We start from the raw sequence: 72,089 nt of genomic DNA, 5'->3' as shown, positions 1-72,089 counted from the left end.
AATGAGATAGAAGAGAGGTTTAACTATGTTCACTCATCACTTAGAAGTGCGATCTAGCGAACCTTTGGTATGTGGAAGAATAGGTGGCGAATTTTAAGGGAAATGTCATCTTATGATATTAAAGACCAAATGCTCATTGTAGTTGCTACTGCAGTCCTTCATAATTTTATTAGAATACATGATAGGAAGGATAAGGGATTTAAGTGGGACAAAAGTAACTCTGATAATCTAGAGAGAATGATGATGAAATAGAGACTAACGATCAGGAAAACATTGGCAGTATACATGATGAGGAGATGAAAGTGGTTCGTGACAACGTAGCTCAGTCCATTTGTGGGCTTTACTATTTATGTTTTAGGCTAACTTTTAATGTACTTTAAGTTTTTCTTATTCTTATCAACTACTAGTTTAAATTATTGGTGAATTATGTTAAAGTTAATTTTGATAGACATTATTGGTTTAATTTGATGGTTTGTTATTATATGTTGCATTTTATGTCTGTTTGGAATCTTTATGTCAAGAATATTGACATAAAGCATAGAGAAACATTATATATATTCATGTATAAGAGTTCATTTCAACTAATTCAAAAGATGTACAATTAGGTATATAACAATTCAAACTAAACGAAAAATAAATACCTTTTATTTTTTTTAGTAAAATGATATTTTGTGATAGTTTATATACAAAAATAGTAATTAATAAGTCATACTTTTGTTTGCAGAGGTGTTGAAATGGAGGCTTAAACAATGTTAGTTATTTTATTGTTATAAACAAATGTCCTTGTTGGTAATTTGTTTATCAAATCGCTCTTTTATATTAATGTTATCCAAACACTCAATTAACAGAAAAAAGCACTTTTTAATCAATATTACCAAACGCTAAGTGCAATTTTAAAAATTGCGTTTTTATATTACTGCGTTTTGAAATCGCTACTTTTTTAAAATCGCATTTATTGAAACCGCAATCCCAAACGGACCCTTAGTAATTTCCCTTTATGTATTTGATTCCCTAAAAAAGTTGCCATCTATGATACACGTTCCAAATGCTTCTGGGAAGTAAATATTAGGTTAAGTGCTAAGTAGATTAATGGGTCAGTAGTGGGTTAGTTGTAAATGAGGTCATGGACCGATTTAGTGGGTCAATAGTGGAAGAATGGGTAGACAGTTAGTGAGTCATGGTTAGCAGTTATTTCTTTAAGTGTATTAAATACTAAGTTAGATCAGAAATGAAGATTATCCAGATTATTCATAACAAATAGCCGTGTGCTAAAGATAGAGGACGAAATTGGCCTCTTTAATTGCCAATACTATTATTCCTAATGACATATTCACTATTAAATATCCAAGCCCATTACAATAAGGAATTGGAAGAACCCAAGTCAAGAAAACTTTGATAGAACTGGAAGAAAAATCATGTAGAATCGAAGTAATGGTATTGAAAGTCACCTGATATGTGCAAGATAATTTCTTAACAATTTCAGATAGTGAGAAATGTGAAAGATTGTGAGCAATTTATCGAACAACTAACATGCATTGTGAAAATGGTTGTATGAGAAATCATGTAGTTTTGCTTTGATTTGTGGTACCCAAATGAATCACTCCTGAGTATTAAGTTTAGACCCACAATACGATTTTTTTTTTTTTTAGACAGACACAATGAACTAGTTTGGCAAGCCATCCCCACGACTTTCTCATTGCCTTTTTCCTTGTCATGAACAGTAACTCGTCAGATCAGCATTAGAACTGATGTCTTTCAGCATAATAACCGAATCCTACACAATATTTTCTCTCTGACTCACTTGTTGCCTTTTAGTCTTCAACTTCACTTTTTGGTATTTTTTTTATTTTTTTCTTTTTCCGTTTTTCGTCGCAATACAAGAGTTGCTTCACTTTTTGGGACGTAAGGCTGAGCCACACCTTCACGCCCTTCACCATGATCCATAATACCTTCACATTTCTCTCCCTAGACGGTGGCAGGCTGGCATATTTCCCCTCATCTCTCTCATCACATCTTCTCTAGTAGGTGGCTGGTGGCAGTCTTAACCCAAGTTCAACTCACGCGCCATGCACAGAGGTACAGCCAAGGGTTAGAAATTTTTTTTTCCTTATCCATCGATTTTACCTCTCTTCTTCCTCACCTCTTTTAATTATTACCCCAACCACCAAATAAATCACAACCTGCCCCTAATCAGACGGAAATCAAAGAAGGATCTCCCCATCACCTCTCTTTGTGTGGCTTCTGATCTCTACTCCTTAGCCATCAACTGTCCCTTCGTTCAACAGGGATACCCCGTACCAGCAAAGCCCTCTATAAAAGGGCAGGACTCCTTGCCCTCACTTAAAGCATGGACAAGAAGAAAATAACGAAATCTACCCTTATTTTTAAGACCATCTACGCACTCAAAAGCTTGGGTCATCCCAGAAGATCAACCCCCGTCAAGAAGCGGCTATCTCGCCATCCAATCGCAAGCTACACAGGGCCAGTGACTCGATTACAAAGTAAGGTTAGATCCCTAATTACGTGTATGGGGTTTGTGTTTTGTTTATGCACTATGTGGATGCCGAGGAAATATAGGGAACAATAGTCATTGCCATGGATACACCTAATAATGGCAATCTCTTTATGATTGCCCCTTGGCTGAGCTATCATACTGTGTTGAGAACTTTGCAAAAAAAAAAAAAAAAAGTTGCAGAAAACTAGAAGAAAAATAAACTTGTTTTGATTGCTTGTATTTTTTGTCTATATGAATAAATTGTCCAACATTTTGTGTTTTTTGTTGTTGCTGAGTGATGACAGTTTCAATGAAGGTAATTGTTGCTGGTTGCTTGGTTGGAATTAGTTGCTCACAGTGTCTTTTTCCTTGTGAAATGAATGCAAGCTTGTCATTTGTAGCAATTTTTATGAATAGTTCGTACTGGGTGTGACAGTTTAGCCAACTACAAACATTAGATAAAGCATAACAGTTGTTGGAAAAGCAGACCCAACTACAAACACTTCAATTTAAGGGAGCCAAATTGTCACAACAAGCTCACTTGAACCCAAATAACCAAAGATTAAAATTTTTGGTTTGTATACATTTATACAAAAAAAATAAATAAATAAAATAAAAAAACCCTTAGAAATGCCCAAAAAAACATTAGCATAATTTTGTCATTTGTTTCTTGACCTAGTTTGTCCCTTAGAAATTATAATATAGGGAACAATAGTCATTGCCAATAATACACCTACTAATGGCAATCTCTTAGATAAATGTATCAACAATTAGTCAAACAGGCTTAGGGTTCCTATACATTTATATATAAAAGAAAAAAAAAAAACATTAGCATATTATTAAGGAATGTTCTTATAAGAAAAGAAAAGAAAAGAAAAGAAAAGAAAAGAAGAAAAAAAACCCCTAAGAAATGCTCAAAAAAACATTAGCATAATTTTGCCATTTGTATCTTGACCTAATTTGTCCCTTAGAAATTATCATTGTATTATCCATACAACATATACACCAACACACATTTTTTTTGTATTAATTTTTTCTAATTACACTTTGATTAAGGCGTAATGTTACTATCTTGGAACGGGTTTCTGACCAAAATTTTCTGAACTTTGGTGGGCCATGTTGGCTCACAGTAATAACCTTTTATGTACTTTTGGCTCAAACATTGCCAAATGGATGGCAGTGTGAATGAGACTGATAAAATAAGTTTCTAGTTTATTTATGATATCAAATTTATGGCATTCATTGAGTGATTTTATTAGACAAGTAGTACTGCTAATGGTTGTAGCAAGGGGAGAGCAAATCATAGGAAGTATAGAGCTCAGGTGATGTGAAAAAAATTACAGTCCCACTTCTTTTTAGAGACCACACATATATATATATATATATATATATATATATATATATGAATCTTGAACTTTTAATCATAGTATTAATGTGATAGTTCTTTTAGCTAGGTGGAATAAAAAAATTCCATGTATTATGATATGTACTGTAATAGAATCGGGTTATATTTGTGATATGTACTGTATAAATGAGCATGATGAGTTTGATGATGCTTTTAATTTGGAAAAGGGGGTCAAATATAGCCTTATACTGTTTTCCATTTGGACAAAAAACAGTGCAATTTTTACAATATTATTCCCAAAGATTTCTTAGAACATGAAATCATATTAAAGACAACGAATTGGTTTAGTTTTTTTCACCCTTTCTCTGAACCCAATTCCTTCTTCGTTGTGGTGTTATGAAACTTTCTTATTGAGTCACACCTTGGATTTGGAGAGACTTACCCTAACCATAAGATTTGATCAAAATATAAGGCTCATCCTTGTATGTCAAGAGTTTATTTCAAATATGTTTCATTGCTCTATAATATTCTTAGATGTACAACCGCGGGACACCACGGAAATCCCCGCGCAATCATAACAATAGGTCTTTCAATCAATTCAAGCCTCCTCACGCTGTTTGGCCACAAGAAAATGAAGAACGCTTGGTGTATATTTTGGTTGGGTTGGTTGAGAAAGGTGTCCGCTCCTTCGGCACTCACTTGCATGTCATCACCGACGACCTCAACAAGCAGCACAACATGGGGCAATACAACATGGAGCAAGTTAAGCACAAAATTGATCGCATTAAAGCGAATTATAAAGATTTCATGATGCTATTAACGGTGAAGGTTGTCATAGGCTTCGGATGGGATCAATCAACAAACACGGTCACCAACAGTGACCAAGCTTGGGAGCAACTAAAACATGTAATCTCTTCTAGTGCCCTTTTAAATTTCATATACCATATTGATTAAATTATTTATGTGCAAACACTAGTAAACGATATATCATCACAGAACTAATTAAATGATTAATTATCTTCCAAAAAAGAGTGATAGAAGATTCCATTTTAATTATATGGGATTCATTTTAATGTTTTTCCAAAAAACACTAAAATGAATTCTCTTAATGTTTGCATTTGCCCTTGTAACATGCTTGGTTGATCAATTGATAATATAGCTTCTTTTTTCTTTTTCTTTCTGTTTCCTTTTCCTTATTTATCATTATTTCCTTCACAATTAGAGGTTCACGAATTTAGCGCTCGGGGTTTTTTTTTTTTTTTTTTTTTTTTTTTTTTTTTTTTTAATATTGGATCTTGCAGAACTACGATGCTAATTAGTATTATAGATTTAGAAACAACCCACCGTGCAACTACCCACTACTGTCATGCGTATTCACGGGCTCCTTTGCTACTGGGGATCTTGGTCATGCTAGCACACAATTGCCGCCCGACACAGATGAGGACTATCAATTTGACAACCAGTTCATCCACCTAAACAGTCCATGTGCTGTTTTTGACTTGGAAGAGCCCCAGCTTCAATGATCAAACCATGTGAAGCCCAAGTTGAAAGGAAAGAGGCGTGCCACACCCCAATATTCCTCGCGCAGTAGCAAGCGTAGGGCAATAACTAAAATGGACCCGGAAATCGAAAAATGGTCAGACGAATGGTCCGAGATGCGTAAACATTTTAACAAGGGCCTTGCCAACTTGGGGAAAGCAAATGGGGAAGGGTTAAGTCAAGAACCAGATCTAACGCTTCAGGCGATGACACTCCTCAATGAAGCAATTGCTGAGACTCCTGTCCCAGAGGAAAACTACTGGAAGGCAGCGCACTCCTTCATAAATCAACAAAAAACAAAGATTTTCATAAGCATGACACCATATATGAGAGTGGCATGGCTGCAAAGAGGGATTAACAAGGACGTTTGAACCTGCATTTCTTTTTAAATCCATTTTTCAGACATTTAGATTGCTTCTGTTTATTTGTATTGCCACTAACTATTAGACTTTGTTTGTTGATTATGTTTATTTGTATTGCCACTAACTATTAGACTTTGTTTGTTGATTATGTTTATTTGTATTGCCACTAACTGTTAGACTTTGCTTGTTGATTATGTCAACATCTATCCATTTGATTATATTTTTATTGTTCTTTTCTTGATATAATATTAATAGGTATTGCTTTTATTGTTAATGATTAATTACTGCTTTTCTTGATATACTATTACATTATGCACTAATTAGTACTAACTTCAATTGCTTTTATTGATATAATATTATTACATGTATTGATTAGTTCTAACCGCATATTCCTTCCAAATATAAAAGCTTCAAATAGTTGTCACAGTGATTCAAATAGGTCACCATAAATGGATGACAGTGGATTGTCAAGTTCAGACGCTGGACACTGGGAGGATGAACTAGATGCGTGTTCCGATTCCGATTGTGAGGTGACGAGACTGATGCTAACAGAGAGTCAATTGCATCGTCGCTTGACAGTGACGACCCCGTATTTAGTCGTCCAGACATTTTGGAGCTTGAATTAGAACTAATGCTGATGTACATTCGGTTATCTGAGTGGAAACAACAACGTGGAGCAATACGACGGGTCCCTATTCCACAGAGAACTTCTATACTAGCGGGCCCGATGTGGATTCACTGGGTTTTAGCAAATCCCAATGAAAATACATGCCTTGAATGCTTTTGAATGAAGCCTGACACATTCCTTGCTCTCTGTAATCCGTTAAAACAGAATGGCTTCTTACAAAGTAGCAGATTTGAGAAAATAACAGAGCAGGTTGTTGTATTTTGCCTCCTAATGGCACACAATTGGACACAAAGGGATGTGGCTGATAGGCTCCAACGTTCAACACATACTATCAGCATATACTGTAGAAGGGCGTGTAAAGCCATGTGTAGGTTGGGAAAAACTATCATACAACCAACTGAGACACACATGCCACACCAGGTCGTCGCTCAAAATGGAAACTATTACCCATGGTTTACGATGAGTAATGCTTGATTACTCTCTCTCTTAGGGCCGTCAATTTTGACACGACACGATAACCCAACACGAACACGATACGAAATTAGCGGATTTTGGTCTACCTTAAACGGGTTTGGGTCATAAACCCATTTATCTCAATTTGGCGGGTCGGGTCGCGGGTGACCCGCCAGACACGATTACTTTTTATTCTTTCTTTATATATATATATTATTTTAAAAAAAAAAAAAGGAAATGGGATTAGATTTACTGATTTAGAATTTTAGATTATTATGTAATTTAGGTTGTCCTAACTTCTTCAGTTTTCTTTTCTTTCTCCTTCACACTACGCCGCCCCGCCCCCTCTTCTTCCATTTTCTTCTTCTTCAGCGCCGCGCCACCACTGCCGCCACCCTCTCTTCTTCTTCCATTTTCTTCTTCTTCCTCTCGCTAGACCCGCTCGACACAGCGATGCTCTCTCTCTTTGGTCTTCTTCAACGCCACCCCTTCTTCTTCAGTTCCCGATGAATGGCAGCGGGGGCATGGGGGAGTTTGGACAGGGATTGGGGCTGGGGAGCACCGAGCGCGCAGTTCGGAGACGTTAGTGGTGCGAATCGGGACGTTTCGGGGAGTGATCCAATGAGTTTGGACTTGAGAGCGAATCACGGCAGTGGAGTTGAGTTTGAAGGTGAACAAGTGTGCTTGATTGATGAGAAAGTATAGGAAATTGAAGGAAGCTAATAATTTGTGTTTTTAAATGTGATTCTGGGCTGTATTATTTATGGGCTTTGACTTACTATTTTGTTACTAATTTTTTTGGTTAAATATTTGGCTCAACCTTGTTAAGTTTTTCATAAATTGGAAGTCAAAACTGTCTTAGAGTCTAAATTTACTTAATTTGCTATTTTTTTTTTTTTTTTAATTCAGCTAACAACCTGATTCTTAGTCAAATATTCGAGCTTGATGATTTTCACTTAAATCTTGACAATACTCTGCCTGCAGTTTTTCGGAGTAATTGGATGACATGGTCCTTTAACTTTCAATGATAAACTTATAGCTGATTTTCATTCTGACTGCATTCGATTGTTGTATTGATTTTGCATTTATTCTCTTGATTTTGGAAGAGGCTGAGTTTAAGTAGGGTGATATTTCTTTTCTTTTCCGTAATATATGTTTGCAAATATATATTTTTTCTTTTAAACGGGTTGTGTCCGGTCGTGTTGACCCGATTCGACCCATTATGTTAAACGGGTTTCACGGGTCGTGTCGGGTGACCCGTGAAATTACCGTGTTCGTGTCGTGTCTGGAGGTCTGACCCGTTAACATAAACGGGTTGTGTCTAAGTCTAGGCTAAACGAGTCACGGGTCGTGTCGGGTGACCCGTTTTGCCAGCCCTACTCTCTCTCTCTCTCTCTCTCTCTCTCTCTCTATATATATATATATATATATATATATATATATATATTATTTTTATTTATTTTTTTCCTTTTTTATGAACTTTTCTTAAAGTTTTTTTTTTTTTTTTAATCTATACTTTTACATCATCACCAATATTATTACAGGCCTTCTTATATTTTGGCCTTAATACTAGCAACAACTTTCCTTAACATTTTCTTAAATTTAGGAAATTAAACAATTTTTTGTTTTTCTATTTAAATGCACTCCACAATAACTTTCTTTATTATTTTCTCATAGCATTTAAATATTATTTAATTTTAATGTTAAGAGAAAGATGATGGAAATAAAAATTATTAAAATATTTTTTTAAATAAATGTTATAAAGGAACAAGATATAAAAGAGAAAGTATTTTTAAATTAAGTATTATTATATTCAAAAGAATATCTAAAATGATAATAAAGATTAGGATATATAGGATAGCTAAGGTGGCATGGAATGTTGATAATTTACACCGATTCTTCTATACTTAGGTGTCAAAACTTTGCTTGCAGGATGTATTGGTGCTATTGATGGCACACACATCGGTGATCAATGGGGACGAAGACACATACTGAGACAGAAAGCATACAACCACTCAGAATGTAAGGTGTGTGGCGGACTTAGATCTAAACTTCACTTATGTATATTCTGGTTGGGAGGGGAGTGCGCACGACTCCCCATCTTTACTATGTGTGTTAATGATCCAAAGCTATGCTTCCCAACACCTAAAGACAGTAGTGTACCATGAACTGATACCTATGAGTAATGTATGTTATACCATACATGTTATTGTGCGTTACCCACATTTTCCAACCAATTTACATGTTGTGCGGGTTTCTTTTACCTAGTGGATTTAGGGTATGGATGCTACCGGGGGTTCCTACCTCCGTTTCGTCGTGAACGGTACCATTTGCCTGAATTTCAACATGGGCAAGACATACCTAGGAGTATGCAGGAGCTCTTTAACTATAGAAACTTAGCGTTACGGTCAATGATTGAGCGTTCCTTTTTGATATTGAAGAACCAATTTCCTATTTTAAGGAAAATGCCCCCATACCCACTGTGATACCAGTGCCTATTTGTGGTCGCATGTTGCACTTTACATAACTATATAAGGAAGTTTAGTGGGGTGAATGATCCATATTTTGCTGAGGCACTACATAGAATAAACCCCTGGATAGATGTTGCTTCTCAGGAGGAAGGAGAAATTGTGTCTTTGGTTTCCCTCGGAGAACGACCAGATCGACCAAATGTGAGTTCAATGTATATGGGGAAATTAAGGGAGGCAATGGCTAGAAGTATGTGGTCCCACTTGTCCTCGTAGGTTGGGGACGTAAAGTCAATCCACTTGTCTTCGCATATACCACGGTTTCACTATGTGGTTTATGTAAAAGCATCCGTAGTGGACTATTTAAAATTTTCCTCAATTTTACTTACAAATTTCACTTTTTTTGAGCTTAACTGTCACTTTTAAAAAGTCAAATACATCAAACTCCTTAATAAATCCACTAAACTTCAATATCCTGATATACCGTTATTTATATAATAAATACACATTAATTAAATTTAATATTATAATTTATATTAGGTAAAAAAAAATATAGGGCATTGCAATTTGCCTTACCTCCTTCTCTTTTTCTTAGACTAATTTATGACTTCTCACTACATGTAGCTATAAAAAAGAAAAAGTACGATTTTCGAAAAAGCAAAATGGCTATCTTGCTTTAATGCATCTTGGAATGACATCTCAGGTTGTGAAATCATCGCCAAATGTAATAATTCTGACAACTTCCAATATAACTGCTGCAATAGGTAAGTTCCCATTTTAAAGGCTGCCAAGCATTGTAACGTGAAGCTCTTTTGGGGGTTCCGCACTTCTTTAACTTGGTTGGTAGTTGTCATGGATTGACTTTGCAAAACAGTATATCATATTTATTAGGGGTAAATTCACTTGCCCTTTGAATTTCTTCCTTTTCATTTTAAATCTTCTCCCTAAATTTGAAATATTTTCAGTGGAGTTAATTTATTTTTATTTTTATTTTTTTCAGTGAGAAACTATATATGACAACTGAGTATCGTATCAAACTTAATGAATTAAGCTCTATTCATTATTATTTATATTGCTGAAATTGTAGGATAATTTAAGATATTCTCCGGGTAAGGTTATTATACAAAAGATAACAAATAAAAATGTAATTTATTTTATTTAATAAAAAATAAGGTTATCTTTGTGATATATATATATATATATATTTTTGTTCTTAAAATGAAAACATTATCAAACAACTTAAAATATAAAAAACACTCTTTAAAATGCCAAAATAGTTTTTAATTTTACGTCACATCAAAAAAAAAAAAAAAACACCCTAAAACACATTAACAAATATATTCTAAAAATGTTCTAATTTTGTATATACATGCATTATTATCCACTATTCAGGCTTCTCAATGTTAAAACACATTAGCAAATTACCTATTTATTTTGGTATATATATTGAATTAAATGATAGACCAAGGTATCATATTCTACAGGGAATCCTATGTGCCTCTTGCTTGAATTTTGATTGATGACTCTTCAACAATTGAACGGTCTGATTTCGTCATGACAAAAAGCTTCATGTCTTGTTGCATAAATCTATTTCATCATGATGTAAGAGGTAAGTTCAACACACATATCAATCTATGTGACACAAAAAACACGATTATAAAAATAAATAAATAGAAACATGACTTGCATCTTGAAGCAAATAATGGACACGACCACCCAAATAACCTTACAATAGCATTATAAGATGTTCATGGTTTACCCTTATCACAGTAATGTAACAAGATCCAAGGGTACATTGTTACAAAAATAATTGACAATTTAATATAATACAGAATTCATAAGTGCCCTACAATTGAAGCCTAAAAGGGCAGCATTCCTTGATTAACACCTCTAGGTGCTATAAGAATATAAATCAGAATTACCATAAGTACTATGCATAGGGCCCGTAGGGCTTTGAGTTCCAAATATAACTCATGATCGTTTGCAGCTTTAGAACGCAGTTTGCTTTCCAACCGCATATTCTTTGCCCGCAATCCCGGTATCAGTTGTCGGCTGCGTGCATCAACTTCTTGTTGGTCAACTCATTCAAAGAACTTACAGTGGGTTCCAACCCTAAAATTTGGGCAACCATAATACCTTCTGCCTTGGTTTGTCTCTGTCCACAATGTTTTCATGTAAGACGTCAGGACACAAAAGCAAGTGCGTGTCGAACCTTGGACGTGAGCGGAGGAGGATGTTGGAATCCCTGACATCTACAAAAAATACTAATAAAAATGAAACAATAAAAATAAAGGAACAAAAAACATAGATGTTAGATAAAGGATGAGGATAATATTAAAAAATAGGGATAATTACACTTAACCCCCCTGATTTATCTACGGTGTGGCGATTTACCCCCCAATGTACCAAAATTGGTACATGACCTCCCCGAACTTGCCAACATGTGGCAAAATCAACCTTCCGTCCAATCGACCGTTCATTTGGACGGAAAATCAGTCATGTATAAATCACGTGACCGTTTAAGACAGAGACCCTCCCCAAGTCACGTGACTTGCACGTGACCGACTTTTGTCCAAACGAATGGTCGATTGGACGGAAGGTTGATTTTGCCACATGTTGGCAAGTTCAAGGGGGTCATGTACCAATTTTAGTACATTGGGGGGTAAATCGCCACACCGTGGATAAATCAGGGGGGTTAAGTGTAATTATCCCTAAAAAATAATATGTTAATTTCTTTTTCCTTATAAGAACATTCCTTAATAATACGCTAATGTTTTTTTTCTTTTATGTATAAATGTATACGAACCCTAAGCCTGATTGACTGATTGTTGATACATCTATCTAAGAGATTGCCATTAGTAAGCGTATCCATGGCAATGACTGCTGTTCTCTATATTATAATTTCTAAGGGACACACTGGGTCAAGAAACAAACGGCAAAATTATGCTAATGTGTTTTTGAGCATTTCTGAGGGGTTTTTTCTTTTTTCCTTATAAGAACATTCCTTAATAATATGCTTTTTTTTTTTATTCTTTTTTACTTTTCTTTTCTTTTCTTTTCTTTTTAATTTTTTTTTTTTGTGTAAATGCATACAAATCAAAAATTTTAATATTTGGTTATTTGGGTTCACGTGAGCTTCCTGTGACAATTTGGTTTAATTAAATTGAAGTGTTTGTAATTGGGTTTGTTTTGTCCGGCAGTTGTTATGCTTTATTTGATGTTTGTAGTAGGCTAAATTGTCACACCCATAATACAATATGTATGAACTATTTATAAAAATTGCTACAAATGACAGTTTTGCATTCATTTCACAAGGAAAAAGACACTGAGAGCAACTAATTCCAACCAGCAACAACTACCTTCATTGAAACTGTCATCACTTAGCAACAACAAAAAACACAAAATGTTGGACAATTTGTTCATATAGACCAAAAATACAAGCAATCAAAACAAGTTCATTTTTTTTCTAATTTTCTGCAACATTTTTTTTTTTTTTGCAGAGTTCTCAACACAGCATGATAGTTCAGCCTTTAAGATTGCCATTATTAGGTGTATCCATGGCAATGACTACTGTTCCCTATATTTCCTCGGCATCCACACAGTGCATAAACAAAACACAAACCCCATACACGTAATTAGGGATTTAACTTTACTCCGTGATTGAGTCACTGGCCCTGTGTAGCTTGCGATTGCATGACGAGGTAGCCGCTTCTTGACAGGGGTTGATCTTCTGACCCTTGGCCGTACTTCAGTGCATGGCGCGGGAGCTGAACTTGGGTCAAGACTGCCACCGGCCACCTACTGGAGAAGATGTGTCGAGAGAGATGAGGGGAGATTATGTCGAGCCTGCCACCGTCTAGAGCGAGAGAGAAATGCAAAGGTATTATGGACCATGGTGATCGGCGTGAAGGCGTGGCTCAGCCTTCGTCCAAAAAAGTGAAGCAGCTCTTGTATTGCGACGAAAAACGGAAGAAAAAAAATAAAAAAAAATACCAAAAAGTAAAGTTGTAAATTGAAAGGCAACATGCGCGTCAATACTAAGTCAGAGAGAAAATATTGTGACGAAAAACGGAAGAAGAAAAAAATAAAAAAATACCAAAAAGTGAAGTTGAAGACTGAAAGGCAACAAACACGTCAATACTGAGTCAGAGAGAAAATATTGCGACGAAAAACGGAAGAAGAAAAAAATAAAAATATACCAAAAAGTGAAGTTGAAGACTAAAAGGCAACATACGAGTCAGAGAGAAAATATTGTGTAGGATTTGGTTCTGATGTTGAAAAACTCCGGTTCTAATGCTGGCCTGATGTGTTACTGTTCATGACAAGAAAAAAGGCAATGAGAAAGTCATGAGAATGGCTTGCCAAACTAGCCCAATAAGATTTTGATTCTAATCTATAATGCCGTTGCAAACGATTCTGTTGATTTTTTTTTTTTTTTAAAGTAATAAATAATGCGGTTGAGAAGAAAACTACAGGCACTACGTTTCACCAAGATTAACTAAATTAATTGCATATTTCACAATAAAGAGGGACACTTGTCAAATGAATAAACCACCACTTGTCACCATATTATGCACTGTTCTTATTGATTCCCCTATATATATATATATATATATATATATATATATATATATATATATATTAATATTATTAGGATTATGATTATGATTTAAATGTTAAAGATAACATGCATAATTATTGGTAATATTAGAAGTGATTTATTGTAGTTAATCTTTTATTTACACTATGAATTGTATGTGTTTATTTAAAGACACTATCAAGCTAATGAAAAATAAGAGAAAAAAATTAAGTATTTAGCTCGATTAGTTAATTTAGAAGGTGTCAGGGTTCCTCAAACTACCTTAATTTATTTGTTACGTGCTTGATAAATTAAGCATGTAACAAGGCAGGGGGAGGAGAACATATACTTGGTCATCCCGGGCCTTATCTTTGTTGTAGATCATTGAGGCTCCAAAACTTCTTGCTGGGTTGATTCCAGTACTAGTGATTAGGATTGTGGCCAAGTGAACCACAATCACAGCGAATCTCATAGGGAGTGGTGCCAATACCTTTATTTAACAACAAACAAAATCATCATAATATATAAGGTTAAACTTTGAACATTTAATCTTGGGGATAACCAATTCATATGAGAAATGCTATATAGGAAAATTAAAATAAGCCTAAAAAAGAGGTCCAAAAATCTAAAAAAGGCCCAAAAGGCATATTACTTGACAGGCAGTTAGCAATTAATAATTAACATTTAATAACTTCATAATCATTGATTAACGGTTAATCAGCCATAATAAGGGCGACTGAGGTTACTTAAAAATGATAATTGCCTAAAGCGGTTGCGGGTAAGAGAAAATAATCGCAATTGCAACTAGTTGTACACTCTTAGTAGAAGTGGAAGAAGAAGAACTCTGTCGAAGAGGAGCTTTAGATGAATAGACGAAAAACCACCTACACAATTCTTCTTCCCTTCAGAATTTATGAAGGGTATGATGGTAATTAAGTGGTGCGCAAAAAAAAAAAAAAAAAAGGTACTGTAGACCAAACCAAGGAAAAAACAAAAACACCTCAAAATAATTCTTTTACTCTTTACAATTCAAAAAGGGCAACATGATAATTAGTATACTCAAAATACAAAAATGGCCAAACAAATCTCCAAACACTTACACTTTAAGGACTAAACATTAATTTTACTCTCAAATAAAATAATATTGTTCTTGGGGCTTCCCTGTTTTTATATAACTTTAAGAATAAGATGTCATGTTTTAATTTGATCATTTGAACTATCAATTATTGCTATTTATTCATTTGAGTCTTATAACTTCCTAATTTTATCGTTATTATTCTTTTCATAGACATTTTTTTTTTTTTTTTTTTTTTTTTTTTTGAAGCTTAAAATTTAAAAAACGCGCAGAAAGTGAAAAGAGAGAGAGAGAAAAAATAAAGGCAAATTCAGCCGTTAATAAGTGCGCCGAACAAGGGTAGAGGTGCCAGGTGGGTCCTCAGAGAATTGGTTCGGCGCTCAAAAATCAAAATCCATCATCTTTCCCACTGCGGGCACCTCCAAGATCTCGCCACGTGGCCACCGCTCCCAAGCTCTAAAAGAAACCAAATCACGGAAAATTTGAATGAGGCGGTCAAGCGGGCAACGCCGTGTCAAGATAGCATGGCAACGAGGGTGGTCGGTGGTCCCCAGTCCCCACCACGTGGGAAGGGTGGGTAATGATGATAGTTGATAGGATAGGCCAAAGTTCAAATTACCACCGGAACCGGAACCGGACCCAACAAAACCTACGTCGTTTTCCTCTCCCACAAATACAATCACCAACAGCTACAGTCCATGCACGTGCGTAACCCTCCTCGCACGTGCTACACCGAGTGAATCTTCAAAAATTCAAAGTTTCTCTCCTCCTCTTCTCCTATCCCATATGCTGCTTGCCTTTTACTCTTTTTGTCATAAACGGGCCTCCATTTCAGTTTACGTTAGCTTCTAAAATTCAATTAAAAAAAAAAAAAAAAAGGAAAAAGGAAAAATCCTCAGAGAAGCTTCATACTGATTCTTCTTCTTCTTCTTCTTCTTCTTCTTCTTCTTCTTCTGTCTCTGTCTCAGAGCTTTCCTTGCATATTGGTGGTCCTTACTCTCTGGCATTAATCTCTGATAAGGATTGACTTTGCTCCGATTCGATCGCAGCTCTTAGAAAGAGAGAGAGTTTTGTAGAGCTTAAGCTTTTATTGGAACCTGGATCTTCGATTGGATCGGGTTTGCGAGAGAGAGAGAGAGAGAGAGAGAGAGGAAAGAGTGAGGGAGAGATGAACGGGGTGGGAAGGCAGGGGCAGAGATCTGGTGCGGCGGGGGTGCACCACCAGCGCCAGTACTCGGACAACTTTCTGGAGACATCGTCCAATGGGCGCTGGCTCCAATCTACTGGTCTTCAGCACCTCCATTCCTCCAACCCTTCCATCCCACCGCTCCAGGTTCCTAACTTTATGTCTTAGTTTTTTTTTGTGGATTTGAATATTTGATGCTTCGTTTTGGATCTCAAGCGTTTGATTGTGTTTAATTTCTGCTATTGAACTGAAAAGCAGGACTATGGATTCTATGGTGGTGGTGGAGGGGGCCAGGGGTCGAGGATGTATAGGAATGCGTTGTTGGAGCCTTCAACGCCTCCGGGTAATTCGCGGGCGAGGAAGAATGGTGAAGGCTCCCCCAGTGAGTTCAGTCCTGGACTCTTGGATCTGCATTCTTTCGATACCGAGCTTCTTCCCGAGGTGGGTCTCTTGCCATTTTAGATGCTGGGTTTTATATAGCGTTGTGTATTTGCCATGCCCGTTAAGCGGTATCATTCGCTTTTGATGAATTCATTTTGTAAATTTGTCTATCAGAGTTATGCTGGTATGAACTTAATGTGACTATTCATTTTCAGTGTCTTAACTTGAATCGGGGTTGACCCTTGACATTGTTGGTTTGAAGTGCTCGTATTTGGCTTCCGGTCAAATGTCAATGCATTGATCATATGCTTTCCAAAATTTTTGGGAAACCCGTTCATAACTGAATTATAGTTCAAACTTTGTATAATCTTCTGCCGAGTGTGGTCTTTTCCTTCCACCCTAAAGATATTTTATGCTGATTTGATCTGCGGAATAATGATAATATAATAATGGATATGGAAAAAAATTTATCTCCCATTTGTATATGCTAAATTCTGCTATTTGAAGTTGATAGTATATGCCATTTGAATTTGGGCGTCATTGTGGAATAAGTAAAGTAGCTTTTTTCTTAAGAGTAAGTGAGATGGTTTTGCATTCTTAGCTCTGCTGATGTTGTTGTCTATCTCGTGAGTAGATGCCACTCCCTGGTCTGTTTGATGGTGCTTCTATGTATCATCCTGTTCGTGGCAGAAGCTTTGATGACTCTGAGCCCTACATTTCGAACAACAAACAAACCGGCAGAACTCGTGGTTTGCCAGAAAGCAACCTATTGAAAAGCTTTGCTGTGGACAAAGAGAAATCCAGTTCTGTAGCAAAGATAAAAGTTGTGGTATGTTCTTTCTTTTCCTTTAACTTTTCCTCTTATTTTGACTTTTTTAATGCTAGTTGTCAATAGCATTGTTCATCTTAATGAAATGCAATGCCTAAAAAATGAGATGCTGCTCTTTGACTATATCTCATTATTGAAGTGACTTGCTTTGCACAAGGACTTTTCCTTTCCTTTAAGGATCTGATCTGCTTAACTACCTTTTATTCTAATACTTTTTTACTTGCTTCCAATGTTCTGAATGCAGGTGCGCAAGAGACCACTTAATAAGAAAGAATTAGCGAAGAATGAGGAAGATATTATAGAGACAGTTTCTAATTCTATAACAGTTCACGAGACTAAGCTTAAGGTAAGTCACTACCTGTCAAATATAACACGTACCTCTGTTCCATTGTAGTTTTTTCTTTTTTAATTCTCTTTTGTCTGTAAAGATTACAACAGATTGAACAAAACACATTAGAACAAAGAGATTAAAAAATCATGCTTCGCATATGCAGACCTTATCTGAAATGGTGGCACAATGTGTATATAGCAAGGATAAGAATGAGCATAGATATAAATAGAAAATTAGATTTTAAGAATATGCTCGGTTTCAGAGCCGAAGGTAGCAAGTCTACATACATTTTACCAATCTAAGATCATACTTCTGATAAAAGCCTTGGTTTATTTGTTTTTTCTGCTACACATCGCAACAAATTCAATTTTTTATTTCAATGTGTTTTTGCCATTTTTATTTTCCTAGGTTATTATTCTAGCTCAGTACTTTATAAGTTACCAATTATTATAAATTTTTTTGATTCTGTATCTTAATCATCTGGATGCTCTATAGGTTGATCTCACAGAATATGTAGAGAAGCATGAATTTTTTTTTGATGCAGTGCTGAATGAAGAGGTCTCAAATGATGAGGTGAGTGTATTACTCTAGATGAATAGAATGACAAAAAAAAAGTACAGAACATGGACAAAGCAAGTAATTAAGCAGGAAAAAAAGAACAAAAAATGCCTTCTAATTATTCAATCTGTGTTTCTCATGTTGTTTCTCTAGGTTTATCGTGAGACTGTTGAGCCCATAGTTCCAATAATTTTTCAACGCACAAAAGCAACTTGCTTTGCATATGGGCAAACAGGTGAATAGCTGTCTCCCAAATCTCACTAGTTGCTGTTACAGACCTTTTGGACAACTAAGTGTCAGAATTATACTATGCTTGTTTGATTACTAAATTTACTCTCCCATGTAGTGTAAATAATTCAATTATTCTGAATTTGTTATGGAATTGTTTCACACTATAATTTAAATTGTTAACGAAGATGTACATGCTTTGCACCTTGTACCTTCTCATGATTCACTGACTCTTAATACAATATCATATTTTCAGCCTAACAACGATCAATGTCGCTCTAAACTTAGATCACTTTGCTTTGTCACATAATATATACGTTCTGAATGTGCTTTGGTGTCAGTCTGTCTGCTGACTGGTGATTCACTATCAGCTTGCTCCATGTCATATGGCTTGAACTCTGTGAAGTCAAAGGAATCATCAACTTCTTTGCCTTCTCTTTATGTCAATAAAATGTTGAACATTTGCCCTTATGTTGGCTTGAACCATAAAATCATTTTTATATTTCTTTTATAGTAAAAGATGCTCTAAATAAGCTTGTGCTTCTTGTCTCTCTGCTTTTTTCAGGGAGTGGAAAAACTTATACAATGAAGCCCTTGCCCCTTAAAGCATCACGTGATATCTTGAGGTTGATGCACCACACTTACAGGAATCAGGGATTTCAGTTGTTTGTGAGTTTCTTTGAGATATATGGAGGAAAACTTTTTGATCTCCTTAATGACCGGAAGTAAGTTGTTATAGGCTTCCTCATTTGGTTAACATTTGCAATTCCAGAGTTTGCTCAAAATTAAGTCGTCATGTTGCAGAAAACTTTGCATGAGAGAGGATGGGAAGCAGCAAGTTTGCATCGTTGGTTTGCAAGAGTACAGAGTATCAGATGTGGAAACAATTAAGGAACTCATTGAGAAAGGAAGTGCCACGAGAAGTACTGGAACAACAGGTGCAAATGAGGAATCCTCCCGTTCACATGCCATACTTCAGCTTGCTATCAAGAGGTCAGTTGATGGCAGTGAATCAAAGCCACCTCGTGTTGTTGGAAAGCTCTCCTTTATAGATCTTGCTGGAAGTGAACGTGGTGCAGACACTACAGATAATGATAAACAGACAAGGTATGGTCTACATTTTTAATCCTAGAAGAAAGCTAATGCTTTGTAGTCTGATAATATTTCACAAAGGTACCAAAAAATATGTTGTATGTAGAGGTCATTGAGTCGCTATTTGGTATGTTAAACCTAGGACATCTGACTACTTGCACTTCTCTATCATCCTACTCATTAATCCCTACTCCACTCATTGAGGATTTCAAGATTGAATGGGTAAACCATTTGCATTAAAATGAGATAATTAAATGGGAAAATAATCTTTGTAGACTAGTTTAAATTCTGTAATCCAGAAACTCAGTTATCTTAATCGTTCTATTGATCTACTGTAGGCAATTATCTGGTGCCAATTTTTTTTTTTTTTTTTTTTCCCCCCCCGATTGATATAGGGAGATATGAGTGGCAAAAGCGCATTTAAAGGCTTATATTTGACTTTGAGATTTATAGCAGCTAAAGCACATATTCAATCCCTGGTTTTTATCTCTAGCATTTCTCATATGCTCATTCAATACTAACAATCAATTTAAGTGATGCATGGTGGAATATCCTAGTTATGTCTTTTCTTGATTTGCATGTTAATTTGCTGCTTCCAAATATATGATGCAGAATGGAAGGTGCTGAGATCAATAAGAGCTTACTTGCATTAAAGGAATGCATTAGAGCTCTTGACAATGACCAGGGTCATATTCCTTTCAGAGGCAGTAAATTAACTGAAGTACTGAGGGATTCATTTGTTGGTGACTCTCGCACTGTTATGGTATCATGCATATCTCCAAGCTCAGGATCATGTGAACATACTCTGAACACATTAAGATATGCTGACAGGTGACAATAAGTACTTTGATCAAATTAAATTTCCTAGTATTGATTATACTCGCTTTTAAACAACCCCCACCCCTTTTCAATAGAATATACTAACGTTTTTTTGCTTTAAAAAAAACATTCTAGAGTGAAAAGCCTTTCGAAAGGAAACAATCCTAAGAAGGATGTATTATCGTCAACCTTCAACCTTAAGGAATCAACTACTGTACCCTTGTCTTCAGTTCCTGCATCCAACTTTGAGGATGAAGTATCTGATTCATGGCCTGAACAAACTGAAAGAGATGACTTTGATGCATCTGAAGAGTCTTATGAGCAAGGAAAACCTTTATGGAAGAAGAATGGGAAGCTAGAGCCATGCAATCTCTCTACTTCAGAGGACAAAATAAGGAAACCCAACGTTCATACTAAATGGAAGGACCTGCCAAAAGTTGAATCCAAGAATTCACATTTGGATGATGATCTGAACGCCCTCTTACAGGTAAATATAATTTACTGATGATTTTCTTTGAATTCATGTATAAACCAACATTATTTGACGGGTAAAACTTGTGTTGCATGTCTTCAGGAGGAGGAAGATCTTGTAAATGCTCACCGGAAACAAGTGGAGGAGACTATGAATATTGTTAGAGAGGTAGGCGATTTGTTAAATTCATCCTCCAAGCTTGTTTATTGTGACTGACCATTAAGCCATAGCTTCAGAATCTCCTGCACAGTAATCATATGCAAGGCATAGGCCGGTGGAGCCATGTTTAACATGGCAGAGCCACACACTAGGACTGTACATCGCCCTAGACGGGTGGAGAACAGTGGTTTCCACCTCCATAACCGCCCTCAGCGGTGGGTGGTATTAAGTAACCGTTTGCCCGTAACCACCCACGGGTGGGCCTTTTTTTTCTACTAACTGCCCATACGCATCCGCCTCATGTGTATGGGCTTTTTTTGGTTATGTCGTCGTTTTTTAAGCTTTATATGGGCTTAATCCAATTTTTTTAACTAACTACATTACTAGAATTAAGAAGACTTGTAATCTGAAAATTGTAAATTGAATTGTAAATATTGGGCAATACCATACAAGTATTTATAAACTGAATTGAAATCTGAAAAAAAAAAATATAAAAAGAAAAAGAAAAAAACTATTTATAAACTTTGGACAATACAAGTAAATTGAAACTAAATACACTTTGAATGTATTGAATGTTACTGTAAAAACTACAAAATACAATTGAATGGAATTATATTCTCTGAAAAGATACAAGTGAATTGACTTCAATTGCCTTAAAATAATCCATGGTTGGATAGTGGAAACACAATGTCCAAATCAATTTAGTGTTTTAGTGACATTTTAAACCACCAAGCCAATACTAAACGCATGCAACACACATAAATAAAGTCCCAACATTGAATACACAAAATGCATGCAACACATCACAATCCACTACAAATTACATTTTTCAGTTTTTACAAAACATTACAAATTCATAACATAAGAAATCCATCAAACATTATAGTCTACTGAATTATAAATAACACCACAAAATGCAATAGTCAGCAACAACACACCACGAAGTCAAATCAACACCCCTACAAGTACAATTACAAATCAATTTAAAGTAAAATATAATTATAATTAAATTAGCGGTAAGACACATGTAATTCAGATTTTGCAAAGATGTCCATGTGGTGAGACAAACCCTTTGACCCCTCAACAAATCTTTTAACTTATCATTCTCATCCATGTGTAATTTCATACAATCTATTTGTATAGCAACACGACATTGCACTTTGAACCTAGGTTCCAATCCATTAACAAATTCCTGAAACCCCTCGGTCTCTACATGCCTTAAAGGCAATTCACATTTGATAAAATACCGAACAATCAAAGCTCTTATTCTATCCAGATCATACTTCACAAATCCTATTGGGCTACTAACAATGCCATCTGCCTCCTCCTTGAGTCCCACTTGCATCAATGCTTGATTGTTTTTCAGTTTTTGATGTCTGAGTGGATACTTAATTGTAGGTGGGATGTCATGGCTGAAGTGTCTTGTCTTTTATGGTGACACCCAAATAGCCTAGAGCAATAATTGCATCTAGCTTTATGGTTTGTGGTCAATAGGCCACTTTTGTAAAGTGGTCTCATACCATGGACTGATTACTAGGTTTTATTTTGGTGGGAGGGAAGGTGTAGGGCTTTGGGCATTTATGGAGGAAGGTGTTGTAGGTCTGTCCTCCACAGGAATAGGGGCAACGCTACCTGTGGCCATTGTACGACTCGTACCAATACTATCCCTAAAACTGTCCTCCATCTGTTACTGAACAAAGAATAGACTTTATTTAACTACCAAACAAAAATACAACCAGCAGGCAGCAGTAATAACTTCATTGAATCTGACCACAAAAAAAAAAAAAAAAAAAAAATCTTAGAAATGTATAGATAACTGCTTAGAAATGTATGCACAAAGAACACGGGTATTGGGTGTGAAAATCAAAATTTCAAGTTGCTTCAAAATTTCAGGTTGCTTCAAATTTAGATGTTAAACAAACTGTTGCTTACATGGAACTAAGCACAAATCTTAAGATAGGTTTTCCTGGCTGATAAAGGTCTTCATTTTCTATCACTACCAAGTTGAGACTTTGAACATTTAATTAGGGACTTGAATTTCATAACAGAATAATCCATTGGAAGAAATCACAGTTAGACCAACAAAATCCCAATTCATGCATTCCCAAATCCCTAACCTCAATCTTTCTTCAATTCATCTTAATCAAGTGAAATAAACCAAAATTAACATCATCACAATAAGGAATAAGTATGAATAACATATTCAATGTAGTTCAATTCAACAGGATATCATAAAATTGGAGTAGCAAAGGTTTGTATCCTTTTTGGTATATGCATGTACAAATAGAAATCCAAAATAGAACTTTGTGTTTTCCATCAAAATTTTGCTTGACGACTAGTTAGGTATGAGATTGGTGGTAGCTAACTAGTATAAGAGCATGTTTTTCCCTTAGGCTTTTTATACCTTGCTGATAAATCTTTCATCAAAAACACCGTAGCAACTCGAAAAATGGAAAGAACATAGGAGTATAGGAGAATTTTTAAAAATTTGGGATATTTACAAATCAGGGCTTTAAACACCCAAATGAATATAAACAAAGCAATAATAGCAAAATGCCCTGTGAAACAGAAACAATCAAACCACCATCAAGGCATCAAACATAGGGCAATAATAGGAACAGAAACAATCGAGTCACAGATCCCCTTACGCCACAAAATCAAATAAGCACACAAAAAAGGCATCAAACATATATCTAACAAGCACAGATCAAACCACCATAAAAAATCAAAATCATATTCATACTTGTAATCGCCTTGAAAACCACGAAACAACCACCTTCTAACCTTTGTCTTCAGGACACAAATCTAATAAGAAGTGAGAAGAAAGGCAAAAATAATAATAATAATAATAAAATTATAGAACAAAAAATTTAGGGTCTTATACAGAGCAATGATTCAAACATAACTTTTGAATGGGAATGGTCGAAACAAACAAGTACCTTCTCAGTTCTTACCAACAAATAAGGCAAAAAAAAAAAAAAAAAAACAAAAAAGAAAATTATAAACAAAAAATTTAGGGTCTTATACACAGCAATGATTCAAACATAACTTTTGAATGGGAATGGTTGAAACAAACAAGTACCTTCTCAGTTCTCACCAACAAATATCTAGTGAAGATTTGAGAATCAAGAAATTTAGGTTTTCTCTTCATTCTTCAAGGGCGCAGAGGATTGATTGAAGAATCAAGAACAATCCTTAAATGAAAGGAAAGTGGAAGGGTTTCTAGAATAACCCTTTCACTTTCCAAAACGGCGTTGTCATATATATATGGGTAGCGGGCGGGTGGATATTATCCAACATACACTACCCATAGTCCTCGGCTATCCGCCCCGCCTATGGGCGGATAGCGGTTGTCTGCCCGCGCAGAGTGAGGGTGGAAATCTGCCTGTAACCCATGCAGGCGGGCGGGCGGATAGCAGATGCACGCCAGTTAAAAAAACCGGGCTGCTGTACAGTGCTACCACACACCACAAGATAGAGTTCCTTGGAGATTTTCAAATCAGAGTTGCACAAGTTTGTGTCCATTGTCTTAGTTATCTTGAGCATTTTGTTCCTTGATCTGCTTCTTGCGTGCTTTGGGAGAAATTATGACTAATTCAACTTTTGTTCATGTTTCATTTGCATTTGCAGGAGATGAACCTGCTGGTTGAGGCTGATCAACCAGGGAATCAATTGGATGATTATATTTCTAGATTGAATGCCATTCTATCCCAGAAGGCTACAGGCATCCTGCAACTACAAAATCGTTTGGCTCATTTCCAGAAGCGTCTGAAGGAGCGTAATGTCTTAGTATCTACTTCTGGATACTGATTTCATTTGGAAGGGCATATACTAGTAAATTCTACTGGGTAATGCTTTAAGAATATAATTGCAAGGTTAGTGGCTCGACAGTGGGGCAATGCATTTTTTTTTTCTTCTTTCAAGTGGAGCATTATTTGATATGGCATCTCATGTTGGCAGTATGCTGGACTATTCACGAGTCAACATGTATCTTTGGTTGCCGTTTTCCTTTCACTAAGGACCAGTTTCTCTTTCACAGTATATTATTTGCTACACAATTTTTCCCCCCATAAGCAAGCTATAGACGAACTATTTGTATTCATACGCCAACTGGCATGCTGCTGTAAAGATTTAAAGCATTGTAATTTGATTAATTGATTGACTAGTTCTTGTTGGATTGTCTGGTGCTTGTTTTCCAGAGATAGATTCCATAAGAGTAAACCAGTGTAAAGATTCCTTTGCCTTTTTTGCAAGTGGGAAATAATTAATGGTATTCTGCAGCAGCGTAATATCAGAATTAAGCTGTGATGAAGACATCTTTGTCATGGCATGGAAGGAATCAGCCATAGTGTGACAATATGGGCTCAGAGAATCTTATACAACAGAGTCCGTCCAAAGTCCGTGAACAGGATTTGATTGTATTTGGTGAACATCTTTGTCGTGATTTTTGTTTGACCTTTGTGAATTGGGCTCATGGGCTAGGCCCAGTATTTGTCTTGTATCACAATCAAATTGGATTGGAATTTTCTAGTCATCCGTGGGTCATGTACTTGCTTATTTTGAGCACTAATAAACTCTTATGATATAGGTTTTGACTTTTAAAAAATATAAAAATGACCAAAATACTTACAAACCCTAGTAAACTCTTTTAACACCCCCCTCAATTTGGAGCATATATATAAAATAAACCTAGCTTGGAACAAATAAACTCTAATCGGTTAGGATGAAAATTGTGGCTTGTATCAATATCACTATTGATGTGTTCTTAAGCGTATTAATAATAAATAAACCACTCGCAATAGAACGAATTTTTATAGAATAAGTTTATGTGAGGATGTCAAACCTAAAAAATTGTTGGTTTGGTTGTTAAGTTACTGAGATTAACTCTAATTTAATTGAGAAAAGAAGTTTGATTTTTGGTTTTATAATTGAAATTAAATAAAAACATAAAAGTAAAGATAAGATAGTATAGAGAAGATATAGTTGATTGATTTCATCGCTAACCTCATAATAATGGTAAATTGCATTTAATATGAAATTTTCACTTACATGAATGATATGACTTGTGTGTATTTGTCAAGCACCCAATGATGTCGTTAATAAATTTCTTTTATTAAGAGATAAAAATAACACATTTTCAGTAAGTACGGATCGTCCACCTAACCACTAAGATGCGGTACAATCCGTCTTTCCTAAGCATGAACTATCAAATCTGATGAGAATGCAAAATGTCATATTTTTCTCCCTTAATGTTTAGTCTTTAATACTTATTTGGTGCCTAAATGTACTCATTATTCTTTTATTTTGATTTAGGATACAAATGGAGGCGTCAAATGCAAAACAAAGCTAATTTGGCGATTTTGGACAGTTTCAACATCACCTTGTAATCTGGGCATAACTCTCTCATCCGAGCTCCGATTGAGATGATTCAAGATGTTATGGAACACCAAGAAAATGGTCTACAACTTTCATGCTTTGAGTTTTGAGAGATACTGACTGCATCAAGGTAGAAATCGGGATTGAAGTTGACGTTCTAATACGCAGTCTATTTGCAGAAGTTTTCAGATTTGGTACACGAAAGTCCAGCTGAAAATACCACTTTCCTAGTTATATTAGGACTTTATTTTATTTTTAATATTTTCCTTAAGTAGTCAGATTTGGATATTGTTATTTTAGGATAAGATTTAGAATATCTTTAGAAGATTTTATAGGCTTATAATATGGGGATGAATGTGTATAAAATGGGAGAATCATCAGACTAGAAAAAATCACCCTCTTCCCTCTTCTCTAACTTCTCCTTTTAGTTTTAATCATGGCCCTGCGCGGCTAAATTTTCATAATTGGTCGAAGGAAACGGAAGCCTCGGAATCAATAAAACTGTGAGATCTAATTCTTTTTATTGTTCAATTTATGCTTTGAGTATCAGATGTTCTTCTGTGTCTTTTTTCATGATTGTCTCGTTTAATTACTAGGAGGCCTACTAGTTTATTATTCGTTGCAATCTACTGCTGGGTTAGATATCAAATCCGTAATTGTTTGATCCGTCTAATTTGTGAAGCAACTGAGATTTAATGATTTGTTGCGTCAGAAAAATTATTAGATTTTAGGAAGAATGCCCGATGAAATTAAATGCAACCGCTTGTGTTTGTGTTGTTTCGCTTCATCGATCTCTCTAATTCTTAAGGTTGCTACTAGATTAAACATTTAGTACTTGTTTTGGGTTGTTTAGTAGTTAGGGTTAATTCGATCACATGTTTTCTAATTAACTGCGACTAAGGAGAGATAGGAAAATAATTCCAACGGTGAATATTCAAAACATGAATTGATATATACTTGCATTGATGATCAGTTGTAAAATTCTAATGGTGGATGTTGACTTAGACTAATGTTTGTTCTTTTGATTTATACTTTAATTTGAATTATTCCTTAGTTGTTCTTCTTAAAATTGTTTTTGTTATACTCAACCCCCCCATCCTTGTTCACGTAGCATAAAACTAGGCTAAATACTCTCCGTGGGATCGACCCTTACTTGCACTACTGCATGTATTTTTAGAAGTAGAAGTTTTATTTTTGGTTGCCTGGGACAGCACACCAAAATCTCTTAATTAGCATACACATAATCAAGGAATAAGCATAACTCATCTATCGGCAAGCATAAATTCATTTACCTAAATTAAACTAATTAGGGTGTAAAACAATTTATTATTCCTAGGCATGACCTATTAAACCCTCTTGAATTGTGTTCATTCATACCGTTACAAAACCATCGTTCACATAATCATAGAAAATATGAACGTTGAGTTCAATCAAGATAAACAATTTTATAAGACAAGATAAAAGGTTTATCAAAATTGAATATAAACATTAAGGAATAATCTCAGAATTAAACAATCATATTCAGAAAAACACAATTACACAATCATTACTTAGAAATGGCTATATGCCTATATCAATACCCTATAGATGAGTTAGCCACTCATGGAGTTTTTGAAAATCGTATTTGTCAGAGAGAAATTCATCTCAAGAAGTTGTTGAAACTTTGAAGCACTTTTCTCCTAAAACCTAGCCATTAATCCTATTGATTTCTTCTATATAATGTGGCTTTTTCTTTAATGCACGAGCAACCCTAGTCCAATTCGTGGTCTTCTAAGACTTCTAGTCCAAGTAGAAGAATTTTCTTTTCTGATTTTGCCATACTGTCAATTTCTATAGCACGATTGCGCTCTAGCCCTTTTCAAGTGCGCTTGAGCTCACCATGTCTTGGGTTCCTACCCGTGGCCTGATGGTGTGTGCTTGATCTATTGCGCTTGAGCATTTAGAATTTGCCTATTAAGCTTTAAAAATGATGGATTTGCTTGTATTTTTCCTTAAACACCTTAGAACGCCTAAAATACAAAAACAACACAAAACATTATATTACAATAAAACTAAGAGCCTAACATATGCGAGTTAAAGGGCTTGAATATATAATATTCAATGCTCATCACACCCCCAAACTTACGTATTATTAATCTCTTAACAATACAAACTGAAAATAAAATAAAACAACTTGAAATAACTACTCTACTTACTTTTTCGTGGGAAACACGATTGCATTTAACGTATGCAACAAGCCTTTTAAACCCCCAGGATTCCCTAGTGAAAGAGTGAAGTCTCGTGAGGGTTTGCCAGAAATACCACCCACAAACATTATGCAAATCATGTTATTCATAAAATTGAAGTATCACAAAAATAATGATTCTCATTCATTGTCAAGCTTAACAAGATAAACTCAATCTTCAAGACTATTAAGAACTCCAAAGTTTAAACATTTACAGATGGCTGGTTGAGGCATCACAAGTTCAAATTAGTGTAAAGTGGGCTAACACAATTATGAGGCTTCAAATTAATTCCAATGTACATGATTCAATACCTCAAAATTTACTATTATCCCCATTAGATGAAACAACCAAGGCATGATGATATTATTTATTTTTTTATTCGGTTGTGTAATGCTTAGCTCCTTTAAACTTTCTAATTGACTCAGGTATCGGGTGTTAAACCAATGACTCCCAAACCAGATGGCTTTAGGACAATAGGTGTAAAACACCCTTGCGGGCTTACTAACTTGAGTAAAAAAGGCTACAAGGCTAAACTTAGCCACATTATCAATTAATCCAAATTTCTCATCTTTTGACGTGAACACTCAATGCTTAATGAGGCGAGAGGTCTAGTTACTCGGTGAAAAATTCAATTATTATTTTTTATATATCATCAAGAATACTATAGCATGCAAATGTCTTTTATCGCACAAGTCATCTAACTTCATTTCAAAACATTGAAAACAGATACAAATAGTTTCGCATGTTATACCTTACAAATTGTGTGCTAATGTGCTTGTGGCAGATTCGAAATGAAACATGTAAAATCTCATGTGCCAAAGGTAAGTGCTAAGACTTAGATTCTCTAATAAAATGATTGTGTTCAAATTTTAAGCTCGCCAATGAAATGCAAATCACAGTTAAAGTTCAACCAAAATCTTATAAATAATATGATTAGGCATTCACAATATGTACAACCGGACAAGTGTTTTTTCCTACCCCCAAACTTAAATAACATTGTCTCCTAATGTATAGACAGAAATACAATACTAGGTGGAAAGGAAAAGGTGGGGTAAACATACTCCCCAAAACTTCGATGCAAGAACATTTGCCCTTAAAAACAAAGCATTACTCCAGCCGTACAAAAAAAAAAAAAAAAGCATCTAAAAAATAGTAGGAGAAGTGTTTGTAAGAGAACAAAATAAAAATAAACAAAAAGAAAAAGAAAAGGACATGAATGTAATGGGTAGCCTCCCATAAGCGCTAAGTTTAACATCTTCAGACAGACCCTTCAAAACTAACATTTTATGGGTTGATAAATAAATGGGAGTGAAAAACAATCCTTAGTCAAAATGCCCGAAAGTGAGTCTTCAACAAATGCTTGCAATATGTCTAGGAAGAAACGCTCATTCTCATACGGCGATGGCTGAGTGGTATGGAAGATGTTGAGCTTTTCTCCAACGTTCTCAATAGGCTCTTTGAGATGGTGAGGAAAAAGAGCACTGGGCTCATATTGCTTTTCAAGAGGAACCGGAAATGGAATTGGATTTTCCGGGGGTTTAAGAGTCAGAACCAGCTCATTCTTCCTTTCCTCCATATAAAAAGACCATACATTATCACGAGAAGAAAAAAAGGGTTTAGCTACTCTCCGAGCAAACCCATTTAGAAGAGAAATTTGTATCATTGTATATAGATAACACAAGGGAGAAACTTATAACTTTCTGAATTGGCAGGCTAAGCAAAAGACCCCTCAACACAGGGTCAGGTTATAGCATATTGTAGGGCAATCTCCCAAGTAAATTAAATTATTTATAGAGTAACAGAGTTACAAGTGTGTTTAACAAGAAGAGATACAAATACATTAGAATTCTACAACTCAAGAGAGTAATCTAATCTATTGATCCTTTATCTTGTTTATCAGGTGGCAGAGCTAGAATGGAAACCGTGGCTGAGTTATCCAAAATGATAAGGTTTTTTGGTTTGGGGTGTTTGGGGGTAATGATAATGTTTTTTTGGTGGGTTTTAGATAACTGGAGTGTGAAGGTGATCCGAAGGAAGACTACTGGAACTGGAAGGATGAGGTACCTCCGCCACTTGCCTCGCAGGTTCAAGAGCGGCTTCAGAGTACTCAAGCAGAACCAAGGAAGAAGGGAGTGGCCGCCACTGCTCAAGGCATTATTGAGGAGTGGTATTGGGTGTAATTACAGTTTTAGTATTGAGTTTTGATGTATTGAGACTGGTTTCATGAAAGAGCAACGTTTGGTCGGTGTTATAACCTTTTTAATGATTTAGCTCTTTTTGATTCTGATTAGCATGCAGCTTTAATTTTGGACAAAGGATGGATGAGTTTATTGTTGTTTCCCCATTTAATACTTTATATTTACATACATGTTCAATGAAGTCCCTGAATTTTGTTTCTTGTTAACATGGCCCTTTTAGTCCTATGTTTTGATATTGGGGCTACATGAACGCTGATAGACTCTCTCCCTTGTATTGGAGACAAGGCTAAAGTCCTTTAATTTGAATGGTTTCATGAGTGCTCTCTCTCACAGGCTACTGCAAATTTGTCTACCACCATAAAGTAAAGTGCTTTGCTCCAAACTATAATCATCTAAACAAGCTTCGTTTAAACGAAAACTAAATGGGTCAGGGCTTGCAGATGTGGGAGTCCTCATACAAGGACATGACAGCAATGTAACTACGAGTCTACAACTACCACATTGTCAACTTCTCTTCAAACTTGTGATCAAATGAGAGCTTTATAAATGAGATATTTGCACTAATCTCATGATTTACATACAATTTCCTCAAAGATGCCAAATCAAAAGGAGCTAATTACAGAATTCACACCTATGAATGAAAGCAAAATCAGGAGCCAACAAAAAACGTGGTCAAATCTGAAAAAAAAAAAAAAAGAAAAAAAAAAAAAAGAGGTACAAGAGTCAACAATATCAAGCAAGCTCTAACTTTACATTAATTTTCCTTAAATTCACCAAACTTATGCTTTTCTTCTTGCAACTCCTTAAAAAGATAATCTAGCTCGGGAAATGCCGACAAAAGCAGCAGCTCGAGAAGGTCAAAAGCGAGTTGCTTCACACAAACTGATGACTGCACAAGAAACAAGTCATTACAACTCTGCTAAAACAATATATTGATCTTTGATCAATATTTTTGATATTGATGTGGAATACCACGAATGCCACAATCTATCTTCTTTTAAACGAAAAAATAATTTTTTCTTTTGGGTTGGGGCTCGATGACCGCGGCCAAGTCCAGGAAGCTGCTTACCTTTCCACTCATACCAGGAATACAGATTCTTGATATATGATATCATTTTTTTTACTCTACTAGCACACTAAAATATAAATTGGGAATCACAAGATTCATTACACGAGAAAGATACTTCAAATGTGGCTCTTTACCTGCCCCCAACAGACTCAATTTATAAGGTCCCAAGAAAGCTACTCAATTTGGCAAGACTCTACGCTCTGACCACATATTCTCAATGGAGGGTGTATCAACTATAGACAGGCAGCTATATAGAAAGGACATTGATACACATGATGGTTTTACAACACAACTCATAATTTCTGACACTATAAAACTTAATTATCTGTTGTATCATTTATGCTGTAAGGTTAGTACACAGCATGGTAATGCAATGAGTTGTCATAATAGGAGCTTACTCTAGTTGACAACAGAATACTTTCTGCTCAAATCTATATGTGTGACACAATTTCGAATTCAAGATTTGCATAAGCGAGTGAGCACTTCATATAGAAAATTTGGAGTGAACATATAGAATTGCAACTTCCACAGAATCAGAAATAGAAGTACCTGAATAAAGAAATAGAGATCCTTTGCACATTGTTCATACTCCCTACGACCTACAAGACCTACGATAGCAGCTGGTGCATTATCTACATTCGAAAAAAGAACATAGAGCCATTGAATTTCAAAGATAAGCCAGACATTTGTATATGGTGTCAACAAAGATGATAAAAACAGGGAACATGCTGGACAGAAGATATTACCTATCATTAGCTCATATACAAACTTTGCACGTCGAACTGCCTCCTGTTGTTGCTCGTCACTGAGTCTAGGTGAAGATATCTCTGGAGGTTGTCTGCCATGAGGTGAATTCTGAGATGAGTTAGTAGATGGTGGTGGTCGTCGCTTTGGGTGCTTGCTTATGAATATACCATCGGGCCAGAGAATCTATTTAAAAAACATGGGAGCCCACATCAGTAATAGATTTTCTATCTCAAAAAATCTATAATACATGCACTAATCACAGATAGAGACATCTAATGATATCAGGACCCTTACTGCATTCTCAGGAGTAGAGAAACTGTAGAGAAATCACTTTCCAAAAACATTTGAATAGGTTTTCAATGCTTCTCCCTTTCCAAAGTCTTATCCCATTCGAGAAAGGAATTCCCAAGAATTTTTTATTTTTTATTTATTTATTTTTTTCTACTCATATATGATTTTCAGGAAACTATTCACTGAACTTTATATCAGAAGCAGCATTGCTGTTGAATCCTACAGGTAATGCAATAAAGCACAAGAATGAAAACCAGTGCGCATGATTCTTTCATACCTTCTGTTGGAATTGCTCAATTCAATAACACTGATCAATGATACTTTAAATATCAGAGTTAAAGAAGCAAGCAACTAAATTGGAGAAATCACCAAAAGATATAAAGGTGAGATCATTAATGCCTTCATTTTATTAAGAAACTTTTAAGATGACTCAATTGAATGCCAAGGAAAACGCTTTAGGTATATTCAAATCAATCATTGATTAGAGTTGCATGTTGTTTAGAAAGGAAGCCTGATGCAATCAAATAGTCAAAGAACAAAGGAAAAGAGATATGGGCTACTTCGAGAGAGCCGTGACTTTCAAGTCACCAAAAAGGTTATAGGATTGATAATAATTCAGCATGATCTTTATTCATTAGGGTTTACACTTAAATAGAAGACGGGTAAGTCATAAGACAAAACTATTAGGTCTAGCCGTTGTTACATCATGCAGGAAAATTAACTAGGAAAGAACAAACTAATGGAAATCTATTCCTTATTAGCTAGAACATTTAGGGAAAGAAAATATGGAGATACTAATCCTTATTCACTGCCGGCTTGGGGGCTACGGTACTGCCACGTAAGCCCTAGGATTCTAACCCTATCATCCCTCTCCCCTAACAACTTCCATGTCCCCAAGGAAGAACTCGGGAAATTGAGCATTGATCATGTCTTCTTCCCACATAGCTTTTGCCAGTGAAAGGCCTTGCCAATGGATCAACAATTCTGGTTTCTTGTTCTTGATCCGAGTCTCCAATACTGCTTGTGGTGTGGGAGTTATTTTGCCATCTTCTAGAACTTCCGGAAGATGCAGGCAGGAAACATGCTTGCTGCCAAGGTACCTTTTCAGCAAGCTAATGTGAAAGACTGGATGAATGCGGTGATCGTGGCTGCGTGGTGGGGGCAGCTCCCTGGTTTTTGCAAAAATCATGCCATGCCCTTCCAACATTTGCTCCATCCCTTCTTCCTTCTCCTTCCCATTCTGTTTCAGCACCCCATTGATGTTTTTGGCTCCTTCTAGATAGAGAGACAGGAACTTTCTTGAGCTGCCGGTCCCATTCTTTATTCCATGTATTACTACAGTCAACATATTCCACACAAACTGCATCTCCAGCATCTCAAAATCCCAGCGTATGGGCCCCAAAATCTGTAACCATTGAGTGCCTAGCACAACTTCGTAACCTTCCAATTGCAGAATATACAAGTCTACCGCAAAAATTCTGCCTTGCAACTCTACTGGAATTTGAACACATTTACCTGGACTGCGTATCTTTTCCCCTGTGGCGATGACCACGTCCATCCCTCCCTCCTCTGCAGGTTGTAACTTTAACACGCGGGCAAGGGATAAACTCATGAAATTATGAGTACTACCCGAATCAATGAGTACTAGAAAAATTGATCACCCAATCCTCCCACAAGTCTTCATGGTTTCTGTTGGGTCCTTACTGGTAATGGCATGCAAGGAAACCTCCGAGGTGTCCTCCTCCTCTTCATCTTGTGTTATCCCGTCTCCATCTTCATCTTCTCTCAAGTAAGCTTCAATCATGAACAGCTTCTTGCAACGATGCCCGGGACCATACCTGTCATTGCACTTGTAACATAGACCCTTCTCTTGCCTCTCCTTAAGTTCCTTCAGTGTTAACCTCTTGATGGGAAGAGGTGGCTAACCTGTGGTGCTTCGAGGGGGGTTAAGGGTGGTCTCCATGTCTCTAAAGGAACATTTTTTCCAAGAGCCATGTTACTGGCCTCATAGACCTTTGCTAGGCCGATGGTTGAAGTGAGGGTAAAGGGTTGTCTAGCAGTGATGTCCGCCTTGATTTCCTCCTTTAGGCCGATTACAAAACAACTAACTTGCTGATTCTGGGATAAAGTTCCTATCTTTGAAAGTAGGGACTCGAACTTGGCTTGGTAATCCCTTATACTTCCTTCTTGTTGTAGTTTGGTTAACTCTCCAAAGGTTGTCATAAAATTGGGTAGGCCCAAAACGAGCAAATACACCATTGAACTCTGGCCAACCTATCTCCCTCCCTTCCCGTAGCAGTATTTGGAACCAAAGTTGGGCTTCTCCTTCTTGATGGAAAGAAGCCAAAGCAGCCTCTTCCTCTTCGTCGGATCTTCTTCCCCATTGAACCAGGGGAAGTCAAGCTTGACATGGCGGTGGCCGAAGGTGCGAGACCTTTCTCCTGCGTATGAATCTTCTCCATCTCTAGCACATTGTCTCCCCTACGAATTCTCCCCATCTTCACGTCGGTTCCTGCCTTGAGTGGATAACATCTCTAAGACTTCGATAATCTGGGCCATGAGCTGTTAGTGTCCCTCGGTTAAGGAGTGCACCGACTGCTCCAAGCTGCCCATACGTCCTTCCATGAGTTGCTGCTGGGTTCTCTGCGTGACTGGACGTGTAGCCGGCCTTGCTTTGACTGAAAAATCCTGGTAGGCCTTGCTCTTGTTGCGGGAACGGCCTATGGTGACTATCTCAAATTTTCTCAAATTTTTTCTGGTTTCTTTTGAGGGAAACTGGGCTTAAAGGTTTAACAATTTCTTGTTAAAGAGAGGAACCCTGGCTTTGATACCACTTGATGCAATCAAATAGTAAAAGAACAAAGGAAAAGAGATATGGGCTACTTTAAGCGAGCCATGACCTCCAAGACACAAACAATGTTCTAGGTTTGATAATAATTCAGCATGATCTTTATTCATTAAGGTTTACTCTTAAATAGAAGATGGCTAGGTCATAAGACATAACAATTAGGTCTAACCGTCGTTACATCATGCAGGAAAACTAATTAGGAAAGAGAAACTAATGGAAATCTACTCCTTATTAGCTAGAACATTTAGGGAAAGAAAATATGGAGATACTACTCCTTATTCACTGCCGGCTTGGGGGCTACGGTATTGCCACATAAGCCCTAGGATTCTGACCATATCAAAGCCCCTTCTTGGATACTTAAAAAAATATACTCAACACAAGTTCAATATGGCTGGAGTGTCCATAAGAGTCATCAAGACTCAACACAAGTTCAATAGGTGGTTGTGTGGGAGCAGGGTGATGAGATTTGGGATGGGGAGGTTGGAGATTCCCCTTACTCTTTGGGTATTCTTCCTCCCAACATGGAATTGGATTGGGAGGTGGACAGTGTTGAGGACGAGGATCCGTCCTTGGAAATTCTAGATGACTTTCTTTGAGAAATTAAGGTTGCGCGCTCAAAGTCCAAAGGCAGGAGGGAGATTTTGAATTTGGTAAGCTCCATCAACTACGATGATGCAAGCGCGTCCACTCGGCATAGGTAAAGTAAGGCTCATGTGCGGTAGCGGGAAATGCTTCTTGAGGGTTCGGGTTTGAGGGTTTTTGGTTTTTGAGGGTTTGTTGGGTTTTTTTCTTTGTGGGCTGCTTTGACTATTCCTGTCTATACTTCATGTATACTTAGGGGCGCCTTAAGCCTTTTTAATAAAACTTTCTTATATATATATATAAGGACTGGTCTTGAACAAACATTGGTTGTTGGTTGTAAAATATGCATATTAACTCTTACTTTTTTTTATTTATTTTATTTTATTTATTTATTAATAATTTTTATAAATAAACGATATTCAAAACCAATGGGCGCACCCAAGTATATAGGAAGTATACAAGAAAAACATCTAAGCAAAAAAAGATAAAAGATTAAAAAAAAAAAAAAAAAAAAAAAGGGTCCTAAAAACTAGAAATATGAAAACAGTCATAGGCATCCATCCACCGGAAAAAGGTATAGAAAAAGATGGTGTTTAACTCTTCCACCGTTCTCTCACTATCTTCATATCTTTGGTCATTTCTTTCTATCCAAATACACCACATCATGTACCTAAGATTAACTCTTGCTAATCTTACTCAACTAATATAGTAGTATTTATGAACTTATATCCAACCATAAATCACCAACAGATTAAATATACTGATTGCAAAACTAAACTTCACACCAGCTTAAGCGTAAAACCTGAATCTAAATAAATACTTAAAGAATAATAAGGAGAATCTCATAAAATTTGAAAAAGTCTAATCCGCAAATGGCATCATATGTTACCTGCTCAACGCGCCTGATTCCTGAAGCAATCACTGACCCCTTGCGCAGAAGCTGGATTTTCTCTATTAACCAATCATCAAAGGCATCACCCATTCCTAGTTGTAATATCTGTTTGGCCACCCAAAAAGCCTTCCGCCTGTAATGCACACAAGATAAGTGTTCAGCAGAAGAAGCTCAACCAATCCGATCAAGGTGTGATCGCTAAGATATAAGGACATAAATAACAATTAAATGTATGTAATACCTGATCCATCCACCATCTTGAAGCTGTAAGATGACATCTACCAAATCTAGTATGGGGGCACTTAAATTTGGTGGCACCCACTGTGTAGAAGAAATATGTATTACAAGACTTAAACATAATGACTCCAGAAATGATAAAATTTGCTAAATGCATAACCCGGCACATTACAAAGTTAGGTTACATATTGTTCCCAAGGCAAGGACTAGAGATTACCTCTGTAGGAAGTGTTGGGTCAGTTGCAGCATCAAGATGCGACTCAGATGCCTCTTCCAAACCATCACCATCTCTTCCTTTTGCAGTGGTCCTCAAGTTTGCAAGGGAAGATGCAAAGTTTTGTGGCCTAGTATCTGAGCCAGAATTGTCAACTGACTTTCCAAATTCTTTACCAAGAATTTTCACAGGAGAATGAGACATGCCTTTTCCATTTCTTAACCCATCTGCCACAAAATCATTCTTCATCGGGAAAGCAGACTCCTTAGTTTCAGTGCTTAAATGTTCTCTCGTCGGAGATAAGTGGTCAGTTCTAGGCCCATGAAAATTTGGAAGCTTTTTACTCTTTTCAGATGGCTTATCCTCTAGGTCAACTAGAAAGTTTCCAACAAATACGGAAAGATAGGATGAATCAAAGGAAGAAAAAATAAGAAAGAAAAAGATATAACGTAAATTCAACATTATGCATTAAACATAATATACCTGATAAAGTTTCAATGATAGAAAAGGAATTCGAGAATAGATAAGTCTGCAATATAAAATACAACACTAAAACTTCTCCCCAGAAGAGCAGACATCCAACCTCACCCCTAAAGGAAAAAAATTCAGTCAAAGAGGAAGAAAATACAGAACCTGAGAGTCAACACTGAGAAAGTCCCAAACTTCAATTGACCCTGAAATTGTTGGAAGCTGCATAACCTTCTGAAGGACAACAAGACATAGGGTATCAAATGAGAGGAAGCTACTGAGCAGGATATTATTAGCCAGCACAGCGAGATAAAAATAGATAATAAAGTATAAACTGGAGTTGTTTCTCGTAAGTAAGTTGCACTCAAATTCCAAGTCTACTGGTTATGCTGAAGGTAGAAATTTATTTACATTACCAGTTCAGTCATAACACAACTTTGATTAACCAAATGAAACTAGAAGAGCTGACAATAAGCATAACCCCAATAAGCAGAAAAGTTGGCTTCTGGCCATGCCTTGGGGAGTGAAGATCCAGGCACATGATTTTGTCTATCAATTGGGACATGCCCCCTAGGATTTTCTGGGGGTTACCAATCACATGTGGATGGGGACATTTCCATGCACCCAAGGGAATTAGTCTCACCTGTGATTGAGGCCATGTTACAATCCCCCCCACCCAAAAAAAAAAAACAAAAAACAAAAAACAAAAAAAAAAACTTGAAATAAGCACAATGTTCTGGAAGAACCAGCAGGAAGATACGAAGCACAGCTGTACAAAAACAAGAAAAAATAAAAAGATCATAAAAGAAGCAGGCCAGAAAGAATCATAATCATAATTTAGGTTCAAATTCCAACTCAGACATAGATAGTACTTCTACAGAATTTGACCTTCGTACTCCAAAAGATGAGAAAAAGTGATATTCAACCTCTGACCTTTAAATATTTGTCAAGCAATTTACACCGTTGTTGAATGACAGGTACATCTAAACCTGTTGATAGAAAATGTTTTGGTGGCAAATGAAGATTATACTCTGGAAACTCTTTTAGACGCCGATGAAGCTCCTCAAAGTGACGAAACCTATTTAAAAAAGAGAAAAAGCAATGAAGTTCACTCACACCATAAGTAATTCAAAACTGTTAAAGACATCACGGTTTGACATGTTAGAAATCACAGAACACATCAACCCAGGATAAAACCAGAAAGTTTACAGCATAATCCTTGGCACCTTCTTTTGATTGACCAACTGTTACTATTTACATCTGTAACAGATATTGAATAAACGGCAAACGTTTTTGAACCACTCTTCACAATATTTGCACCCAATACCTGCAACAGCAAATGAACTTACATCCTTTACATATATCAGTACATCAGAAAACAAAAATTGACCATGCCAAAACAAGGAAAATTACAGTGCTTCATGATAAGTACCTCACATCTCAACTTAAAAAATGAATCCAGCGCCAAAGAATTTTGCAAGGAACTAATAGTCAAACTTTGACTTTCCGGTATAGAAAACGAGGGCGCAGATGAAGAAGCGGCTGCTCCACTCTGAACTCTACCGAAGTTTTCGATCTCAGAATCATCACTGGAGTCCTCAGCATTTGCATGTCCTTTTGCAGAACTAAGTATGTCTTGTCCATCACCAGACAAGAAGCTTGTTCTCTCAACCTCTTGCCAAATGTGCGTCTTCTTACTGCTTGTTCTAGACCTTTTATGGCTGGATGGGGGTCTAGCTAATCTTTGGTAGTGAAGATGCCCTTTACCAGTCTTCTTTGCAATACGGCCTTCTGAATTTTCAAGTGGGTGATGAATGTGAGAAATAGATAGATTTCTGTTGCTTCTACCATCCCACACTTTAGTTACAGGAGAATCAAGGCCTGTTACATTGTTAGTTTCTTCATCTTCAGAAGTATAAGAAGTACTGCTCCCCGAGTCAACCTCCTCCAAACGCACATTGTTGTGCTCATCATCTTCGTCATATGAAACAAATGAAGAGCGATTTGTTATACTCCGCCCTGTAGGGAGAAATGATTTTTCTACAGATAGACGATCAGTAAATCCAGAGTGAACAGTGCCACTCTCAGAGTGATTAAGCTTGGTTATAGTGTTCTTTTCTTTAGGCTTGGATGTTGCCTTTAAATTCTCCACTTTAACAGACTTTGCTGCCGCAGATCCATGTTGTACTTGTTCAATGACCCGATTTTCGCCATCCTTCTTTCTATAGTCTCGCCCTTTTGTCCACATGTTTTCAAAATGTTCTGGGGCAAGGGCTTGAGTCTTTCTGCGAGAAATCAGATCTAACATGTCACCCCATTCTCCTCCTGAGAGATGACGTTCAAGACCTCTTTCATCACTAGTTTGGGAGTTGAGGGGCAATGCGTTCCATGAGCGGGTCGATCGAGGATCAATGGAAAGCAGGGGATCTTTATTTCCATTCACATGATCTGTTGCAGATGTATCGGCAGCAGTTCTAGACTGAGCATTTTTTAACTGCACAAGTTCAACACCAGTGACAGAAGGATCTAAGAATTTTGAAAAATGATCAGATGAAATCCTCGAAGACTCATCTGGTTTGGACTGAGATGCTCCTTGTACTGGGAGACCTTTATTAGCTTTGGTCATTTTAAGGACTAAGAATTCAATTTTTTCATTGATAAACCTGCCAAAAAATAAGTTGAAGAAAAACAATGAAAGCTGGAACACATAATAAAACAAAGAAGCAGATCAGGAAGCAAAACACACCTAGGACTAGCCATGTTTAGGACAGGTCGCATTACTGTACTAGCAAGAAGCTCCCTGGCCATATAACGGAAGAAAAAGCACTGCAGATCTTCAGGCCTGAATGTGAAAGAAACGAGACCATCCATCAAGTGCTGCAAAACCTGGAAACAGAAGGTACAGAAAGCATCGTAACCACATTTGAAAAGACAGAAAATCAAGAAACAATACATTAACTTTCCCACGTAAGACCTACAAATCAATGACTTTAGCATAATTTGAAGAGCAAAAAAGAAAGCAAGCAAGTAAACAACCTTGTGCTCAGCTTCAGCTGAAAAAAGAGCAGGGTGCAATTTGTTCTCATTAGCCAGGATTCGTCTTAGTTCCATCTCTCGGTGTTCAATTGTTAGCAATCCTGAATGTTTCTTCTCAATCTTTGCTTGATTTGCACGAAAAAGCTCCAAGTGAATGCAAACAAGATTAATAAGATCCCTGCACCATCCTAGGAAAGTTAGTTCCCCAGTTAATCAACTTCTGAATAAAAAGAAGCCAATGAAAATTAGGGAGAAATGGTTTGTGGCATCTTGGGAACAAAAACCTTGTAAGAAGATCAATTAAATTTATATTCCTCATGCGCTCAGAAATTTCCCCAAGAACACCATTCATGATGTTCACCAGTTCCTCTGGACCTTCTTTATCATGTGTTAAACGAGAGTACCAGAGATCTGTCATCCACTCAGAAACCAGATGTCTCGTAAAGTGATCTATAGCATCCTCAACAATAGGAGAATTCACTTTCCTTCTCCAGTCAGACTTTTCAACATTTTTTGGACGTTCAAGAGGTTTCTTTTGAGAAAGAGTATTTGCGGAGGACAAGTTGGTGCTGTATGTTGCAGCTTTTCTCCGCATATCAAAATCTAAAGATAAATAACGAAGGCCGATAATCAAGGAGGCAGCCATAGGCAAGTTGACCCAAACTGAGGAGCTTGTCACTGATATAAGAACACGAACAAATAAGTTGCATATTGAGACAAGATAAAGCATGATCACATTCAACAAGTATAACAAATGAAGCTTGATCTCCCACATGACAGAGACATTTGACAAACATTTTAAGTAGGGGTGGGTATCGGTTCGGTCGGTGTCGGTAGGGGTATTTTCGCCCACCGAACCGCCGAAGTCGGTTAATTCACCGACTTCATTTCGACAATATTTCAAAAATTTCAGTTAATTTGGTTAGTTCGATAAACTCGGTTAAATGTCGGTCGGTTAAAGTCGGTTAAGTCTTTTTATATTGCACCAAGCCTATTTTGATGGGCCAAAATGGGGCTTTTTGGGGGCCCAAATAGTTTTTTTTTTGCTAAACAAGTAAAGCCAAAAATTTATAAACTACTAAGGCCCATTTAACTGCTTTTTTTGGGTCTTCATCCTTTCATTAACTTTAACCAAAAATCAGCACATCTACCAAGTAAAACAACATTGTCTCCCATGCTTCGGTTTGGTTCAGGGTCGGTTCGGTTCGGTTTGGTTAACCGACAAAATAACACCTATACCAATTAACCGAACCGAATTTTTTATTCCGACTAACTGACCACCAAAAGTCGGAAGAGGCGGTAATTGGTTTTTTTGCCCACTCCTAATTTTAAGCATATACATCCTCTCTACTAGTCTTATTCCTTGAGGCTGCCACTCACAAAATAACACTGCAAAACCAAAGCACCACTTTGCCACATAAAGTTGTTCTCCAAGTTTGGCACCACAAACTCTTTTACAAGTGTAAGTTCCAAAAACAGAAAAACTTGCAGCCCATGTCTAAAAGAGAAAGTTCCCTCCCTTCAAATCAATATGTAATAGCTGAGAGGCATAAGAACAGTAAAAAAAATGGACAAAATATTAACATGACCATGAAACTGTAATCCCCAAGTCACCTGCAAGCACATTCAGAAATGTGATGCATTTCTTTTCTTTTTCTTTTTTTTTTTTATAAATAAAAGAAAGTTTTATAAAAAAGCGTAAGGCGCCCCTACGTATACAGGCAGAATACAACAAGAACACCTAACTAGAACTAGCACAAGAAATACCCAAACAACCCAACACCAAACAGAACCCAACCAAGACAACCCAACACAGGCAGCCCTAAAATCCGAAACCCACAAAATGCTCGCCACTAACAAACAAGAGCCTTGCTTTTCCTACGCCTAGAGGATGTGATGCATTTTTGTTCAGTATAATATTACAAACATAAGGATTTTTTTTTGCTTTTATTTTTGTTTTTCGCAAATTTATCTAAATAAGCATGATAAAATCTAGCAAGGTGAAACAACCATCAAGATTCAAGGAGCCTAAATGAGAAAAAACTTATCATTTCCAAACAATGTATATATCAAGCACACACTAAAACTGTTAACAAGTTCCTCACAACTTCAAGATATTTTTGGGGAAGTTAGGCATGTGAAATACAGATGTTACTGCCAATTTTAAGGCAAGATAGATTAAAAGCCCTCCTGACAAAGATGCTAACAGAAGAAGAGGGATCATCGCTCGTTCTTCATTTTATACGATGCCTCCAAAACCTACCATCCTAACATTGTGCCTTAAAAACATGATTACAATGTATGTTATCATCCTATCAAGTGTCAACTAACAAGGCAATAAAAGATATAAATCTTATCATATATCTGTTAAAGTATTGATTAAGTGATTAAATTTACCTCTTCCTATCAGCTTAAGCTTTTGGGACAAGTAGTAATTTAACATGGTATCAAAGTCAAAGGTCTTGAGTTCAAACCTTGACTCTATCATTTATCTCCCATTTCAATTAAATATTCCACGTGTTGGGCCTCACCTATTAAAAGGAAGTCCGAGCCCACACGTGAGGGGGAGTGTTAAAGTATTGATTAAGTGATTAAATTTACCTCTTCCTATCAGCTTAAGCTTTTGGGACAAGTGGTGATTTAACAATATCTACTGATGCAATGCAGTCTTTTATTCTTTTATTTTCTTTTATCTGCTCTTTCTCATTTCTTAAGGGACTTAATCCCTTCGGCATTCTATGGGCCTTACTCCCTACACTTACGTTTGATGGGGGCTTTATTACCCAGTTTAACCTTCTCACTTATTATTCAACACTGGGGACTTACTCCTCCAGGTTGGGAACTTACTCCCAACTTATTATTATTCGGTAAACAATATGAAATATCGTGTCATGTTCTTAAATTAATGCCTCTCTTTTGATAAATCATCGTTAATGAACATCATTAATCTTTTAACATGCGAAATTCATCGAAAACATATCACCATATTAATTCATAAAATAATCATGCTCATTTGAAACGTAAATATCAAGTTTTCTAAAATAAGTATCAAGTCTCAGTAAGTAATATACTTACTAAAACCGGTATCACGTCTCAATAAGTAATTTATGCTTTACTAGCTTCGCAAACTGTTCATGTGGACTCCCAACTCCGTACACTTTCTGCATTAATATTGTATCTACGCATAAGCCTGCATTCTTTATTTCACATTCCTAAGCCTTTATTCAAATCTTAGGATCTTTACATTACCTCGAGAAACATTATTCTCATGATTTGCCTTTATCCTAAAGATTTGGGCAACATAACATTTTTACAATGTCATAATATCCATTGGGCATTATAACGACATATATAAAAATATCATAATACCATTTTGGCATTAAAACGGCTATGTAGCATTACAACATATTTTTTTTCTTGATAAGATGTAGCATTACCACATATTTTTATACAGACATTACTACTGCATTAGTACAATATTTATCTAAAAGTTGTAACATTACTCGGGCATTACAACAGTGCTATTGTAGAATACCTAATGAAATTTATGCAAGACAACGCTGCTTTGTAATATTTAAGGAACGATTGAATATAATAACCTTCTCTGAAATATTCAGCCATACTTTCCCGAGCCATTTAAGCATCATAAGTTCATAACGACATAATTTACTCTAACAACTAGAATTCACATAAATTAGAGATAAAATGAATTTACCTAGCACTTCTTGAAAGATCGCTTTCCCAAGCCTCGAAAGCACTATTCCTGAGCTACTAAACCTTGAGAGCTTCTCTAAAACTTTGGAAGAGTGGTATGAAATGAAAGTGTGAAGAACTAAAGAGTGGAGCACCCTTTATATAGCCATATGACCATGGGTAGATGAAGGACACATGTCCCCCATTTGGACGGCTATGGTTGGTTCCGAGGGATGCAGCCATGCAACAATACACATGGTTGGGTGATGTGTAAATCAAGGATGGCTTGTTTATGTCGTACTTGATGACTCGGCTACTTGTTGATTTGCCGTGCTTAAATTTCTGTCATGCTTGATGATATTTTCAATGAATTCCATCATGCTTGATGATCCAGAATCTTGTGCCATGTGGCACAAGCTGGTGTGTCCATGTGTTGCTGCCACATGGCAGCTTGCTATTGGCTGCCAGGTGCAGCCTCCTTCTGACCTACTTTTGACCCTCTTAACGACCTCCGAATGACCTGAAATTTTGGTAGTAGGTAGATAACTCCTAGACATTCGTGTTGATAGCTCACTCAAAGCATTTGGAGTTCATTTGACCTTGATTTCATATGCCCAAAGGTGCAGGTCCGAAAATCATATCACCAATATTTTGGCAGCTAAACTTACTCCGATTGGTCTAATATTTTACTAGCTATATGACTCCTAAACAAACATATTTCCACTTTCCTCGAAGCATTTGGAGTTTGTTTGCTTGTTGTTTTATGTGATCAAAGATTCAGGTCACACATTCACTTTGGTTCTCTAATGACCCATAAACATAGCCCTATCAGTCTCCTATTTATATAGCATGTTCACAACACATGGCAGACCCAGGCTCCTTCGAAGGCGGCCTTTTTCGCGTGGTCGGCAGCTTTAGGCAAAATTCTTACTTTGGATAATTTAGGAAACGGCGTGTTATTGTCATAGACAAATGTTGCATGTGTAAGAGGGATGGAGAGTTTGTAGACCACCTTCTTCTTTATTGTGACGTGGCTTCTGCTTTATGGAGTGTTCACTTTAGCTGCTTCGGGATGTCTTGGGATATGTCTAGACGGGTTATCAACTTGTTTGCGTGTTGATGGTCCGTTGGAAGGCCAAGGAGTGCTACGGTGTGAAAAATGGTGTCCAGTTGCCTTTTTTGGGCTATTTGGACGGAGAGGAATAATAGGAACTTTGAGGGTTTGGAGAGATCCTTGGAGGATATTCTATCATCTTTATTCCATACTTTGTATCTTTGGACTGCAGCCTTTATGTCCCCTCAGACGACTAGTTATGATGATTTTCTTGTTCGATTTTCTCTTCCTAGATAGGTGTCTTCTCTTGTATACTCCAAGTGTACTTAGCGATGCCTTATGCTTTTAATAAGATTAGTTTATTACTTATAAAAAAATGAAATCTAATGATCTTTTTATCATTTAAATGACATTTGTCATCTACTATAAGGGATAGAATTTCTCAGGTGTCACAACAAACAAGGTTATGAGATAAGGTGGTAGGGACAACATTGCAATTTCCATGCAAAACATATATCAATAGAATTCTTCCAACCAACATCGACTCCGGATAGTAGGTTTTGTAGCAGACATTACATATCTTGATAGCCGGTTAAAAAACCCCTGCCTCGGCACCTGAACACAGCATCATAAAAGAGCACAATAGAAATGGCATCACTATCCCTTACATTACACAAATACAACTCTTTGAGCCTAACAACTAATGTAGAAGTGAGCACTTCATTTATTCCTATGCCTTTCCTCGCACTGAAACCTGTCGATCACCTCCTCCAACAGGAAATGAAGGAAAAGATTATAGCCGGACTCACTCCAAACCAGAATTGATGGGTTCAAATGAGAAAGTAAAAAAGGGCAATTCATCTAAAACAACCCAATATTCAGGTGTCCCACGTGAAATCATATTCCCAACCATCTCCAAACATTAAGAAACCAATGCCCAAAAATTCATCCAAAATTGTCAATGCTCATTACCACACTGATCAAAGACAGTTGAAAACACTATAAAGAGCTCCCAAAAAAAGAAAAATCCTCCCAAAGTAACCGATTGCACCGGACAAGTAGAATCAAAGAACAAAATTAAATGGAAAATAATCGAAAAACTTACAGGACATTAGGTAGGATAATCCGACGACGCATATGGCCAGAACCACAATCCGCTTCTTGGCTTCCTCGATGAGGTCCCGAACCGCCACCTGCTGCCTGTGCGTGCTCATTTCGCAGCGCTGCCAATCTCATTCACACCGGGAAAGAAAGGTTCATCAAAACTTGATTCACCAAAATCAAAATCAAAATCAAAATCTAGACCAACCGAACAATCATTCAATGCGAGCTCAATTTTTCTCTCGCTCCCCAACACTGATTTTCCCGAGGATTGTGCCAAATCGAGCAATGAAAGCACGAGATCAGAGAAAGGTAGAAAAAAGGAAAATGGGAATCGAAGGGAGGGGTTTCAACGCGAGGACCGTTAGGTTACTGGGAATTTGGGTGTTTTCGTATATCATATCACATAACACATGCCCCCTGCCTGTGAGATTTCACGCACTTTCTTTCTGTCTCTTTCTCTTATTATACTTTCTTTCCGAGTGTCATTGCAGATTTTTTATTTTTTATTTTATTTTTATTTTTATTTTTTTGCTGGCTTGGAAAATCACTATTTAAATGTTTCCATCCATGAAGACGTAAACCAATTTTTAATTGCTTTTTTAAAAAAGTGAACATTTTGAGGATCTAGGATTGAGTTGTGTTTTCACCGTTCCTGGATGGCTAATGTCTAACCTAACCTCATCCAAGGTTAGGTTCAAATAATAAATGCTTTGTATGTTTAATCATTTTTTTATTTTTATTATTATTTTTAAAATAAAAATTTTATTCTGTTTTTACATTTATGTGATATTAAAACACTTTAAAAGAAACAAAAAAAATATTTATTCCAAAAAATTATTTAGGCTTGGTGTGTAAACAATTTTAAATTTACTTTTCTCTAAAAATAAAAATCAACCTCATTTTTACTTTATATTTTATTAATCACTTCTTATTATTATTAAAAAAAAAAAAAAAAACTAAAAAGAAAACCATTACCAAACTATCCCTTAAATCAATTAATTTTTTAGTATTAGGATTGGTAGTTCCAACTCGAATAAGTTTGTACTGCTCTAACTTAGTAGCTGATAAAAGGTTTGAAGTTGTTAATTTTAATCCAAGCCTACTAATAGGTTGGACCTTCTAATTTCGATAATCCCAATTGTCAAACATGTCTAGGCTTTTTTTTTTCTTTCTCAATTTTGTTTTCTCCTAGGAATGAAGCTAGGGAAACCATGATAAAACGCGCCCAAAATTAAGTGATTATTTTTTTTACTTAATTTTGAGAGTTACTAATGATTCTTCCAGATCAATTAACTAGTAACTGTATGATAGAATAACCCATAACAACTTATCAGGAAAATATAATTCTGAGATTTCTTACATAATTTAACCTCAACATAAGTATTATCAATAACAGGCTCAAAGTTTTCCAATATCATTTCTAAACTCAAAACAACCACACCTGCTACTACGAGCTATTCACTTGGCGTCTTCATCCTATCAAATTTTTTAATCTTAGATATTAGTAACTTGCTAAATCCAACACCGAGGTGTTTAGCGAGGAAAGGAAAATAATGCGTAAGTCTAAAACTTAAAAAAAAAAAAAAAAAAAAAAAAAAAAAAAAAAAAAAAGAAGAAGAAGTCCCCTAAACTTATAGACGATTTTAGAATAACTCTCTAAATTTTCAAGTGCACTAATGTGACATATCAAACTATCAAAGTGTGTCAAAATGACCACTTTCGTCAAAATGTTTTTATAATACCCGTATTCTCTTGAAAACTAAAAAAAAACAATTTTATAAAAAAAATAAATAAATTTTAAAAACTATTAATATAAAACTAAAAAGTTAATAGAAACTTAAAACTTAATTTTTTAACTAAAAAAAAAAATGGAAAGCTCGGTAGTTGCGCCAATTGAAAATTTTTAATTTTTTTAATTTTTTAAGTTTTTAATTGTTTAACTTTATATATATAGTGACACATGTCGTTATTTTATTAATGCTAACGTGGCACACTAACGAAATTCGTTATGAATTTTGAAGGAATTTGACTGCAATGAATGTATTGATTTTTTTTTTTAGTAAGAGTGACACATGTTATCATTTTGATGGTGTTGATGTTGACACTAACAGAATCTGTCAAGTATTTTGACAGAATTTGATTACAATGACTAAATTGTTACCTACCATGAAGAAATTTAAATTATTTTTTAAGGTTAAATACTCTATTAGTACATGAGTTTTCAGTTTTTTTAAATTTAGTACATGAGTTTTCATTTGTTTTATAAGGGTACCTAAGGTTAGGGGTAAAAACCACATTGGTACTTCTATTAAATTTTTCATCAAAAAATTAACGGTCCGCCGCGTGTCAACCGCTAAGGTTGACATGTGGCACTATATAAAAAAATTAAAAATTAAAAAAAAAAAAAAAAAAAAAAAAGAAAAAAGAAAGAAAGAAAGAAAGTGTTTTGGCCATTGAGGGTGGTTCGGTCACCCTCAAGGGTCAAACCCTCTAAATATTTTTTGGTCATCGGCCACCCCCAAGGGTCAAAACCCTTCAATTTTTTTTTTTTTCCTACCATGGAGTGGCCGAACCACCCCAGACCGGCCAGGGGCTTTTTTTTTTCATTTTTTTTTTAAATTTTACTATTTTATTATTTTTAATTAATTTTTTTATATAGTGCCACTTGTCAACCTCAGTGATTGACACGTGACAAACTGTTAATTTTTTTTTATGGAAAATATAACAGAAGTACTAACCTGGTTTTTACCCCTAAAGTCAGGTACCCCTATGAAACAAATGAAAATGCATGTACTAAATTTAAAAAAGCTGAAAACTCATGTACTAATAGGATATTTAACCCTATTTTGTATTCCATAGTGAGAGTTTTGTAATTTTTGCCAACCACATGGATTGATTTTGCATTTATTTATTTATTTAAAAAAAATAGTTTTTTTTAAGAGATAGGGGTATTATAGGAATATTACAACAAAATTGGCATTTTTGGTACACTTTGGTAGTTTGATGGGTCACATTAATAAACTTGAAAATTCAAGGGGTTATTATCAAATCGGTTGTTAGTTCATGAGGCTTTTATAAATTTTTTTCCTTAATAAATAAATCATTACGAAACTGGTTATATAAAAAGCCTCAAGTGACATAAATAAATTTGGGAATTGTAGACATGAGTTTTCCCAAATTAAGGTATATTGTCTCTGTTATTATGCCAAGTAAAATTGTTTAGTTTTGAAGAGTGTTTTTTTTTTTTTTTTTGCATAATTCCAATGGCAAATACTAAAATTATAATATAGAGAAAAATGTTCTATGTATATACAATTTAGTCATAGCTATCTTCTGTATGATTTAGCCAGGATATTAACCACTTCCCAGTAAGGCTGACGCTGTCCCGAGGAACCTGTAATACAACACCAGTGCCTTAGATATTGTACACATATTTTCATATACTAGCCGCCCGACCGAGTCCTACCTCGGGTGGTCTACACCACTAGTAAAGCCGTAACCGTGACCCCCATTTGTAAATGGTGTGTCGATCACCATAACAACCATTGGATCCAAGGCAGTGATGACCGATTTTTTTGTCTTTTATATACAAAATGGAATTACCACAGTGGCATGACAATTAGTCATTAAGTCAACTAAATGTACACATCCCATAATATGTACCTGATATATCAGAGATCAATAACTATGCAGCGGAAACTAAATCTCATATAACTAACAAGTATTAATTACAACATTAGAGCTATACATTTGTCTATCTATTTAAAACTTAATCAAAATATTATACACATCAAGAATGACTATACAAAACACGTGTCATATGCGACACAAGCCATATACAAAATATCTGCAAAAGTAGGCTATCCGATGGTCTTACATTTGCTTTAATGCCCAGTGGTCTTACACTTGCTCTAATGCCTTGGGGCTTTATACCCAATGGTCTTATACATACTTGCTTTCGATGCCTTGGGCTTTATACCTAGTAGTCTTACACATACTGTTTCTGATGCTCTGAGGTTTTATACCTAGTGGTCTTACACATGTTCTGCCAATATATCTTTTAACATTGGTCTTACGTTCAACGTCAATGATTTCATTCCATACTCATGCTCATTACATTATACTCATCATGATCATGCTATCATACACATATTCATCATTTTTAACATCACAACACTTCAATTCATCATAAAGCTCGCAAAACACATTTCATTTCTAAACCTCAAATACGCAAGCTCATAAAAACACATCTCAAAACATCATTTCATAATCATGTCATCAAAACTTATAAATCATTCTCAAACATTTCTCAACATTATGAAAATATTGAAAAAATCCACAAGCATAGATCCTTCTAAAATAACATTGGCTCGAAATTATCAAGTCATATTATTTTCTTTGCATAAAATATATAAATTCTCAGTGAGTAAAATACTCACTTTGCTTATCAGTTTATGGCTTAAAGATGGATTTCCAACCAAAACTTTACAATGTACCTTTGCATTAGAACATTGCACGACACATTAATATTTTCTAACTTTAAACTCTCAAATAGCTCTTGAATTGTTCAAGAATTAAACCAATGGGAAACCCATAAATTTCTAGGGCTCCATATGACAACCCATTAACTCATAATACTAACTTATAAGATTTTCTTAGGGTTAGACACCAAAAACTACAATTTAAACCACTTAGACAAAAGTTAGGGTTTAGGAATTTACCTTGATTTCTCACCAAATAAAGCCTAAAGCTTGGAGATGATCAAGAATACTCCAAAACTCACAATACAGAAAGAAAATTGAGAGATTAAACTCAAACTTCCAAAATCTACATCAAATCTAGAGAGACTAGAATTTTCGGATTTACCTCAAACCAATTGGTGAAAATGTAATTCAGATTTACCTCAAACCAATCGGTGAAAACGTAGATCTTGCCTCAAGGATCATGTCTCTTGAGTCAGATTTGAGATTGGAGGCTTCAATATACAAGGATCTAGGGTTTTAGAGTCAAAACCCTAAGAGAAATGAGAGAAAACGGGTGTCAGAGGAAGAGAGTGCGAGAAAAATGAGCTGAAAACTCATTCAGCTGATTTTACTAGACGCTTGTTCGGACATGCGTATGAGGAGTCGCAATCGTGGAGTTTTTGTGAGGCCCATCCGGACACGAGTTCAGTCCGTTCGGACACGCGTGAGAACTGAAACTCACTGGGAGTCCCGTCCGCTGACCCGTTTGGACATGAGTCTACTGCCAAGCTCGTCCAGACACGCTTCTTGGTCCGTCTAGATGCGCTACCCAGAAAATCACTTCTAAGCATTCTCTTAGTGTTTTTCCCATATTTTCTCCTAATTTCTTACTTGATTAGTCTAATTCATATTTTTAACACTAAATTAATTTCTTAGATGTTACAAAGGCCCATTGTAACATCAAAGTAACCTTTGTGACCATAAGGTTAAGCTTGTAAGTAAGCCCATGACCATTTTATCGCAAATACCAGTGTACCATGTCATACAATGCAAGTAATATAGTTCATTTATTCAAAAATAGGTAATACTTGTCTCGTGATAGTTGTAAGAATATTATGGAACTTTAACAAGCTTATGTCATGTCATGTCATTAAAAGAAATAAAGTATGCACAACCAGTTGACATATCGCATAATAAAATAAGACTAGTTTTGTAAATTTTTACTTACCTCTTTCAAACATCTTGGATTCCTGTTACGGCAAAACACCCTATCATAGCAAATAACCACTTAAAAATCTAACCTAAATACGTAATACCTTAAACTATAATTAAAACCCTAATTCCATGGTTATGGGCACATTCGAACGTTCGGCCTAGAGTATTGATCTTTCGTTCCACAGGCATCAAACGTTCGTATAGGGGCTGTGGAACGTCTGATGGTCCTAAAATGCATGAAAAATTTAGATCTTCTACCCAAAACATACAAAACCTTAAATTATGATTCTAATCAGTCCTAATAACACATGTTAACATATATCAATGTGATGGATCATAAAATCTAAAAGTAATTTTACAATTCCTTTGAAAATCAATTTCATTTTCTTTCTTTCTTTTCTTTTTTTTTTTTTTTTTTTTTAATTTTATTTTTTTATTTTAAAAAATGAACAATTTCTAAACCCATCATGCTAGGAATATATTAAATCAAAATGACAAGATAATGGTAGCATAAAAACAAGCTTAGGACTAGGCTTACCTCGATGAGGCGAATTAACCTCCAAAATTCCTTATTTTCTCTCTAAAATCTCTCTTTACAAGAAGTGGGGTGCATAGGCTGCATATGAAGGAAATTGTGCATGGAGAACGTAGGGGGATGTTGTATTTATAGAGAGGTGGTAGCAGGCTAACCGGTTACGTGGATTTTAGATTTATAAGTTTACCACTCGCAATAGTACGTATCGATTGTACTATAGTAAGGGTGATCGAACCACAGAGATTATTGGTTGTTTTGCGTAATAGAATATTAAAGAGCCTATTTAACTTAACTTAAAGATTAAAATAAAAGCAAAGGTTGTAGAATTGAAGCTACAACGAGTAAAGTAAAGAAAAATGGAAAATGAAAGCAAACTTAAAATAAACTTAGGGTATTGATCTCATCTAATCCTCAACCAATAAAATGCTTAAAGTCTATATGGATCTTCCTAACATGCATGATATGAGCGCGTAATGGGCGTCAACCATTACAACGACCTCGACGTGAAAACACTTTCGTTAAGACGTAGTTATAAAGCACCTAGTTTTACATTAATCTACTCCACGTGAAGCTTAGTCTATAATTGAAAAAACGTTTACACTACGAAAGGTGTGGAGTGATTAATGCTCCCTAGCTTATTACTCTACAACACATCCTAATAAGTATACAAAATATACGAAAACCCTAGTTAGGTCACAATGATAAGGTATCTAGTTTCACACCGGTCTATTCCATGTAAAGATTAAACTACAATGAAAAGACATTTTACACTACCAAAGGTATGAAATGATCGGTGTTCCCTAGCATACCCTATAAGGTGACTCTAGTAGGTAATTATACATCAAGTCATATAGAACCATTGCAAAAGACATCATTCTTATTTCTAAGAATGTTAATTTTACTCAAGATATCTAAGAAAACTCATAGACAAGTTTAACTCTTTTTCATGAATAAATAGATTGGAATCTTGATAACAAAACCTTTTAGCATGGGTTTTGATATCCTTTTGCCCTTAACAATCATCAAACATCTCAAGAAAATCCTAAGAACATCAAGAACACTACATGGTTTTGGATAGGATTTTGATCAAACCCTAAGAACTAAATTAGCTAGACATGTATTGAATCTAATCTAATCATGAATTTAAAAGAAAACAATAGAGAAACAAGAAAGAAATGAATAAAAAATAACTATATTAAAACTATGAAATTCGGACTACAAAAGGGAAGAAAAACCTAAGCTAGAACATGAAGAACAAAAGGAAAAAGAAGAAGAAATTGCTCTCTGGAATTAAGCCCAGAAAACGTGTATCAAAGTAAACTAAAACATGAGAAATTAAAGTGATACACCTGAGAAAATCCGAACAAACCCCAAAAGATGCATCCATTAACCTAAACCCTAATCTCATATATATAGAGATTTAATTTACAAGGGACTCATCAAGGATCAATTCTAGCCGCACAAACAGAGCTAGTCACCGTCCATTTCTGTCCATTAAACCCAACTTTTGATTTGGATCGCACAAAGATTTGGAAATATCTTGACCTTCTAGAAGATGCGAAGTCGATCGATCGAAAATTTTGTGCTCTGAGAATCGATCGATCGCATCTGGATTGATCGAAGTTGAGTCGACAAAAAGTCGATCAATCGAATTAGTAGCTGTACAAATAATCGATCGATCAAAATGCCTTGGACGATTTTTCATCTTTTCAGGATCAGCCTTGAACTCTGGAAATGACCAAATTGCCCTTGATGTATTTTCAGGTCTAATTCAAGTGTTTTGAATTAGATTTCAATTAAGACCTGAAAATAAGACAAAATAATAAACTACAACAAAATGTTATATATACAACAAGAACTAGGTATAACAAATGCAAGTTAAGGGTCTTGAATTGAATAATTCAAGACTTATCACACACCCAAACTTACATAATGCTAGTCCCTAGCATTACAACTAGAATTTAAAATATAAACAACTAATCTACATCCTCTTTTGTGGGAAACGCGATTGCATTTAGCACATGCAACAAGCCTTTTAAACCCCTTGGCTACACTAGTGGACGAGTGAAGTCTCGTGAAGGTTTAGCAGAAATGCTACCTACAAACATTATCTTTACAAAATATACATGTTACCTAATAGAAAGAAGTATCATCAAAACAATGGTTCATAATTCATGAACTACTTTAAACTAATAAACTCCATCTTCACATAGTTCAGAAAATCACAATCTACTCACTTACAAATGGCCGGCTAAGATCTCACATGTTCGAAATGATGCAGTTTGATATTAACATACAGTTATGGAGCTTTCAAAGAATATAACCTACATACATGCTCCAATGTCTCAAAATTCCTTATATCTCTCGCTAGATGGAATCACTAAGGCATAGGCATACTTTAATATTATTTACATTATTTAGTATGGTTGTGCAATGCTCAACTTCTTTAAGTTTCTAAATGACTTATGTACAAGTGTTAGGCCAGTGACTCCCAAACCAGATGGCTTTAGGCACTAGATGTAAAACATCCTTAAGGGCTTAATAACTTAAGTTAAAAAGAACTACGAAGTCAAACTAACTTTTTTTATTTACTTACATCTTTTGACGCGAACAGTTAATGCTTAATGATGCAAGAGGTCCGGTTACCCAATGAAGTTTTATATATATATATATATATATGTCCACGTCATCCATCTAACAAGTAATCTTGGTTTTCTGAGACACTAAAAACCATATGCAAGGTATTAACTTAAGTACATACCCCACAAACAATATGCCAATGTATGTCATGATTTTTCAAATTTCTACATGTGAATCTCATAGCCAAAAGTAATTAAACAGACTTAGAATCTCTAAGTGTGTGATCATGTGTTCAAAATTTTAAAATTGTCAATGAAAAGCAAATCACAGTTATAAATCAACTAATTTCTACAAAACAACATAGATATTCACAAAGAAATTTGAAAAATTTGAAAAAATTTTGTACAAAATTTAGACTAAGAGTACTTCTATACCTCCAAACTTAAAATAACACATTGTCCCCAATGTGTACAAAACGAACGCATGGTTAAGGAATAAAGAAAACTTGAATGGGGAGGTATGGCTCATAGCATACCCCCAAACTTATAGGTAGAACACTTGACCTGAAAAGAAAAGAAAGAGAAAACTAAAAACAAGTGTAATAAACAAGAAAAATAAAAAGGAACAACAAAAGAAAGTTTCACATTCCCAACGGCAATGTAAAAACAAGAACATGTTTGGTACATCCAAAAGGCATATAAAAGTGCATTGTGTAAAACATAAAATATCCAAAAGAAAACACAATGTCTATCAAATACAGGACATAATCAAAATCAAAACAAAGAAAGAAAGATATGTGCCCAACGACACTCATGGCGCTGCATCCGGAGGTGGTGGAAGGCGGCCTAAAATGTCTCTCAGCATGTCCTCCATAGCACTCTGCTGAGCCAGGATCTCCGTGCAAGGCTCTCGCATCTCAATACGCGTGTCGCGCATCTCTCTAGCTAAAGTGTCCAACTAACCCTGCAGTAATGAGAAATTGGTGACAGAGGACGGAACTGAAGTCTGCCCGGGATATGACTGCTCACCCTCGTGTGTCTCATCTGCACGTGCATCATCGACCTCCATGTCGACCTGTGGCTCGCCCAACTATGGCATGTGGGAAATACTATGCGTCCACTGAGCTAGACTGAACACTGGAATACTCCTATCTAAGTTGGCCCGTTCCGGAAGAGGAATTCCACTAGAAATTATAAGCTTGGTAATGAGACACAAAAATGGAAGTGGTCTCTGTGCAGCACTCGGCAGTCTCTTCTCGATCATATCTTCCCAGAACTTGTGCATTTTCCTCCAAATCAGCTCTGAGATGCTTACCCAATACTGCTTCTCAAAAGCATAAAGAGTAGCTAAAACGTCACCTATCCTCAGTGTCTTATGCCCAAATGGACACACATTCTTCTTTAAGATCGAGTCGACGAGTAATAGGTGAGGTGGCAATTGTGCTCTCTTCGCACAAGTGCGTCGACTATCGCCGTAAGCCCCTCCAAACATGTCATGAATAATGAAATGTAAATCACAGTGTGGAGGGTACTCACCAAAGCGGCCTCTTGGGTCGGTAGTCAGGCAACCAAGTGCATTGGCGATGTCGTCAATGCTCACATAAACATGTTGGCCCAAAACAACGGAAGACAAGTAGGCCGGATTGTCCGTGTCATATGTGAGATTCTGGTAGAACACACGGACAAATGGCGGGAAGAAGAAATCACTGGCGGACTTCAAAAGTGGCAACAAGTTGCGCTTCCGAAATTGGCGATACGCCCACTTCACTTTTTCTTTCTCGCGGAATGCACCGACAATGTCGAAATGAGTTTCGACATTGAATGGTCTATGTTTCCATTCTGGTGTAACGAACTCACCGAGGTGGCCGGGACTGTCGGGGGAGGGAGGAGAGGCAGTTTCCATAAGGAATGCTCTTTGAGGACTTTTGTCGAACAGTTGGTGTGCCAAATAAAATTTGCCAAGGGAGGCAAATTTTTGAACTTCCAATCGGTTGGGAATGTGAGAAAAGAAGAGGGGAAGAGTTTTGATGAAAAAGAAATGAAGAAAAACAAGCAAAAATTGAGAAAATGGAAGTGTTGGGAAGAAAGGTCCGAGAGGGTTGAGAAGAAGGCTCTTGGGTGCTGGGGGGAAAATGAGGGAAATGAGGCACACAGATGTTTAAAAACTGATCACGTGGCCTACTGGGCGATGTTGATGGATCGATTATAAAATCGATCGATCGCATTGAGATCAATAGAACCAAAACTTGATCGATCTAAACAAAATTCGATCGATCTCATTTTCGATCGATCGAAACAAAAATAGATCGATCGAAACCCCTTTGAATAAAAAAAAATAAAAATAAAAAAAGATCAATAAAAAGCATAAAAACAACCAGTATTAAGTATAAACACTCAAACAAAATGAATGAGGTGCCTCACAGGAGCGCTAAGTTTAACGTCTTCAGCCAGACCCATCAAAACTCACTGCTAATGAATGGATTTGTGTCTGGCAGTGGTTGGGCAAAATTTATCGTTTCGTGCCCATTCGGATCCTTGAGACTTAGAGGATAAGGCACTTCAGGTTTAAAATGTGCCTCAAGGAATTGTGTGGTGCTTCGGTAAACACTCCCTTACCCTTGGCAAGTTTTTCCTTTTCTAGTTGCCCTATTGGTGCAGTCTTTATCTCTCCCACCTTTGAATTAATGACTACCCCTCCACTCCTAGGATTAGTAACTGGTGGACTAGAACACTTCCCTATCTCTCTCTCATTAAAGGACTTAGCTAGTTGTCCAAGTTGGACTTCTAACTTTGCTATAGACTGAGAATGGGAATTCAGAATCTGAGTCTGAGACTCAAATTTACTGAGACTAGTCAACTCCTTTTCCTTAAATGTAGAATTACTAGGAGGTGGAAGGGCTAATTGCTATTGTGGGTTGGGAGGACGACTATTAGGTGGCGGCTGGTAAAATTGACTATTGGACTGTTGATATGCTTGGTTTTGTAGTCCATTGTACTATGGAACATTAAACCGCCACATATTACTATTGTTTCTCAAGGCTGGGTTATAAGAATTATTAAAATAATCACTAACCAGCCTAGAGTAAATTGCATTCATATGCTCAAAAGGAGGCTCAGAAGGCTGTCCAACAATAGGACAATTTCCGGCCTGATGTGATGGGTCAAAGCAAAATGAACATGCATCATGTGGTGTGTGTATATGAAATGCAGTCGCAGGAACAGAACCAGATGCTAACAATTGATCTAACTTTCTAGATAAGGCATCCACTTTGGCATTCAAGACCAAAGGCTGGGATACCTAATAAAGAGTTTGGCTCCGGGTGTTTGTCCTACGACCGGATGATGAATGGTGTAAAGAGTTTTCTGATAAATTTTCAAAAAGTGTCCATGCATCATCCTCACTCTTTAACATAAAAGTACCCCCACATGAGGCATCTACTATCTGTCTATGAGGCTCAGTCAAGTCATCATAGAAGCACTGTACAAGCTGCCACTTTGGAACAGCATGATGTGGACACTTTCGTAAAAGGTCCTTCATCCTCTCCCAAGTCTCATGAAATGGTTCTCCCTCTATTTGCGAAAAACTAGTTATGGCTTTTCGTATATGATTGGTCTTCCCTATGGTAAAGTACTTCTTAAGGAACTCGTGTTGCATCTGAGCCCAAGAAGTAATGGAGTTAGTCTCTAAGGAAGTCAATTAATACTTAGCTTTTTATTTTAAGGAGAACGGAAAGAGGCGCATCCTTAAAGCATCCTCTGTAAAATTCTGCAACCTTATGGTGGAGTAGATTTCTATGAATTCATCTAAATGCTTATAAGGATCCTCAGTATTAAGTCCGTAAAATAATGGAAGCATTTGAATGAATCCGGACTTAATTTCAAAATGAGCTGCCGTAATGTCCGGCAATTGAAGGCTTGAAGTAGGTGTATGTTGAGGGAACATAGTGATCCCTTAACAGCACAGGCTTTGGTTCTTCAGCTATTGGTGAATTAGAATGGGTTCTTAGACGTGAGTTCCGTTTGGATCTACTTCGTCTAGAAATCCACTCTAAGTTTGGGTTGTATGGAAAAATAGGCAATGACATGAACGACGACCAAACATACACCAACAAAATTTAATCTATATATACAAGGTACAGAAAAGAAACAAAATGAAAAAGGAAGAAAAACTAACCGATTCTGCAGTGAGACAGTGCAATAGCAGCTGGAGTGCTACTGCAGGAAAATTCGCTCGATCGAAATTTCGATCGATCACTTTTAAAGTCGATCGATCGATTCTCTGTAGAAAAGAAAAATGCAAGAAAAATGCAGAAAACAAATCTAAAACAAAACTAAAGTCTAAATATGCACAGGACAGTAAGAAATTAAATGTAGGTTCGGTCTAAAGTCAGTAGAAAAACAGTGCTGCTCAAAACAAAAATCGATCGATCTAATTTTATGTCGATTGATCGAAAATTTAGGTCTCAAAAATCGATCGATCGAATTTTCTGCAGAAACAGAATTCTACAGAAAACAGACAGAACCAAATTATGCACTAAAAACAGAAAAAACAAAAAGTAGGCAGTAAAGAAAACAGCTTATAAACAGAATTTACAATATGTACTAAATCAAACTAAACACAATCCTAAATATCCCATAAACAACCGTAAATCCCCGGCAACGGCGCCAAAAATTGGTAGTAGGCTAACCGGCTACGTGGATTTTAGATTTATAAGTTTACCACTCGCAATAGTACGTATTGATTGTACTATAGTAAGGGTGATCGAACCACAGAGATTATTGGTTGTTTTGCATAATGGAATATTAAAGAGCATATTTAACTTAACTTAAAGATTAAAATAAAAGCAAAGGTTGTAGAATTGAAGCTACAACGAGTAAAGTAAAGGAAAGTGGAAAATGAAAGCCAACTTAAAAGAAACTTAAGGTATTGATCTCATCTAATCCTCAACCAATGAAATGCTTAAAGTCTATATGGATCTTCCTAACATGCATGATATGAGCGCGTAATGGGCGTCAACCATTACGACGACCTCGACGTGAAAACACTTTCGTTAAGACGTAGTTATAAAGCACCTAGTTCTACATTAATCTACTCCACGTAAAGCTTAGTCTATAATTGAAAAAACGTTTACACTACGAAAGGTGTGGAGTGATTAATGCTCCCTAGCTTACTACTCTACAACACATCCTAATAAGTATACAAAATATATGAAAACCCTAGTTATGTCACAATGATAAGGTATCTAGTTTTACACCGGTCTATTCCATGTAAAGACTAAACTACAATGGAAAGACATTCTACACTACCAAAGGTATGAAATGATCGGTGTTCCCTAGCATACCCTATAAGGTGACTCTAGTAGGTAATCATACATCAAGTTATATAGAACCATTGCAAAAGACATCATGCTTATTTCTAAGAATGTTGATTTTACTCAAGAAATCTAAGAAAACTCATAGACAAGTTTAACTCTTTTTCATGAATAAATAGATTGGAATCTTGATAACAAAACCTTTTAGCATGAGTTTTGATATCCTCTAGCCCTTAACAATCATCAAACATCTCAAGAAAATCCTAAGAACATCAAAAACACTACATTGTTTTGGATAGGATTTTGATCAAACCCTAAGAACTAAATTAGCTAGACATGAATTGAATCTAATCTAAGCATGAATTTAAAGGAAAACAGTAGAGAAACAAGAAAGAAATGAATAAAAAACAACTATATTAAAACTATGAAATTCGGACTACAAAAGGGAAGAAAAACCTAAGCTAGAACATGAAGAACAAAAGGGAAAAAAGAAGAAGAAATTGCTCTCTGGAATTAAGCCCAGAAAACGTGCATCAAAGTAAACTAAAACATGAGAAATTAAAGTGATACACCTAAGAAAATCCGAACAAACCCCAAAAGATGCATCCATTAACCTAAACTCTATTCTCATATATATAGAGATTTAATTTACAAGGGACTCATCAAGGATCAATTCTAGCCGCACAAACAGAGCTGGTCGCCGTCCATTTCTGTCCATTAAACCCAACTTTTGATTTGGATCGCACAAAGATTTGGAAATATCTTAACCTTCTGGAAGATGCGAAGTCGATCGATCAAAAATTTTGTGCTCTGAGAATCGATCGATTGCATCTGGATCGATCGAAGTTGAGTCGACAGAAAGTCGATCGATCGAAATGCCTTGGACGATTTTTCATCTTTTCAGGATCAGCCTTGAACTCTGGAAATGACCAAATTGCCCTTGATGTATTTTCAGGTCTAATTCAAGTGTTTTGAATTGGATTTCAATTAAGACCTGAAAATAAGACAAAACAATAAACTACAACAAAACTTTATATATACAACAAGAACTAGGTATAACAAATGCAAGTTAAGGGGTCTTGAATCGAATAATTCATGACTTATCAAGAGGATAAATGGATAAGATTGGATGAGTAGGGTTTTTATTCGCTAGACACGATCGAACATTTGTGACGTACTTCGAACGTCCATAGAAACGACATGTCGAATGTTTGTCAAGAGCGTTCGAATGTTCCTTGAGAGGATAAGGGTATGGGTTGCGTCAACTAGGAAACCATCGAACGTTCGTGAGGGAAAATCGAATGTTCGTGATATAGAATCTTCGAACATTTCACTGATGTGGTATTGAGTTTATTAATAATAAAATAACCACTCGCTACAAAATGAATCTTTGTAGGATAGGTCTATGTGAGGGTGTCGAACCTCAAGAATTGTTGGTTATGTATTGTTAAGTTACGAAGATTAATTATAATATAATCCAGAGAAAGAATTGATTGGTTTGTAACAATTATTACTAAATTAAAACGTAATTGAAAGTGTAAAATAATCAGGAGAAATATAGGGGATTGATCTCACCTTTAACCTCATCATAATGGTAAATTGCATTTAATATGTGAATTTCATATACATGAATATTATGACTCGTGTGTGTGTCAAGCACCTAACGATATCGTCAAGAAAATTATTTTATTAAGAAGGGAAAATTACACTTTACCCTCTGATATATCCACCATATCTGGTGCCCAATGTTTAAAAATTGGTAGATGACCCTCTTAATGTTAACAACGTGTGGCAATTAGGAGCTTCTGTCCTCTTATCTGTCACTTTGGACGGAAAAGAGGTCACGCGCATTACACATGACCTTTTAAAAGCCAGAATTTCCAAATTTGCCCCTATGTTCAAAACGGTGAGTTTCACAAGGCCACTCAACTCCATTTTCTCTTTTCCTTTTTTGCACGTGGTGACTCGTGACCTCCTTGACGACCAATTTAGAGAACGAGTCGCCATTGAAGCAGCTCAAGCTTTTCAAGAACAACCGGATTCCAAACCAAGAAGGTGTTGAGGAAGATAAGAACGACTCACGAGGTCAACCCCAGGAACCATGCCTGGAAAGTAATCACCTCCGCCACCAGACACCTCTCGTCTAAATCAGTAGCAACCTGTTTGTCTTCTCTATACTGTCCATACAGTTCTCCGTTGGTTCTTAGGTGCCATAAATGTAGTTCAAAGCTAGCTAGCTAGGTAGCTCTCTGGAAAACAAAGAAGGAGACACAGACACAGACATAACCTATAACAAACCCAATTAGTGCCATTGAAGTATGTAATCTACGTGAGCTTTGGAAGCATTGCAAAAATAACACAGACACGTAGTTTTCGTTATTTTGTGTGGCAACTCAACTGGTTGCCACGTGTGGTTCACCCAGGGCACCCCGTGACTGCATGTTAACGAGTCATCGAGGGAGGCGGAGGAGACACCAAGGTTTTCAGCTCATAGATTTTCTAAGAAAACGTATGCCACATGGAAGTTAATGGACCATTCGATCTTGGGCGTTATGACCATTAACAAAATGCAATGAACTCCCACAAAAACGTCCCAATGAAATTGATACCTGATAAAAACAACACCAGAGTGATTGAGAAGAGGAAAATCCTCAGATCATGCAGAAAAAATCAATTTCTTAGTTTTTTTTTTTTTTCCTGAAAAAAGCCCATAACATCGTAAGAAAATAATGGCAGCCTCATTGCAGCCTTCTTTTTTTTTTTTTTTGCAACTTCTCAGATAGGTTTGTCTTTTTCTTATAAACTTCGTCATCAAATTCGTCATGCCACTTCCAGTACGAGCCATATTAGAGGATACACATCAATTTTCTCCTTCTAAGTGAGAAAAATTAAGGGGCTAGTCGTCCACGCAGAAATTGTAAAATGGCACAAGAATCGGCCTCTGATCTTATGTTTGTGGATGACTTTTACTTCTCATTACTCTTTGATGAAGAAGATGAAGATGAGATTTTCCCAGTGTCGGATGCCAAGTATGCGGAAGGGTTGCAGTTCCAAAAGGGTCTGATGGGTGACTTCATTGATTTCAAGCCTAGCAAATCAAGGGCTAACGATTTTTGGTTCTTGGACGCCATAAATGCAGTTCCATTTTCCTTTTTCCTTTTTTTTCTCTCTCTCTCTCTCTCTCTCTCTCTTTATAAACCAGAGCTCCATCGTTTTCTTTTGGTGAGACTTGAATATCATCACTACAAATCTTTTGGGACGTGATGCAACCTACTGAGATCAGTGAGTACTGTATCGACATCTATCCAAAACCTTTCCTCTTTCACAAATCAAACTTTGATTCCACATGTAGATTGGGACGGCGTGACTTGGCTTCGAGGTCCAATTGTCCGGCTCTAGTGATATTGCTCCGGCGACTGCTTCTGGAGAAGAACCTGCCAGAGCTGGGAAAAGTAGGGACCTAGTTTGACGTACTCCTTGAGCCAACTCCTTTCGGCTGGCTTGGCCTGATTGGGCCATGGACTTTGCCGGCGAAGAAGCCAAGGTAGGGACGTGAGGCGTTACCCGATAGGGAGTGACGAATTTGTCTGAAACTCACTGTTTTGAACAGGGACAATTTTGGAAAGCTGGGCCTTAAAATGTCACGTGCGTTGCACGTGACCTTATTTTCGTCCAAAAAGACGGACTAAGTCGACGGAAGGTCCACGTTGACACACGTTGTTAACATTAGGGGGTTCATCTACTAATTTTTAAACACTGGGCGCCAGATTGCCATATGGTGGATATATCAGGAGGGTAAAGTGTAATTTTTCCTATTAAGAAATAAGCATAATTCATCTTTCTGCAATGTATGAATGCTCTACTTAAACTAGGTTGTAGAACAAATCAAAGTTCCCAGTCATGGGCTATCAAATATCCGAATTAGTTTACACATAATCAAGAGATAAGCATAACTCATCTTTTGACAAGCATAAATTTTACCTAAATTAAACTAACTAGGGTGTAAAACAATTTATTCTTCCTAGGAATGGCCTATCAAACCCTCTTGATTTTGTGTCCATTAAAACTGTTGTAAAACCATTGTTCACATAATCATAGAAAATATGAACTTTGAATTCAATCAAGATAAATAATTTTCTAAGACAAGATAAAAGATTTATCGAAATCGAATATAAACATTAAAAACAATCTCAAGATTAAACAACAAATATTCATGTTCATAAAATTGCAATAGAAAACACAATTACACCAATACAACTTGGAAAGGGTTACATCAATAGCCTACGGAAGGTTTAACCGCTCATGCAGATGCTGAAAATCATCTTTGTCGGAGAGAAATCCATCCCAAATCGCTTCTGGAAAATCTTAACTTTTTCTCCAAAACCCTAGCCTATAATCCTATTGATTTCTATTCTTTAATGTAAATTAATATCTATATATTTAGTCTGGACGAGTCTAGGGTATTTATAGAGAGGACAAGTGAAATCCTTTACAGATTAGTACATAGAAGAATATCTAATCCAACTAGAAATTGTAAAATAACTCCTAAGTGAATTTAGTGTTTTGCTGTCAACTTTGCTACACGACTGAGCTCGAGCTCAGGTTGTGCTTGAGCTTAGTTCTTCATGCGCTCGAGCCCAATAGGCTGGTGTCCTGTGCGTGCATGTCTTCCAGCTACGCTCGAGCTCTTGATGCACTCGAGCATAGCTGATGTGCGCTCGAGCGGAATGGTCTTGCGCTCGAGCCCAGTGTGTTGCGCTCGAGCGTTTTGCCTTGAATATTGCTGGATTTGGCTTTTGCTGAATTTTACCTTTAAGTCCAGAAGATTACTTGCGTTTTTTCCTTGGTTCATGAGTGTTGTTAACATAAATATAATGTAAAACATTATATCACAATGAAACTAAGAGGCTAATGTATGCGAGTAAAATGGCTTGAATGTGCAATATTCAATGTTCATCACACCCCCAAACTTACATATTGCTAGTCTCTTATCAATACAAAACATAACTTAAAGAGATAAGATGCAAAGTACACTACTTCCTCTTCCATGATAACACAATTGCATTTAGCATATGCAACAAGCCTTTTAAACCCCTAGGACTCCCTAGTGGACGAGTGAAGTCTCGTGAGAGTTTGCCAGAAAATGTTATGCACAAACATTATGCCAATCATGTCATCCATAAGATAGAGGTATCACAAAAACAATGTTTCTTATTCATTAGCAAGCTTAACAAGACACACTCTATCTTCAAAACTATTAAGACTTCTCAAAGTCTAAACATTTACCATTAGTTGACAAAGATCATACAAGTTCAAATTGGTGTAAAGAGAACTACCACACAATTATGATGCTTCAAATTAACTTTAATGTGCATGATTCAATACCTAAAAATTCAATGGGATGCCCATTAGATGAAACGACCAAGGCATGATGATATAATTCATTCTTTTTTTTTAGACTGTGCAATGTTTAGCTCCCTTAAACGCTCTAATTGACCCATGTATCGAGTGTTAGGCTAATGACTCCCAAACCAAATGGATTTAGGGCACTAAGTGTAAAACACCCTTGCTAGCTTAATAACTTGAGCCAAAAAGGATACAAAGCTAAACTTAGCCATATTTTTATTCAATCCAAATTTCTCACCTTTTGATGTGAACAGTCAACGCTTAATAAGGCAAGATGTCCAATTACTCAGTGAAAAAATCATTTTTTTTTGTTCTCATGCCAAGGTCATTTATCTAATAAGTTACCCAACTTCATTTCAAGACATTGAAAACAGACACAATCAGATTTGCATGTCATACCTCACAACTATGTGCTATTGTGCTTGTGGTAGATTCAAAATGAAACATGTGAAATCTCATGTGCCAAAGGTAAGTGCCAAGACTTAGATTCATAATAAAATGATAATGTATTCAAAATTTTAAGCTCCTCAATGAAGTGCAAAACACAGTTAAAGTTCAATCCAAATCTCAAAAATAACATGATCAGGCATTCACAATATGTACAACATGACAGAAAAATGTTTTTCCCTATTCCTAAACTTAAACGATACATTGTTTCTAATGTATAAATAGAGATATAATACCGGGTGGAAAGGAAAAGGTCGGACGAAAGAACTCCCCCAAAGAACACCTGCCCTGGAAAACAAAGTACTACTCCAGCCATTAAAAGAAAAAAAAAAAGAAAAAAGAAAAAAAGAAACAGAAGAAGTTTTAGTAAGAAAATAAAAAGAAAATACAGGAATGGAATGTAAATGGTTGCCTCCCATTAGCATTAAGTTTAACATCTTCAGCTAGACGTGGGTTAGTAAGAAAACAAAAAAAAAAATAAATAAATAAAATATAGAAATAATAGAAAAACAAATAAAAGGATAGGAATGGAGACATGCACGATCTTCGAAATGCTGTGCTAATGGTTAACGTTTGTAGCTCGACGGTCCAGTACTTATATCAATCAAGATAGATGGGGTTCGCCAAGTCGACAGATTCCACATCCTTTGTATTTTTAATGCCCTCTATGTAGGGCTTCAATCTCTGACAATTAAATTTAAACAGGTTACCCTGTTTCAAGTCTCGAAGTTCTACTGTTCCATGAGGGGAAACTGAAGTGTCGATGAAGGGGCCATCCCATCTTGATCGGAGCTTACTTGGAAAGAGTTGGAGCTTGGAGTTAAAGAGCCATACCTTTTGTTTTGGGACGAAGGTCTTAGGACGAATGTGACGATCATGAAATGACTTCGTCCTTTCCTTGCAAATCTGTGCACTCTCGTAGGAATCATTTCGGAGTTCTTTAAGTTCACTCAACTGCAGTTTCCAATGAGAGCTAGCCAATTGCATATCAAAGTTGAATTGCTTGATGGCCCATAGCACCTTGTGCTCAAGTTCCACAGGAAGATGGCACACCTTTCCATAAACAAGCTGATAGGGTGACATGCAAATCGGTGTCTTGAATGTTGTACGGTGAGCCCAAAGTGCATCATTAAGGCGCAAGGACCAATCCTTGCAGTTTGGCCGAACCGCCTTCTCTAGAATATGCTTTGATTTCCCTTTTGGATAATTCCACTTAGCCACTTGTTTGGGGATGGTAGGGTGTGGCAACTTTATATGTGACAGAGTATTTAAGTAAACGGGTTTTAAAAAAAACGATTTCAAAAATGCTTACCTCTGTCATTGATGATAGCCTGAGGTGTACCAAACCAACTAAAGATGTTAGTCTGAATGAACTTGACAACTACCTTTTGATCATTGGTCTTGGTTGCAACAGCCTCTACCCACTTGGAAACATAGTCTACTGCCACAAGAATGTACCCACATCTGAATGAAGGTGGGAAAAGGTCCCGTGAAATCAATTCCTCATACATCAAAGAATTCAACAATAAATATTGGGTTAAGAGACAACATGTCCCTCCGTGCCATTGCTCCAAGGCATTGGCATCTATCACACACTTGACAAAATGTATTGGCATCTTTGAACAAAGATGGCCAGAAGAGACCACTCTGTAGGACTTTGGCTACAGTCTTTTTAGCACTAAACTGTCCTTCACAAGCCAAGGTGTGGCAAAACGTGAGGATGCTTTTGACTTCACTCTTTGAAACACATCAGTGGATGATCTGGTCAACACAATACTTGAAGAGCTCTGGATCATCCCAAAAGTATGATCGAATATGCATGAAGAAGCGGTCATTTTCTTATTTAGACCAGTGAGATGGAATCTTACCTATGGCCAAGTAGTTGACAATGTCTGCATACCAGGGCAGCTCTTTCTAAGTGATCTCAAACAGTTGCTCATACGGGAAGGAATCATGAACTGGGTTCCACTTTCACTTTGTCTACCTCAATACCTCTTTTGGAGATGATATGGCCCAGAACAATACCTTTTTGCACATGAAGTGGCTCTTCTCCTAACTCAGAATCAAATTTGCCTCTTTGCATCATTAAAGAACCAATGAGAGGTTGTGGAGACACTGATCAAATGTGGGCCCAAAGACAGAGAAGTCATTTATGAATACCTCTAGAAATTTTCTCCACCATGTTGGAGAAGATAGCCATCATGCAACTCTTGAAAGTAGCGGGAGCATTGCATAACCCAAAGGGCATGCGCTTGTATGCAAATGTACCAAAGAGGCATGTAAAGGTTGTCTTGTCCTGATCTTGGGAATCGATGGCCCGATTAATTATAGCTAGAGTATCTGTCTAAGAAATAGTAGTAACTCTGGCTAGCAAGATGCTCTAGGATCTAATCAATGAATGCTAGTGGAAAGTGATCCTTCCTAGTGCAAGAGTTGAGTTTTCGGGAGTCAATCCAAACGCGCCAGCCGGTGGTTGTGCGTTGTGGAATTAAATCCTATAATGCCCTAGATTTTAAGACATAAAATAAAATGTCTTAAAATAGGATTTAAAATCTAATTATAAGGTAAAAGAATAAATATGAATCTTTATGAAAATAAATATTCATTAATTAAGAAGCGTTTATAGTTTCAGTTTGATAAAAGTTCAAACAAACCTTAAACTTTGAAATAACGAAAATGGGGTCAAACGAACTCCCTTTTTGTCGATTCAAAAGCTAGAATGCTCTTCTCGGAGTCCTCTCCGAAAATCATCATGAACCTACTGCTACTAGGCTGATAGCTTGCAGGTGTGGCCGCTACGTCACCCTATTGATTTTCTAATGCTTTCTTGAGTTGACAAGTGTCCATTCTTGTCTTGTATGGTAGTTTAATAGTTATTATAAGGTCAAGTAAATATCTAAGGATAAAATTACCTAACTAAATGGTAAGGTTACTAAGATAAGAGATATTATAAGGTTAAATGATGATTATTCCTTTTTGGAGGTGAGTCACGTTCAGGTGGTTTCTCATTAGTTCACACATAGCTTTGGGCTTAAGCATAACTCAAGTTAGAAGATTAGTTTATGAAGTTGGGAACTAAGTGTTAGTTGCATGTGGATAACATATATTATTAACCAAAGAATTCTCCACGTTCATTGCTCGACAGCATACGAGACAGATGGTTTCGATCATTTCTGCCCCAAGTGATCGGGACCCTTCCGGTTACTATATATTGAGTGGAGCAGCACTCCTTCATCCGCACACCTCTTCTTCTTTCTATGATTGTTCTCTCTTGCAGGAAGCTCTCTCTTTCCCTGCAACTCTTCTTCCTTTTCGGCAGTGCAAAAAACCAGAGGAATCATCCTTTTTCCTTTATCTCTCTGTTCAGCCGTTTCCTACTTTCCAGAACTTCTTCCCTCTGTTTTTCTCTCACGGAAGTAAGCATCAAGCTCTCTAAGAACAATCTCTCTCTCTCTCTAGTAAACCCTCTCCCTTTTTTTTCTGGTAGAAAAACAGAGGAGAAAACTCATCTTCTCCTTAAATACAACAGCTAAGAAAAATATACAAAGAAGCTCTCAAAAGTCCTCTCCTCTTTTTCCCATGAAAACAGAAACCAGCTGCAAGTTCTCTTATCTCTTTCTCTGCAAACTTTCATCTCTCTTTGTTTCTCTAGTGATCACAATAGCAAGAAAGGAAAGGGTCCTCTCCATCTCTTGTTTCTCTCTCAGTTAGTAGCAAAAACAGAGGAGGATTTCCCTTGGTAAGTTCTCTCTCTCCTTTCTCTAATTTCCTTTCTCTGTCTTTTTCCCTCTCACCTGCTGTCTCATAGCCCGCTTAAAGAAAAGAACAAAAATAAAAGAAGGAAACAAGGAAAAAGATCTCTCTCATCTCTCACGGACAATAGAATAGAAAGAAAAAAAAAAAAAAAAAAAAAAGAAAGGAAAAATGATGCAAAAGGATGAAACAAAAAGAAAGGAGAACCAAGTGGGTCTCTCGATCAAAAAGAAAGAAAAAGGGGAAGATAAGAAAGAAAAGATAAAAGAGAAAAGGAAAGGAAAAATAAAAAAGAAAAGGAAAAGAATAAAATGAAAGGATAAAAGAAGAAGAAATCCGAACCTAGACCCTTTAATATCTTAAAATACCATTTTAAGATATTTGGTAAGTTTCTAATTAAAGACTTTGATTTATTTTACGTAATTTCTCAGTCATTAACTTTGTTTTAATATTTTGTGATTTGACAGTTTTTATTATTGTATGTATCTAATGTTTTTGATGTTGTTTTTAAAACAGGGTTTTTCAAGGCGGGGTGATTTGATTATTAAATACGCCGTTGTAATATCTGAAGTAAAAATGAGATATTTTATAAAAGCGCTGTTGCGCCGCTCAAATGCTTTTAAGTATTTTTAGGCATTGTTAATACTAATGTCGTTATTTTGTCCATATTTTATAAATGTTAAAATAAAGATTATTTGTATTTATGCAGTTGTGCTATCCAATTGTTTTTAAAAGGTAAAACCCATTATTTATATTAATGGAATTATTATGTTTATTCAACATATATATATGCTTTTTGGTGTTAAAGCTTTTATAATACCATTTTAATGTAAAATAGTATTTTGGTCATTATTGTAAATATTGTTATAATTTCCGCATAAAATATGTGACATTATAATTAATCTATTTTATATGCCGTTAATATGTCTAAACGATGATAGGGACTTAAGTTAAAGTGAGAAGAAGTGTTAAATAGGTTCTTAGTATTTTATACTAATCACATGTATACAACTATGCAGTTGTCTTTTCTGTGGACCAATTTTTGTAGCAGAAAACCGTGAGTATTCTACTTATTGAGAATGATTCTGAGTTCTTTAATGTAGTAATATATAGGTTTATTTAATGATATGCAATTGTTTAGGTTTAGGTATATGTGTAAGTGAGTATTACTAGAATACTTACTGACTGTGGTTTGTTTGATTATGTGGTGATGTTAGTTTGTTTGATTATAAGGTGATATTGATTACTAAGATGTTGAAATATCAAATGGTATGTGATATAAATGGCATTGCATATTAGAGCATTCCCGATAACTTCCCAACCATTTTCCCTATACGTAAGGAACAA

At 36.3% G+C, this 72,089-nt stretch overlaps 2 protein-coding genes across 5 annotated transcripts; one reads left to right on the top strand and one right to left on the bottom strand.

Annotated features, from left to right (window-relative positions):
* The first annotated feature begins 15,792 nt into the window (after positions 1–15,792).
* Positions 15,793–25,521, top strand: LOC133863501 (kinesin-like protein KIN-13B). 3 transcript variants are annotated; one of them, XR_009899398.1, is made up of 13 exons: positions 15,793–16,276; positions 16,388–16,570; positions 17,145–17,339; positions 17,584–17,685; positions 18,166–18,243; positions 18,382–18,463; positions 19,022–19,181; positions 19,261–19,563; positions 20,161–20,379; positions 20,503–20,854; positions 20,942–21,007; positions 24,629–24,873; positions 25,198–25,521. XR_009899398.1 is itself a non-coding variant. In XM_062299459.1 (12 exons), exons 1-12 carry the CDS (start codon positions 16,112–16,114, stop codon positions 24,806–24,808), a joined length of 2,085 nt encoding a protein of 694 aa, XP_062155443.1. In that variant the 5' UTR covers positions 15,794–16,111; the 3' UTR covers positions 24,809–25,521. The 3 variants fall into 3 exon arrangements, 1 of the variants encoding a protein (XP_062155443.1); XR_009899397.1 differs by having other exon boundaries at positions 24,959–25,521; XM_062299459.1 differs by having other exon boundaries at positions 15,794–16,276; positions 24,629–25,521.
* Positions 25,522–31,331: 5,810 nt separating this feature from the next.
* Positions 31,332–47,478, bottom strand: LOC133863600 (uncharacterized). 2 transcript variants are annotated; one of them, XM_062299624.1, is made up of 15 exons: positions 47,034–47,478; positions 41,466–41,859; positions 41,182–41,359; positions 40,892–41,031; positions 39,578–40,808; positions 39,372–39,472; positions 39,079–39,223; positions 38,311–38,379; positions 38,161–38,206; positions 37,681–38,051; positions 37,468–37,547; positions 37,224–37,359; positions 32,613–32,796; positions 32,416–32,498; positions 31,332–31,686 (listed from the first exon to the last, which is right to left on the bottom strand). In XM_062299624.1, exons 1-15 carry the CDS (start codon positions 47,140–47,142, stop codon positions 31,552–31,554), a joined length of 3,402 nt encoding a protein of 1,133 aa, XP_062155608.1. In that variant the 5' UTR covers positions 47,143–47,478; the 3' UTR covers positions 31,332–31,551. The 2 variants fall into 2 exon arrangements, with proteins under 2 accessions (XP_062155608.1, XP_062155609.1); XM_062299625.1 differs by having other exon boundaries at positions 38,311–38,376.
* Between the last annotated feature and the right edge of the window lie 24,611 nt (positions 47,479–72,089).

Source organism: Alnus glutinosa, chromosome 3 (genome assembly GCF_958979055.1).
Source record: "Alnus glutinosa chromosome 3, dhAlnGlut1.1, whole genome shotgun sequence".
In the NCBI taxonomy this organism is placed as follows: domain Eukaryota; kingdom Viridiplantae; phylum Streptophyta; class Magnoliopsida; order Fagales; family Betulaceae; genus Alnus; species Alnus glutinosa.
This window is presented reverse-complemented; position numbering and strand designations above follow the sequence as displayed.

Coding starts and splice junctions, on each gene's coding strand:
- LOC133863501 (XM_062299459.1), top strand. CDS start 16,112: ATGAACGGGGTGGGAAGGCAGGGGCAGAGATCTGGTGCGGCGGGGGTG. Junction 18,464..19,021: donor CTTTGCATATGGGCAAACAG/GTGAATAGCTGT, acceptor TGCTTTTTTCAG/GGAGTGGAAAAACTTATACA. Junction 19,564..20,160: donor GATAATGATAAACAGACAAG/GTATGGTCTACA, acceptor TATATGATGCAG/AATGGAAGGTGCTGAGATCA.
- LOC133863600 (XM_062299624.1), bottom strand. CDS start 47,142: ATGAGCACGCACAGGCAGCAGGTGGCGGTTCGGGACCTCATCGAGGAA. Junction 41,360..41,465: donor TTAATTGATCTTCTTACAAG/GTTTTTGTTCCC, acceptor AGGATGGTGCAG/GGATCTTATTAATCTTGTTT. Junction 38,207..38,310: donor TTCTCAGTGTTGACTCTCAG/GTTCTGTATTTT, acceptor TTTATATTGCAG/ACTTATCTATTCTCGAATTC.